Source organism: Pholis gunnellus (genome assembly GCF_910591455.1).
Source record: "Pholis gunnellus genome assembly, chromosome: 5".
Taxonomy (NCBI): Eukaryota; Metazoa; Chordata; class Actinopteri; order Perciformes; family Pholidae; genus Pholis; species Pholis gunnellus.
The window spans coordinates 15,735,901-15,807,169 of NC_136531.1; the positions used below are offsets into that span (position 1 = coordinate 15,735,901).

A 71,269-nucleotide genomic window follows, 5' to 3' on the forward strand; every position below is an offset into this window, starting at 1 on the left:
GTCCAGCTCTAAACCCTGGGAGCCCCTGAGGTCTCGGGACCCCCTGCGGGTTTGTATTCTGTCTTCTGTGTCAAAGCTGGCCCCAATTTTGTCTAAATCCAAGGCTCGCTTTGGGGTCGAGTGGTTGGAGCGGGATGAAGGGGACTTGGATTTGCGACGTGAGCGAAGTGGAGGCCGTGGTGGAGGAAGAGGAGGAGGAGGAGGAGAAGGAGGGATTTGGTTGGAAGACGTTGTTCTTCTGCTTTGCATTTTGAAACCTCCTCCTCCTCCTCTTTCCCTGTCTTTCCATCTGTTTCCGTCTTTACCTGAGGAAGAAGAGGCTGCTTTAAAAAGAGAGACGACAAAAGGGACAGACAGAGGAGACAAAAGAAACGACAAAGCACTCGCCGACACTGCAAACCATCCACATGCAAGGAACACTCACAGATAACACAAAAGAAGTGCAAAATGTTCTGCATTTGTAAAAAGTCTGTGGTGCAGAGCGACGTAAAATGAAAAATAACAAGAACATAGCTGAACTAAAGCAGGATCTTCATGCTCATATGTGTATGTGAAGTAGACAGTGAGAAATTAAGATGATTATTCACATTCTGTCAAATTCAGTGAACTATCACACTCTGACTGACATGACCAGCCTGTAGCCAACTGTTGCAACACCAAGGACGGACACACACACACACACACACACACACACACACACACACACACAGCTTGGAGGCAGCAGGAAACTAAGTAGATGTGACAGATATTCCCATGCTGGCTCTTGGCTATGACATCATGGGAGAGAGGGGTAGATGGAGCTCAGTGTGTGTGTGTGTGTGTGTGTGTGTGTGTCTGTGTGTGTGCGTGCGTGTCCGTAATTGAAAAGAGACCGTGTCTCCATCTTAATACATGCATGCTGCCATCTACTGGCTGAGAGAAAGAGGGATGTATTCTCTCATTTTGGGGGAACAGCTGATTCTCTGTTTGTTCACACTGCTTAAACCTGTGGCTGCATCTGCAATTGTCTGATTTCATTTTCTTTTAAAATGTTTTGTCTTGTTTCACAAGATGCCAGTGAACAAAATTAAGGCAGACAGTAGACATTTGACATGTTATTGCTGGAAAAGCACTGGTGTTATTAATGATGGAGACTCGTTAATCTTACCATGCTAACATTCTAAGGTAACTAAGGAAACATAGGTAAACATTGTATACCTGCTAACTAAACATCAGCATGATGATGTTAGCATTTAGCTCAAAGCATCGCTGTGCCTCACAGAGCCGTTAGCATAACTTTAGACTTAGTTACAGTAAGATAACTAACGTTACAGTATAGAGCACAGGACCAACCTACTTAACAACTGCAAGTATGATTACTTGTAATAAGAGTACAACAACGGCACTTTTGGTTTCTGTGTTTCTGTGTTGGCTTTACACATGTAGCGGTTTCCACTTAATGCCTGCATAGACTGTACGGTTAGGCCCCTCCTCCTCAGGACTGTGTGGGCGTAGGCCTAGTTGATTGGCATCTCCCTCTCTCCTGTGAAAGCTTAATTCTAGGGACAAATTACATCTTTTATTAAAAACAACTGTTCGGGTGTGCAGATAAACACAACTGCGTATTACTCTTTCTTTATCACTCTAAAATATTACAAGTGAGAATATAATTACTTGTTTTAATACAACACAGTTTGCCCTAGCTCAGCTGTTTACTTTCCCCCTCTTTCTCCCTCTCTGTCTGCTATTCTCTCCGTCCACCATTTATGATTCCTTCTCTCACCATTAGATGGAGCCATTTGAGATGAGAAGTCAAACTGTGACGGTGCACTGAGGAGGTAATTATTTCGTTGGCCAGTGGACATGGGCAATGGTCCCAACAAGAGCCTGTGAATTAAAGCACCAAAGCCCAAATTGTATTCATACAACAGCTTCTGTGAACAAGGTTTTCCCATGCAATTACAGCAGCAATCCGATAACTCAATGGGTCCTGTAGCATGAAAACAAGAATTACAGATTGGTTTACCTTCGAACAAATGTCAGCACTGCCATGGTATTCTTTTTTGACCCTCATTCGACATATTTACAACACCACACAGGAGAAAACTCCAGAATCTACTGTCCATATAGATACAAATCCTTGTTTTTTATGTCCTTTCCTATCTATTTTCTCAACATTTACCCAGACAAAGTCTTCGGGTGAATCCCACACACTCATATATCACAGTCAGACAGAAACTTGTGTGTGTGTTGTGTGTGTGTGTGTGTGTAAGTGAGGGGGGAAAGTAGGACAGGCAAAGATATTTCTTTTCTCTCTCTCTCTCTCCGTTACTGCACATGCGTGTTTTGCCTAATTATATAGAATATGAAATATAGAAATATAGTAGTGTAACGTGTCAGTCCAGGAGGAAACACACACTCAAATAATGACACTGAGAAATTGTTATGAAAACTGCTACAGAATAAGATCATCATGTGGTGCAAAGGATACACACAGATGTAGATGCTCTGTGTTTGAAGGCAAGTGTGAGAGCATGTCTGTGTGAAGTACAAATGAGAATCTGTGTGTGCGTGTGTGTGTGTGTATGTGAGTGAGGACAAGGAAGAAACAGAAGCTAGTTTTGTTTGTGGGCTACCAAAGAGACCAGCATGACAAAGCTTGCCTAACAAGGCGTTGAGCAGAGGAGAACCCATGCATAGCTAATAGCCCAGTCCCCCCAAAAGTCTTTGTACCCCGAAACAAAAGCCCCGTTCAGGGGACACACACACGCACGCACACACGCACGCACACAGAGAAGAGGCAATAGAGAGAGGAGAGGAATATCAAGTAAGATAAATAGAAGAGAGGTTGCACAAATTGGAGGCACACACATTCATAGCAAATTAAGTGAGGAGAATAGAATAAATCGGATCGTTTTGAGAGTATAAGAAAAAAAAGGAGGCTGCTCACATGAGGCTTAACAGAAGATAATTCAATCTTTAAAACATTTATTTGATCTATTTACAGACAGTACAGTCAACTGATGAGAAGAGAGGAGAATTGATTTCTATTGTGACACAACTGAAGAAACAGCATGGCTGCATTGTAATTCAAAGACGACTACAGCAATACGGTGATTTCACAAAGTTGACTATATACAAATTAATACTTTTAACTGAAAGATTGTAAAAATGAAAAGGACGTGGGATAAATTAATGTCTTCTTGACAATATACTACAGGATAAAGTAGGAGTGAAACCTTTAAAAAGTGAAACGGTTTGACTTGTTAGTCCAATTTTTCCAGCTAAAATGTTGCAGGGAAAGACGGTTCAGAACACTGTTGAATTGCTTGACTGTGGAAAGAACAAAAAAAAATAAAGAAAAACAGGTGCTGCCGTGGGATGTAGTGCAAAGAAGAAAAATGGAGATGAAAAAGGGAAAATAGCTCAAGCACAGTCAGTGCAGACGTTTCTGGTTTATTTGGTCAGAGAGCGAGTTTGCATGTGTGCGCGCTGGCTGCAGTCTGCTTTCATGAGTGACACGAGAAATGCCTGAGGTGAGAGAACAGTGGTGGAAACACAGAACGTACTGTGCTCAAGTCGATGAAGAAACAGCTGAGCAAATGTGTGCTTTCTTGGTACTGGAGCATATGTTTGTATTTATGGGGTCTGGCCCGCCATGTTGGCATGCAGTGTGCTTAAAAAGCATGTAATAAGTTGGAAATAAAATATGGGTCATTTAGAAGTGCAGTAAAGTAGCCTCAATACCACTGTGGATTAGGAACAGCTCGTGATTGTTGGCAAATACATAAATTAACCTCTGGCAGCTCAACCACCTGTAGCGTGAAACAGACATTTTGAAAGGTTAAAGTAATATGAAAAAAAAAGGCAGGAAGAAAATGATTGTTAAAATCTGTAAAGATGTGTCAAGTCTTGTTTGTAATTGGCTAAAGTGCTTTGTTAGATTCTGTACACTGGGGGAGGGGGGAGGGGGGGGGGGGGGGGGGGGGTTTGGCACTGGTCATCGAGCTAAAGTCTCTAGAAAGTAATTACACTGCGCTCAAAAGTTCACACAGATACAAACCACGCAGGGAAATGTCTGGACAAGTTCTGTTCAAGCCTAATGCATCCATTTATTGCCTCTCTTTATGCGTCTGACCTAGTTAGTATCAAGGCCGTCGATGCGCGCCTCACTTTTATGACTAAATTAAAACTCATTTCTACGGCCCGTGATGAGAGCTCAATCTTTTACCTTTCTTACTGTATTTTATAATTCTGGAATTAAGTGCTCTGTCGTTTTAATTAGACAGCAGAAAGTAATTTATGAAATAAAGGGAGGAGATGTGGATGCATTCTGGGCCGACTGTGACCAACAATGAGCTTCAAACTGACTTTATTGGGACTCCAGTCCTGCTTACGGTCAGGTGAAGGAAGAGGTGAAAGTTCAAACGTTTTTAGAGTTCACACTGGGGAAGTACCTGAGCTAGGCTGACCGCCCTGTGCTTGTTGTTGGGGTCGGGGGTGGGGGTGGGGGTTGCACTGTAGGGCTGAGGGAGTGATGTAGTTGAGGCTGGGACTGTCAATGTCCCCCTCTCCCACAAGAGTCAGATCAGACAGCGTGTCCTCCTCCAGCATCTGGACCGATTCTCCCCTGCAAGAGTCCTGGAGGAGACCACGCTGTGCACCCTGGGACGGGTGGATGGGGGAGATGGTGCCAGGAAACGGAGGAGGGGGTCTGGCTTTCCTCCCCCCTCCACTCTCAGTTCCCAGTGCAGAGTCCAAGCTCTGGGACTGACGGCTGGCATTGAGCAAGTGGGTGCCTCCCCTGTCGTTGATGTTCACCTTATTGCCCCGGTGACCGCTGCTAGGGAAGCTGCCGTTGTTGGGGTTTCGGGAATAAGGCGTGGAGCAACTGGGCTCAGAGACGTAGGGAGGAGGTCCGGCCTGGTTGGTGGCCACTGGCGACAGGCGCAGAAAGTCTGGGAGCTGCAGTTCGCTTTTGTTTAGCAGGCCTCGCTGGTCATCTGCTCGGTTACTCTGAGCTTTGGATATTAGGTCGAAGAACTCTGCAGACACACAGACACACACACACACCAAACAGAGACAGGTGTACAGACACACATAAGCACACGCCCATGCATGTGCACATACACACACACACATAAATTAATAATCACCACAAATAACATCATAAAACAGTAAACCTCATCCATTGTAATTCAGAAACATGCAGTAGAGGGTTGGTATTAATCAGGTAGACAAGTCAAAGCTACATTCAGTGTGAGCAGAGGTGACTGTGCTACATGTAGCCAGCTAGCTTTGAAAGCATTTGGTGCTGCTTCATCAATACTGCAGACAGGCCGAAGGGTTAGTGTGATCACAGCAACCAAGCTACAGAAACAAAAGACAGAGAGAGGGAGGTCGTTCAGTCTTTACCTTCAGCTTCGTCTATATTAATCTTTTTCTGCTTTCTTTTCTCCGGTGCCTTATGGAGAGAGGCAGAGTGGTTGGGTAAGGGCTTGCTGCTTGTGTCAGGGCTGGGCCCAGTCTTGCCGTTTTCCCCATGGGGGTGGGCTGAACCGGCTTTCCCTGACGGCCTGTTCTCCCCCTGGGGGCCACAATGAGAGCGGAGCCCTGTTAAGTCATCATGGTGCAAGTATGGGCACAAGTAACGACAACACGTGGGGACTAATGCTACTGATGATGAGGAGGGTGACAAATTGTAAAATGAGAATTTGATGGGGGAGTAGGGGGGCACAAGTTTAAGTAGGATGAAAGTAATTATGATAATGAGTTTGTTGGTTTTATGTAATAAATAAATCAATGACAAGTATACTTCTAGTAAAACATACATCTATGAAAACGTCTAATCTAAAGACAGGTGGGATGTTCCATTCAGACAACCACAATGCTTAGCACTTGTGAGTACTAAGCATTACCAGCATGTAGGGTAACAGTAGCACACACCGTAACACCAACGGGACCAACTTTCTACTGCGCAAAGCCACACTACTGCCCATCAAGTGGGAAATAAAAGATTCTTTTATAATCAACCAAGAAAGCATTAAATGACCATCACAGATGGTCATCGATCAGGTTAAAGAAAACCCACAATGCATTCTAAATGCATTGTTAAATGCTAATGCCACCACCAAATAAGTCCTTTGCAGGTGCACAGAGGGAGTCTTTGAGGTTGTGAGATCCAGCAAACGCTCCGCAAAGGTTGGGCTACTATCGCCTGCCCGTTTGTTATGGAAGAAAGAGAACCAGCAAACCAGAGAGAAAAGTTGACGATGCACTCGGCCACAGGCAGACCACAATAACGGAACATTAGCAACTTTGAGAGTGTGACGGAGCTCCACAGCAACAGTGCACATAAATCCAGCCCCAACGCGGACAGAGACACACATCATACACCTGCTCGCATTTTTAACACATTGCAAACAGACATGGGTGAATTGAGGACAGCGAGAGAGACACTTAGTAGCGTGACATCATCAAACCAGGAAGTGGAGACATTCTGTGGGTTATGGAACATTCCAGAGCGAGAAGAAAATGGGAAATTAGACGCTGGAGGAGATCTTACTGTTGTCGATTGGTTTCTGCTTGTCGAGGCCGGGGCGAGGCCCTTAGAGGCAGCTGTTTTCTGTTTGTCTGCTGAAGGAAGGAAAGGGAGCATACAGATGCACGATTGAGACAGCTCTATACTGAATGTATCCTTCTTTTTTTTTTTTTCAGTATGTTGTCAATGAGAGACAGCAGATTACATTTTTTTATCGACAGCAACTGCATGTGTGTGTGTTACTTACCCTTTCCAGGGGTGTTTTCTGCAATATCTAATACCACTCGCAGCCCATCCAGGTTAGATATAGGAAGACCTAGATCTAATGGCTCCAACTCCCCACTCTGCATCACATACACACACACACACACACACACACACACACACACACGTGATATGAGTTTGAGGTCTTCACATACACTGCCTGTCTGTCTATTTATTTCTGTCTATATACAAGCAGCCAGAGTGACTTACAATGCGTGCCACCAAGTCAGCGAGGTGCAGGCCGTATTTGGCCACCACAGGCCTGAGGACCTCAGTCACTGGCTTGGTGGGCTTTGCTTTTAGGCCCACCGAGCGGTTAATAGGGACCAAGTCGAGCCTGGAAAGAAAAAACATATTCATGTTTTCTGTAGGATGCTGTAGCAGCAGCGTAAATGGTAGTGATGGTTTCAAGACGACCACTTTCTCTAATTTTTACTCCTACTATTGGTTTGAAATGTTTGAAAGCTTATGATGTGTACTTCTTATTACTGTACCTGAAGAGAGTGCGCTTTTCTAGTCGGAGGTCCCGGGAGCACAATGTCATACAGTCTTGGTCTAAAACAAGTGGCTGAGAGAGTGAGACAGAGAATAAGAGAGTCATCATGAAAGATGTCCAGCTCGTTGCCAAACCCTAAAATATGATTACTTACTAAATAAAACAACAAAAGATCTCTCTGGTCTCTCTCTTTTCCTGCTTTAATATTGTTTTTGGCCTGGTCCATCAAACATGTTTGTCATATTGTGACCTTATAAAGTTGATATGACTAATACATTATTAATCTATTGCCTTTTGAGCGATGAGACTGAATTAAAGCTAAACAAATTAAATTTGTGGGCCATAAAACTCACCAAAGGTGAGCTAAAAGGATGCAAAGGCACTCCGTAGAAGAGTCCGTTTAATTCTGTGGGTTCATCACTACAGGCTACCTCTACATAACATATAGTCCTCTATTGCGTGTATAAAGATATTGATTGTTGCTGTTTTGTTTGCTTTGGTTTAGTGTGATTTGTTGTGGTTATTGATCATTTGTATAAAGCGCTTTGAAGCCCATAATAAAGGTATTTAGGACAGCACCACATCCACTTTTGTTGTACCTTCTCCCCTCCAACCAGGAAGAGGTCTATAGCTGCCAGGTTGATGCAGAGCTTCTCACAGAGGCCCAGCAGCAGGTCTCTGATAGAAACTCCGGCCCTCAGAGGCACAGAGCAACATGAGCCGTCCGGCAAACTTATGTTACACTGCCTCAAGGGGGCGCTGCCCCCTCCGCTCTCTGTTGACGCTGATACTGCGCCACGGGAAGCATCACCCTGAAGCAAGAAAACAGCGACATGGACAGAAGTGTTAGAAATATAAGAAAGATATGGAGGTTTAGAGGAGGAAAAACAACAGACAGTCTGACACTTTTTCAGTATTCTCAGTGTTAATGCAATGTCTGAACTAGTTCTTCCCAGACTGACCTCGTTCCTCCCTAACCCGGACGTCCCCAGCTCCAGACTGGCTCCTGAAGACAGCGAACCCTGGGATTCACGGCGACCATTGCTGCCAGAGAAATCTGAAAAATGATACACTCATCATCAGTAGTGTCTACTAATTGCAAACCTCTATATCCAACATGAAAATAGCCCACCAATTAGAATACAACCACTTTTAAATCAACAACATTTTCAACTACTGACTGTAGTTGAAGTCGGTCAGCTCTCGTTTCTTCGGGCCTTTGCCGAAGCTCCTGTTGCGGGACCAGGAGAAGAAGATGCCTTTCCTCCGGTCTCCTGAATCGTCCCGACTGTCCTCATTTAAAGACTTGCCCGACTTGCTCTTTTTGTCGTCCTATAAGACACACACAAAGTCAATGAAGCGGGGTAGACACAGGTGCGAACACACAGATGTACACAAAGAACCAACTAACGGATGAATGCAACCCCATTAAAGAACAGACGAGCCAGATGCTGCGCCTTTCCTCGTAGCTCTACTACTTGGCATTACCCAGGATCATTACAGCTTTTTTATATGGGTAATTCGTTTTAGATGGGTCATTTCACAGAACTGTAAAAATCTGAAAAGCAATTCTGTGATCTTCATCCTCATATACCGTATGTAAGATTATAGATTTTTCTATATAGTTCCCATTACTTCAGTGTATTCCTACATTAAACTGAAACCAGATGCAGCCAAGAGGAGGAAGTCTTTAACAGCTTTGTGTTGTGTTACCTTCTTGGGTGTGGAGAGATTGGAGCGGTCGGAGCCAGTGGTGCTGTGTTTGGAGGTGGGGCTGCTGGGGATGTGGTAAGGGTCAGGCAGGGGCCTCCCCTCCACTTCTGCCAGCATGCACTCCTGGTACAGCAGAGACTTGAGGAACCGTGTGTAGCTGTCGAACTTCATCAGGTTGAAGATCTAAAGGGGCGAAAAGGAAGGAAAGGAGTAATCAGTGGGCAACGGAAAATGCAGGAAGGACACAAAAAAAAAAAAGAGCATAGAAAAAGGAAACCTAGAAAGAAAGGGGATGGAAGGCGGGAAAAGAGGATGGAAAAACATGCAATGGTAAAAAGATTGAAAGACAAATTAAGAAAGACAGAGAATGAAAGGAGGGGAGAAGAGAGGATTAACAATCAAATTAAGAACAGAGGCATAGACTGAAATAACAGATGTTGAAACGCACGGTCAAAATGTCAAAATGTAAGTAAAAGTCTAATATCCCACCAGCAGCACCTTTAGGTTGTTCATGTTCACGGCAAGTCCTAAAATCCCTGAGGTTACAAAAATGAATTGTGTCTGTCCTCTGGGGAGAATGTATGTGATTCTTCAATGGTGGCACAAGATCTTGATGAATCCAAGGGTATTGTGGAAAATCTCATCTCTGGCTTTGATGTATGTGTGTGTGTGTGTGTGTGTGTGTGTGTGTGTGTGTGTGTGTGTGTACATCTGAGATGAGCTGTTGAAATTGAATGGCTTCTTACATGCACATGTAAGAAGCCATTCACATGAATGATGCTAGAAAGCAGGCAAAGATGACGAGTCAAGCTTATGTTGTGTTCTGTAATGATAGCACATTTCCAATAGAGGTTGAATGGATTCAGTTCTATGAGTAATAATAAATGTGTCCGGCAGGGAAAGCCTCTTCTCACTTTCCCCTTCACGAGGAAGGTCAGAGGTCAGTGTCATCTTAGTACAGCTCCTGGAGCACTGGTTGCTCGAGATTTCAATAAATAAGTCCTTGAGTGTGTTTGGCGGATACGCTACCTGCAGTTGCTGCTCCTTAAACATGTCAGGTCGGGGGGCATTGAGTATGTCGTCGGCGAGCTGGGCTTGACTGTCTATGTTGACCGGTGTTGTGGCCTTGCTGGACAGGAAGCTGTTGTAGATCTCCCTGGCACGCTGAGAGAGCTGGAAAAGGAGGTGGAGGAGAGGTTGAGGTTTAGATAAAAAAAAAAGACAAGGTGATAAGAGACGATAAGGAATCATAGCACATAACATCTCCCCTCAAACAATATCTTTTATGTCTGTTACCTGCTTCTTGTCATTCTCAGGGACGTGGCTGAAGAACTCACAAGCCTGCCAGAACAGGATATTCTCCTCGCTGAACTCTTTCTTCAGGAACTCCTGAAGCATTACATGTGGATCAACAATTAGACACCAGAAAGGTTTGCTTAAAAAAGTCCTGTTATGCGCTGTGGTAGTACCGAGAAGTAGCGGACTCCCACGGGGTCCTGCAGCAGCCTCTCGAAGCAGACAGCCCAGCTGGCCACTCTCCTCTCAGTGTGGCGCCGGTGACTCTGAACGCTGGGCAGGCTGGCATTACTGTTCAGACTGTTGTCGCTGCTGCAGCCCTGCAGCTCCACGCTGTTGAGTTCTGCACAACACACACACAACACAAAAGAAGTTGTCGTGGCGACTTCTGGGTAGCTCCCCAGTTTGATTTGATTCAGAGTGTAATGATTACGAAACTTGTTTTGATGCATCTCAATTTCAGGTTTCTATACTTTACTGTATGTGCACATTCACGACAGCACAATCAATGGTTGGTCTGGTCTAAGAAGGGCGATACGGTAGAAGTCAAATGGTTATTTTTCCCCGTTAGTTGTTTAGTTTTCCTCTGTATGAAGGGGCTTCACCTGAAGGCAGCACTATCAGTGGCCTGGTGTGTCCCATCCCGCTGAGTAACAGCCAGTCCAGGTAAACCTCCTCTAGCCACACACTGTGCTGTTGGTGTTGCTTTATCTTTGCAACCCAACACCCCCACAGCATGCTTTCACTCACACAATCCCTACGATGCTGACATTACAGATTTGATCTGTCCAACCATTTTCAACTCCTGTGTTGCAAATCAATGTACTTCATAATTTAGTGCCTCCTATACCCGCCACAGTCCAAGCAACGTCCGTAAAGTTTGACATGATATATTATATATCACAATATAGTAAATACGCGCAAAATCACATAAATCTAGAAGGGCCCTTGGCGAGCACATACCTCCGCCAAGGCCAAATGGCCTGTCTTGCAATGTTAACGAAAGTGAAAAATGATTTGTGTATCCGCTCCGTTCTTCCATAATCTCGCTGACAGACGGACAACAAACACCAAACAGAAAACATAACCTCCATGGTGGAGATATGTGAACCTGATGTTCACAATACAAAGAACTGTGTTCCACTGTTTTGCATTATATCAGACACTCACTCATGTAAAACAAAAAACTAGTGTAGCTGTGGAAAAGAGAGTAGTGTCAAACAACACAACAATACAAATCCATAGAAAGTCAAACACATAATGTACTTCCACTATCTTTGCAACAGAAGTATCTGCAGCTTCCCGCCATTCAGATCAGAACTGTTGAAAGTACGTTAACAACATGCTTCATTGTACACGTTATCTGTGTGTAGTCACAGTTTAGTTGATTTGATCATGAACAACTCCCAACAGTATGAACTGATGTACCAAATGTTTGTGCATGGGTGCATAAACCACGGAAGTATTGATTATTTTTCCCACCACAAGACCTCAGTACGTCTGTGTTCCTAATGTTTAGACGGACTGCTAAAGCAAAGGCGCAGAGAGAAGCTGAGAATAACCAGAATACCAGAGCTCAAGGCCTAAAGAACTGAAAGTGGGTTGCTCAGTTGAGATAAAACAAAAACAAGAACAGCCAGAGGGAAGGCGTCACAGGTCAGGTGGCCGAGGCGATGCTAATCTTGTAAATAAACTGAAAAAAACAGTATGCTGCTCACAGCTAGTCCTGTGAGATTTCAAACTTAGAAAGTTGGCTATTAATAAATAATTACCGTGTGATATCCGCTTTTTTATAAAAAAGGTATCAATGACAGTTTTCATAATGAGGATTATGTATTTCTCTCATTCACTTCCAAACTGCTAGTAAACAGCTCCTAGTACTTCTGCTTCATGGTAATCTATTGCTGTGAATGGGAGACAAAAATACATCACTCCATTCTTTTAATCACTTATGCTGTCAGTGTCACAGACAGTCTATCACAATCTATTTTTATCTTTAGTAAGATTTTAAAGGCCCTGGAAACTTGAAAACAATAATTCTTGTTAGTTCCACAGGGAGTATTACTCCTAACTCTCACTTTTACCATCATGGAGAAAGGTACAATAGTTGACACCATTAAGACCAGTAACAACATTTTTTAGCACAACAGGCAGGTTAACCCCGCAGCTGGTCATTTGAATAAAACAATTAATTTCACAAACCATCTGCATCGTGTTGCCGCTGTGATTGGCAACCCTTCAATCAAATTTCAGTAACTAAACTAAAGCTAACTGATACACAACATCAAAGCCTCAAATATGCTCGATGTATTTGCTCCTCGTGCCTGAAATCGATGTTTTCTTTGGTTGGAGAAGAAGCGCTTGAAGCACCAGCTGTATCCTCACCTGGGTAGAGCTGGTAGGAGCCACTGTGGTGCCAGCAGGTCAGGTAGCGATTCCTGAGGGGTAACCAAGCCCCTCCATCCATACTGACACTATCAGGGCCCCTCCCCAACGTCAAACACACCAGGTTGTACACACAGTCCAAGACGAAGCACACACACACACACGCACTGCTGACAACATCCCAAGGAAGGAAGCGAGAGAGAGGGAAAACAGGGAGAGAAGAAGAAGGAAAGAGAGAGAGAGGCTGTTGGTGGTGGTGGTGGTGAGCAACCTCGCTGACAACTTGATAGACCACAGAGAGAGTCAGGTCACGACAGAGACACACACACACACACACACACACACACACACACACCACTGTGAGCTTCTAGGTAGGTAAGTGATCCAAGCACACACAGGCCTTGAGATGATAAATAATTCAGAGCCAAGGTAGGACGGAACTAAAAACGCCAGAGCACAAGTGCATTCATGTGCACACACACACACACACACACACACACACACACACACAAACTGCAGTATTGATGAGGAGCTTGTTAAAGGAGGGCCAGTACTGAGACTAATGAGACCTGCAGGCCTCACGCAGCTACACACACACACACACACACACACACACACACACACACACACACACACACACACACACACACACACACACACACACACACACACACACACACACACACACACACACACACACACAAATGGACTGTCAACCTATTTTATTATTTTCTTAACTTTTATGAAAGATCAAAATGAATAAAATTTCTGTTATTGGTTTGCAATAAGGCACAATGCCACATTTAAATAGGGCTTATAATGCTTTTGAAGTTATTATTACAAATCACTCATATTATGTCTTAAAACAAATTATTTGTTGAGTGTCTTTGGTTTTATATTGTATTATTTATTTTCTTTCACTGAAAACACAGTGTACTATTGTGAGCAATTTCCTAGAGTCACAGTAAGATTAAAATAACTTCAACTTTGTAACAATTGTCATATCTAAACAGGTACACAAAGTACTAAGTATTCAGGAGCAGTTAACTGCTGTGAAGCGCCCGGAGAGAAACGTGGGGTTCAGTGTCTTGCTAGAGGACAGTTTGAGATGCAGACAAGAGGAGTCTGGGGCCGAACAGCCTAACAGTCACATCCACCCCAACAAGTGGTTTCAACACTTTGGATGAATTATAATGTACAGTAAAACTCAACATTTCATTAGTTTTTATAAGTGTCTAAAAACTTCTATAAGTTGTATTTAGGAATGCACCGATCAGACTTACTCAGTCCCGATAGCAATACCTGGCTTTGGGTTTTCATCTGAAAGCGAGCGCCGATTAAATACCGGTGTTTCATTGATAAGCTGTATGCCTCACTGTGTGGAAGTCACTGGGATCATTCTTTTATGTGTAAGGCAACGTCGGGCTTGACTTAAACATGCATTTCCTAACAAATAGACAAATAAATACATACATTTACAGAATTTGTATTTATTGTTGAAAGCAAGCCAACAAGTACACAAAATACCTCTAACCAGCTGACACGTTTGTTGTTCTGCTATGCTGGTGTGCTGCTGACGCATGACTTACTGCGTGCACGTCTAATGAGACGTAAACATTGAATTGAATTGAATAGATCGGCCCCATTGACACCCGACACCCGACACATCAATGTGAGTCCCTTCTGGCCTGATATCCAATATCGATATCGGACTGGTGCATTCAAATACGGCGTGTAGCTGTTTCATTGCTGGCGTAAAGGAAACAAGCTTCAGAAGAACTTGTATTCATGACAATGCAAAACCTGAGCCAAAAACAGCAATTTGAGAGGGTCAAATTCAAATGGCACAGTAAATGTCAGCAGCATCAGAGGACTTTCATTGTAAGGCCGGAAGTGTTCAGACCTTTTACTGGAGTTAGAGTAGCAACACTGCAGTGTAAAACAAATATTTAGCCTCACAACAAACTTGAGGTACTAAAAGTAAAAGTACTCATTATTCAGAATGGCTCATTGTAAAATAATATACAGTATATATATACTGTAGTATAATTAGTGAAGCGTTGGTGTGTAAGCAGTTCTAGTTGCAGCTGGTAAAGAGAAAGTCACAGTGATCAGCGAGGTAACTTTTTATAAGAATCACAACTCTCCCTCTCATACAGGATAAGAGAGTTCATCTTTGCGTCTTTGATTATGAGATACTGAGCTAAAGCTCAGAACATCGTCGTATTGCTTAATGTGTCTCACTGTTGAGCATATTATTGCTGCTTTCCCACGGAATTGTTGGGTTGGTTGTGGCGGATGCCTTTAAGAGAACATCATTTAACCTTCACTGAGTTAATGAGTGGCTCGACTCATTAACTGTGCAGGATGAATAAACCGTCAACGAGTACCCTTTTCCTTAGTGTTTACTTGTTTACATCTGATGTAACAATAGGCAACAAGATCATTTATAGAAATACGCAGCTTTTCTTTCCAAAGTTAGACCAATCCATAGAGGTTTCCCGGGTCACAATCAGTCAATAAAGACTCGGCAAGTTGCTTGAGTACATGCAGTAACACTTCTCTTCTACACTCCTACTACTACTTTGCATAACCGAGAGGAACCATGAAACATTTCCACTACTCCCTTTAACATCATGCTCCTGAACATCACATGCTTGAGCGCACGCGTTCCACTTCACTCACAAACAACACGTCCTCTCCTCAACAGACACCGTTCACACCGAACAAGTGACTGGAAACACTTCTACACCGGAGCTTGCTGTAAACATGTCTGCCATGCATTCTATGGCTCTTTAGTCTCGTTTCTCACCTCCTCTCCCTCCTTTTATCTCCCATCTGCCATAAATTGAGTCTTTCATGTGCATTTGTGAGGCGTTGAAGCACCAATAGAAGTCTCCTACATAAATGGGAGACCTTTTGTTATTGTTGGCACTTGCTAATTACGCACATGACACCAACAGTTTACCTCAAACTAGGTCCAATACAACACACCAACGAGGGACCACAGAGTAATAAACAATGCCTAACATGCCAACTAAAACTACTGACCCCACAGAATTCATCAGAATATAGATTTTTTGTAATATACCTTCACATATTAAACTATTACATTTATTTCCCAATGCTGTTTCACAAGCACACTAGTATAACTTAGTAGGGTTAATGCAAACCCACTCATTTAACCTTCTACTGTGCAGTCTGAACAGCACCATGTTCTGTATCTCAAGTCAGTGATTTGCCACAAGTTGCTCTTGTTGTTGTGCAGCTTATGTTTTCAAATGTGGGACTTTCTTTAGGTTGCAAACTGCCAAACTCCACGGAGCAGGAGGTGGGGCAGACAGATCAGGTCGAACCAGACTGTCTGTTGTTCCTGTGAATTTCGTAAAAGCAGCTAGATATTAATGAGGTGTCCACAATGAACATGGTCGTATCCCTACACTGTAGAACAGGACAACACAAAAGCCTGTTATTTCATCCCATTAAATGCTACTTAAAATAGATCACAACAACTTAAGGATGAGTGGAAACCAATTAGATAAGCCAATAAGAGAAGTCGTAGATTGTTATAACATGTATTGAGAGTGTCAGATGTTGTAATGACGTATCTACTCACCTCCATCGGAGACTGCCGTGGACTGTAAAGAAGCACAGAAAGACATGGATTAGGAGATTCCGTCATCACACAGATGAGACATGTTCATACAAGCCCACACAGTTTATGAGCGCCAACAGGCAGCCGTCCGAGCATGCAGACACAGACTGACTGCGTTTCTCACAGGACCTGGCTCATTATCTCACACAGACACTTTCAAATCATGACACAGTCAGGTTAGCGGCGCACCCACACTCATTGTCTCGTGTGTGGGTGGAATCATCTGTGAACTGGCTGTGCTTGATTTGCAAGAAAGCCTCCTCAGAGAGGTGGGGCTTACTGTGTGTGTGTGTGTGTGTGTGTGTGTGTGTGTGTGTGTGTGTGTGTGTGAGAAAAGGTGAACTTTAGGCCTACCTGCCCCCAAATTCACAGTGAAGTGTGATGTTTGCTTGCATATCTAAATCACATTTTCAGCCACAGACGTCTATTCAATTCAGATCAAACTCACTTTAGAGTCACATCCTATTTTTGCTATCGTAGACACAAAACGGCACACAGAAAAACACACTGCATACAATACAGGGATTTTTCTTTCAGACATGCTGAGCTGTGATGAGCTCATTCAACAGAGACATCAGTAAAGTAGCCAACTCTGGAACATAGTTGAAACTCTTTGTGACTCAGAAAGAGCAAAGGGAGAGGAAAAGACAAACGAGAGACAGAAGGAAGGGTGAGAAGCAAAGGCAGAGGCGTTGTGTCTCCATCTCCCTCAGCTCTCTAGATAAATAGTCCAGCCACGCTGTGAATCTGTAAGAAGCTGTTGATGCTGTTAATCTGTACACTAATCGGGCTAATGCATTATTTATATTGTGCATTATTGGGCTGTGTGCTGGCTAGAAACGGGCGATACAATACATATCATAATACAGGGGTCGCGATTCAATATTCCACAATATATTGCAATAATGTAGGCCAGGCAATTTATTGTGATTTTTTTTAAATCTAATTTTAGGAAAAAACACAACGCTATATGCATAAAATCAGAGTAAAACAAAGTTTTCTATGCAATCAGAACAGTGCATTGATCACAGTCCCTTTAACATCCAATAACATCAATACTTTATGTTAAATCTGAGCCACTGTCTGCCTCAAATCTTTGCATGTAAACTGTTAATCAGGGCTGTAGAGCTCGAGACTGTCTTGAGACCACTTATTTAAAGTCTTGTACTTGTCTTGGTCTGGTGATTCGGGGTCAGTTGTACAGGACGTTGTCTGATTCTACCCACATGATGCCTTGAAAGAAAATAACTCAGCCTCTTCCTTAATTCACCTGTAGAAATCTGAAACGGTCCCCAAACCTAAATGATATGCATTGATACGTGTTATACATCCCTATCACATTTGCATTTGGAGGTTTCAATGATCTCATGATTGCTCAGCACAGACACATGGGAGTCTCCTGGATGACTTGATGTTTCTACGAGGTTATCTGCAGGTCATCAGTTAGAAATGTGTGAACGTTGTACGTGAGGAATAGTTTCATCCTCAGTTTGTTGAATGATCATGATTCTAATTATCAACTGCAATAAAAGAAGAGCCCACTCAGCCATTTAATAGAGAGGTTTAGAATATTTGTTGTTGCATTGCATGACATTATATTTAAACTGAACACTGAGCAGCATTTGCACAGGTGCTCACAATAGTGTGTCCGCACTATTCACTATTTATTTCCCTGAAATCAGATTAATACAGAGGGATTACGACTACTACCTTGAGTAAATCCCTTAAGTATCAACCACAGTGGTAGAGACGTCACTCAGAGAATTTACGTGAAAGTAAGCTGGCGGTTACTGTCAGCTTCCTGCAGTAACCTGATTAATTACACGTAATTACCGGAGGACACCCAGTTCACACCCAGTGTACAAGTAAATCATTCAACAGCTGCAACAACTCCAATTCTCAGCAATGTGTGCAAATATATACTGTACATTAGTATATACATACTGAGCATTTCTAATGCAGTTTCTACAAGAACACATGCGTGAAGAGTTGAGTGAGGGAGAGTATTAAAGAAATAATCATTATTTGTAGGAGTACGTGTTGAAAACAATGAAATGACTCAAACTGAAACTGACACTAAAACTTAAAATACAAACAGATACTCTCTGGTCAGGAAGCAGCATCTTATGGCGACTAACACACCAAGAATGATCCATCCGTGGTTCATAAATATGCAGATTCTTCAGTTACCAGGCTACCACAGTGTATGTAAATGTGCTCTCGGATTTTCCCACCATAACCTGATTCTTTCCAACACCTTGTTTTTGTTGGCGCGTGTAAACGAAGTCACTCACTAGTCGGTCAACTTTCAAAAGTACGGACCATAATAAAATCGGTGGATACACAACACCCGGGCTAAGAGTCGACGTAAACATTTAAACTAATCAAATCTGATTGAGTTGACCCGCTGCAGCATTATGTGCCGGTTCGATTCATTCCTCACTCGAGCCAAGCTGTCCTAACCAGATGGCACAGCCAACGTAATCACTGGGATTAGCTATTTCAGACTGTCCTTGGAAGAGTTGAGGTTGGCATTGGCGTGTGAAAAGAGATTTGGCTTTATAGCAGTTGATTGTGGGGGAACCATCGCACAGGACAAGAGGAAAATGACAGACGGAGAAACCTCACCAGTGGAAACTGGTTACCTGATACTCACGCTGATTAGACTCCCACACATTTCACCCTAACCCACATTTCAACAGCGTGTAGTCTGTCTCTGATGTGTGTGTGTGTGTGTGTTTCATGTGTGTTAAGACATGCTTCGTATTTTATATGGGTGTAGGCTACGTATGTATGCATGTGGTCGACATCTGTTGGAGCTGTCTCTTGTATGTAGAGTGCATTCTTCTGCATTTGTACATGTGTGTGTGCGTGTTCACCCCCCATCCCCATTGAGCTCCAATGTGATCACTTCCAGACGCACTCTGTGGTGGAGTGGTTTGGCCCCTAGTCGAGGCCCCAAGTCCCCTCTCCTCTCTTTTCCACCCCGCACCTCGAACCCATTTCAAACTTCCTCCTTTTGTTTGTTCTTGTCCTCCTATTCAGTCTCCCCCCTCTTTCTTCCTTTGTCCCCCATAACCACCTCTCTCCCTCCACTCTTCACTCAAGTCAGTCCCTTCTTCACTCCCTCCCTCCTTCATCCCTCCTAAGTCATTCCAGTGGTGTTCCCCCTCCTCTCCTGGCAGATCCTGGTCATTCCTGACAGCCCACAGGGAAAGACTGGGGATTTTCCAGACTTTTCCTCCTTATTAAGCTTCTCTCCCCAAGCCCCTATCCATAGAGAAGTTGGGAAAATGGCTTGACAATAGAGAATCATGATATGAAATATACACCCACAGTATATCACCAAGTGCATTCTACTTTTAGCCTCCATTGCTTTCAAACTTATTGAGCTCTACATTACTTCAGCGTTACTGGCAGAAGGGATTTACCGCTATGTCGTAGCCCCAATATTGTCTGCGGTGGTTTCCTGCTGATGCTGATTGTTCACAGATATTAATGGGGATTTTATGTCCCATATATCATGCAGTAAATGCGCTGTGAAGATGAGCAGAAAAAAAGTGACACAGCACCACATGACTGATTATGGTTTCCACATATGTGGCAAGCAAAAAACCTCAGAATGTGCGTGCGGTGACACATTTTGTGAGTTCAAACCGAGCCGTAGCGACTGATTTGTTCTAATCAATTATTTGTTTGACATTTAAACAGAGTCAGCTCAAGGAATATTACATTTCAGTTAAAGGCTTGCCAAATAATCTGATTATTTTGTATTCATCAATAAATAGTTTAGTCGATGAGATGAAACCTTCAAAACCACGAAATGCATTTTTTCTTTGTTTAATGAAAATCTGATCATTAATAGTTGGTATTAATATGTGAATAAACCAAAATGTAGTCAGCACTCATTTTCAGTAATGTAAACACGTATCTAATGCCCTAATAACTGGTACAGTAACTTCGTTTTTGGAACTTCAGTCAGTCTGCGGATGCTGACACATCTTGAACTATCTTGGAATTCACAAAAATAAATAAATTAAATTAAATTAAATAAATTAAATAAAACTGAGAAGAACTTTATGTGTGTGCTGTGCTCTGAACAGCGATACAGTGGAAATGTTGTGGACAGTTATACAATGAACACTCTCTCACACCCACTTCAACAAAAGATAAGACGGCTGAATATCACATGTCTTCACAACACTCGCAGGAAACACACACTGAATCAAACCTGGCCTATTTTCCATTCATAGCACATCACTGCTGCTGATCGCGGTGCCAGTGGGATTTGTGGTGTTGTATTGCATTATGACTTTGTTGATCAGCAGCCTTAAAATTACCCGATGGATTATGTGCAGGTTCAAAAAACATAATTATTTTGTCCACAGGTCACAACATGTTTGTATACACCAACATCCTCCTGCTCTCAGCTCCCTGAACTTAAAATGCCACCTTGTAGCCACATGCCTGGCTTTTTTATCGTTGGTTTTATGTATGTGTGTGTGTGTGTGTGTGTGTGTGTGTGTGTGTGTGTGTGTGTGTGTGTGTGTGTGTGTGTGTGTGTGTGCAGGGAGTGGTTGGTCACTGTGCGTACAGGTCCCAAGTGCTTTATTAGCTGTGACTAGTGGGAGAGGGGTGGCTTACATCATCTGTTATGAAGCCTGGACATTGGGTTGAAACTATGGCTAAACACAGTTACAATTTACAGCCGTTTACTCTCCTTGCTATCATAATATTAATAATTTAAAAGCCATAAAAGTCTCCTTAAACAATCTCATGTTCCCTGTCTGTGTATGTGTGCATAGGTGGACGATGATTCCTGGAAAAGGACAGTTCTGTTTCACAGGATGAGACGCAGAGCAGCCAGTAACACCGAACAGGGTGAATAAAGATCTGTGAGAGAAACTGTCAGGGTTAAGATCTGCACTCAAACACACACACACACACACACACACACACACACACACACACACACAAAGACAACACTGTTTGTACCACAGGAACCTATTCCTGGCTCCAACACAGGAGCTGCAACTGCCACCTTTGGTAAGGAATGAGATCCTTACGTGTGTGTGTGTGTGTGTGTGTGTGTAAGTGAAAGATGCCCGAAGAGACTGAAATATGGACCAACACTGAACATATCGTCCATTTACTGGTCTACCTGGCGCAGCTACAGGACACCACACCTATAACTGAACAACTGACACACACATGCTGTCCTTAAAAGGTGACTTAGCATTCACAACACAGATTTTCCCTGCATGCACGCAACCACACACGGACACACAGACACACACAGCTGAGGAGGAAGCTGTTGCGCGAACAGGCTCAATGTGTGCGTGCCTGTGTGTTTACTTTTGAATGTGAGGTGAATAGTGGCTGCCATTGAGAAGACCAGAGTCCCCGTGCCAGGACTGGCATCCATGAAACAGCTTAACTTTAGCGCAGTTTAACTCAGAGAGGACGGGCTGAGGCGAACAAGCCGAATAGGTTAATGATCCAAAAGTCAAATGAGGCTCTGCAGGTGTGAGCATTCATGATGTTGTTTTCAGCGCGACCATAGTTTGAAGTAGACACATTTGGCACGGATTTAATCACTTCAGATTTTCAAAAACACAAACTGGCAAAATCAATGAATCAACAAACATACAGCGATCAGGAAAAACTCAAGACTCAATGGAAGCTATGTGATCGCCATCTCAACGTCTACCCAAACATTTTAAAACGTCTTTTCTTATTCCTGAAGCGAAATCCTCCGTGGCCGTCTCTGGAATTCTGCAATAAAGCCCCGAAATCCCTGCGATGCATTCAGGAATCAATATCCAGTCTCTATGAAAGGAAGGAATGTGGATAATGTTTGTTTTCCTACAATAGAGCCACACAGGAGATGTGACTCAAGAGGCTGAGCCAGTGATAACTGTTTGTTTTACTTGGCACGTTGCCTTTAGTGTACACACACACAGAAGAGGGTGCAAGACTTGAACACAATACAATCTGATCAAATAACCCTGTCTGAGCACACTCACAGCTGCCAGTCTGCATGCTGAATTAAGTGAAATTCACAGCAAATTAGTCAGCACACCTTTCCACTGTCTTGCAGCTGTGTTTTTTCTCACTATCTTTTACACACAGCACAAGCCGTTAAACCATATGACTCACAGAGGCAAGAGAAAATAAGCTCTTTCTGCCTTTGCCTCCATTTGTCTCAATCTCTGGCTCCGTCTCAACTTCTGTTTCTCCTCGCTTCTATCTCCCGCTCTGGCCCGAAACACATCTGGCTTTGAGAGGAAAGGAAACAGCCGAGAGCTTTCCCTCGTTGGTCTTTCTGTCTCACTTTACCTTTACACACACTTTCCCAGCCTGCCACCACGTCCTTCACCAGACAGGGTGACTTTTTGACTTTTGTCGTGTTTCTTTCCCAAGCGCTCCTGTCCTCTCCCTCTACCTTGTCTTCATCCCTTTCAATTTGTCCTTCTATGTGCGCCCCCCTCCCATCCCTGTGCTTCCCTCTAAAATGGTCTGACGGTAATGGATTCCTCTTTTCGTGTCCTTTGCTGTAGGCAATAGTCCCCTCTTCCCTCCATCTCTCCTTGTCTTTCTCCCTTGTAGTGAGCAGAACAACACTGGTGTGCACCGAATGATATTCTCTTCCCATTCAATCCGTCTCTGATTTTTTTTTGTCAACAACTGTGCAGAAGCAAAACTGCAGATATTTTTTTTTCTCCACTCGTAGCACTTCGGCAGCATTACAGCCAGACTTTGGTTTGTTATTAAAAACAACTTTGGCTTATAAATCAGAGAATGTTTGAATGTTTTTGAATCCAGCATTAATAAAGTTTGCTTCCATGAACATAAATAAATGAGTCTCTTCTTCCATTCACTTCCCTCTGCCATAAAAAGTTGTGCACTCTCTCCGTGCAGACCGCTCGTACAGTAAGTGTGTGTGCGTGCATACTACTCACTGTATTGAAGTTCCAGACTCGCTTGAAGGAGAGCCTCTTCCTCAGGCTCATCCTGCTCTCCTCTCACACAGGAGGAAACCCACTGACTGCTCAATCTACATATCTGAACCACACAAACACACGTGGAAACAGTCACGCTCACGCTCACATGTGTGCTGACGCTGACAGAGCTTCTTGGGCAGCTACCTATAGGACAGGAAATTCATGCAGACAGCTGGCTTGTATGGAGCCATGCCTCAGCACATCTGTCTCACACACACACACACCTAAGAATTAGCCTTAACTATCTGCTAAAGTTGTGTTAAGTAGATATACTGCATCTCACTCAGACCAAACTATTTCTCTCTTACTACATCATATACGTCTCCTTTTCCTCACACACTCCTCCACACACTAAGCTGACAGACTGACTAGGAAGTTCCATTCTAGTCGCAGACACACACACACGCACACACACGCACGCATACTCGGCTCTGTTTCCATAGTGACACGCCCCCATCAGGCTGCAGTTGCAAAGAAGGGGGAGGGAAAAAAGGTCTGACTGCCAATCACGCTCCAGCAAAGTCCTTACGTCTCCACACTCCACAAATCACATGTAGGCAGGTTTATGTCAAACTCAACTGAGTTGGATGTTTTCTAGTGATTTAGGAAATGAATAGTCTTTGATTCATGTGTTATAAGCAGAGGGAGAGGAGAAAAGTACGCAAAGAGGAAGAAGAGAGTTTACCTTCTAGCGCCCGCTTTAAATAAACTGAGGATATGTTCTGCAGGATTGTTAAAAGGTCAACTGGAGTAAACAAAGGCACTTCACAGCTCTCTCTCTCTCTCTCTCTCTCTCTCTCTCTCTCTCTCTCTCTCTCTCTCTCTCTCTCTCTCTCTCTCTCTCTCTCTCTCTCTCTCTCTCTGCAATTGAATTTGTGCATAATAACACCTTGAGCCTACACCTAGCCTCCCCCTAACTTCCTGCTTTAGCAAAGTTCCTTCTACACCTTCTCTTCTAAAGTCTGTCTTTTTGATGCCACTGTCTCCATCTGTGATGACTTACTGGTGTGTACTGTACATTGAGGAAAAAAGGGTTTGTTTGATTGTTTCTGTTTGACTTGGTCTGAATCCAGCAGACAGAAGCAAGTCCTATCTGTGTGTTTATATGTCTGTGGATGTTCAATTACAAATATTACATTGTAGAGAGAAACCAAAACATTTTCACAGCATTGTTTTACACATGAAAATATGCATCATCTTCCTTACAAACCAGCAAATTCCAACAAACTGTGATTCCACTTGTCCTCCCTCTCTGAACTGGACTTGCATGACGGCCAAACTCTACAGCTGCAGTGAATCTAAATGTTTTTCAACTGCATATAAAACAGTCCAGTTATCGAAATCTGTCTCTTGTTGTTGTGTTTTGTATGGGTTTATTCAGGGTTTCTTGCCTCATAGGATGTGGCATCACCCAAAAGAAAAATCAAAAACATCAAAAGGGCTCAGCTGCACCCTCTATAAACTTGAGAAAACCAGTAAACATTACATGTCCACTACAGTCCCCCCCCATTATTTATAATGAAGAAGTGCCACTTTGAAGACCACTAGCCCAAACCAGACATTTTCACTGCCCTCTTTTCAGAACCACAAGCGCCATTTTGCAGCGCCGTTGTTAAAGCTAATGTCAACGTCCTCGTATCATAGCAACATCAGGGATGGCTCCAGCACTAAGCCCCCCCCCCCACTAACATTGTACACACACTCGGACTGAGGGCGCTGCCAGAGTCCTAATTACCTGAGCTTCTAACACAGCACTACTTTTTAAAACTTTCAAGTTCGCCTGGTTCAACTTAAATCTGATACACCTGAAGAGCCAGCAAACCTTGGGAGCTTCATTTCAGAGCAGCACGCTGGTGTTTCGCACATCTCTGACAGGCCAGGAAGAATTACGAGAGTATGAGTAACCTGTGCTCAAGTTCAGTCCAAAACATATCTGTCAGCGGAGGGGAAGAGAGAGGAACCCGGGTGTCACACAGGATATGCCAAAGTTTAAACTGGCTAAATCCACATCCTGATGAGAGAAGAAGAAAAGCGGAGAGGAGAGATTTGTCATCTCTCTCTCTTTGTCTAATCGTCTCCTCTGCAGATATCAGATGACAATAACGCGACAGGACTGCACACAGAAACAGACACATGCACAAAGTTTAAAGCAAACCACATATTTACACGGCTGAAATATGCATTGTTAGCTAAACACACGTGTTTACTACCCACAAGTATACGTTTGAATTATTGTACTTTGTAGATGCCATTTGTCTGCCCTTTTAAAATGCTGACATACTAATAAATAAGTAGTTCATTTTGCAGTTTGAAACAATGACTGCAATACATTCCACTGTGATAAAGTGATAGTTTCTTGTTAGGAAACCGACAGGATTATTCGTGGCTTATTCAGTTAATTAAATACCTGAGAAATGCAGGCTTCTAATCTAATATTGCCATAAAGTCACTGATTTGCAACATAAAAGGGTTAACTACCTTGCTATGAACAATTTAGTAAAATCCTCAACAATCTATACATTACTATGATCTTATTGTAAGACAGGATTTTGAATGTGTTTGCAAGTCATTATATTAACTTTGCCATGAATAGAGAGAGAATTAAGATCTTAAATATACTTGAGAGAAACGGGGTACAGCAACACAGGAGGAATCAACAGGTGGTTTTACATAATGGTTTCACCAACAGTTGAGCCACAATACATGAAAATAAAGGGCTTGTATTAACTCACTTTCGAACCATCTCTATCAAAAGAACTATATTTGTTCAAAAGAACTATATTTGTTCTGCAGAAAAGAGTTTATCCCCCTACGTTGCTTTTTTTCTCTGCTGTGAACACAGAAATTCAACAAAACTCAACACTGCCCTCTTCTGTCACGATGGAGGCGAGGCTCTGAATAGAGCGGCGCTTATGGTTTCTTTAGATCAATTTATTTTACTGCCACTCTGCTACTACTCGATGTGAGACAGTGAATCAATGATGAGTTAGCTGATCAGCCTTATCGTCGATCCATACTGTAATGTAAGCATCAACAGCTGAAGGCGCTGGACAGAACTCCAGCTGAGAGCAGACCTAACACACACACACACACACACAATTACTGTATATTCAAAAAGTCAACATGTGTTGGCTAACACAATACGGATGAGCTGTGTTTGTGCCTTTGACAGTGTCTCATAACTAGTGGTGACTGTCAGATCTCCCTTAAAGAGGACGCATACCACGACTTAATATTAAAATTAATATGACTTGCATGTGTTGCTGCCCTACAGTAGTTTCTAGTGCATCAGTCCCAAACACTGTAAAACTATGCAAAAAAAAAAAGGAAAGAGGTGAAATCTTACAAACCACGATGACTCGTGCCAAACAGGAAAATTGCAACTGTAAAGAGGAAGAAGTAGACCTTCCACAACAGACTGGTTGAAGGACAGGATATTCAATTAACAGCTACGACAAACGACAGCCTCAAACTGGCGAGCATTTCCTCTTAATCTTTCTACACTTTGTGCGTTTGAGTCAATTTAATACCCAGTCCTGCAACTGACTTATCAGATGACGCTGTTTGATTGTGCAGACGTGGTAAACTGCACGTATATCTGGCACTTGATGAAGATAAAAAGAAGCACTTGTGTGTATTTGAATCTGGAGCAACGACTGATGTGAATCCCGGCCTCCTGAGGTGTTTCATGTACAGGAGCAGCGTTGATTCTGTCTCATCATCTGATTTTCCTTTCCTAACACACTCTGCTCCCAGGGGATATCACGAGGAACACACACACACACACACACACACATACACACACACACACACACAGTGAGAATATATACACACACACACACACACACGAAGAAATGTGTGTTCAGGTTCTTATCTTTGAACATCTCATTGTGTGCTTTTTCACTTTTTGGTTATGTGAATGAGTTGTTGTGTGTGTGTGTGTGTGTGTGTGTGTGTGTGTGTGTGTGGGGGGGGGGATTCAGAGAGCTTGCAGGCAGCTCTTTTCTCACTGCTGTGTTTAGTGAAATACTGTCCTGTGCTGCCTTCCACCCGAGTGTCAAAACCCCCTCACTCTTAATAGCATATGTATACACGCACACACAGACATACACAACTACTGACCTATTACAAAACTTAAACATAATATTTTGTATACTGTGACCTCTATATGGAATGGTAACATTTTGATTGGAGATCACTTCAACACATCGGACAAGCATCTTCAAAATAACACTCCTTAAAGATCCATAGAACAAAAGCTCATACGCTTTCTGCAGTTGAACTGAACCTAAGAATCAACAGGTTTCCCTTTAACTCAACGGAGCAAAAAACACCCAGATGATTGGCCCACACAGGTCACATGATCCGTCATTCCACAGATAGGGCCTTTGCGACGAAAGTTTTAGAGCATTTACTTCATTTAATCTATAAATAAGAATGTACTGAATGATCAGCATGAATTGACATTTCCGCAAAAACTACAGATGAAGAGAACATTGGCATGAAAGAGTTATAGGAGGTTTATACATACAACGCTTCACAATCTGCAGCAAGAGTTTGATAAGGATTCAAATTCAAGCTGTCAAGAAATCCATTGGTGTTCGTTCTTTATGTAATATCATCTCCTCGAGCAATGTTGGTCTAAAACAGTCGTGATTGTGTGACACAGCTTGCATGCTATATGTGACAGAAGCAAGGGAGACATCACTCAAATACAGGCTGCATCACATATGAGGAGAGCAAACACACACACACACACACACACACACCATTACATACATTCCCACACACGTGCACACACAGCTCGTTTACTCACTGGATCAGCGGCCGTTTCAGAATCAACGGTCAAAGTTTTCTGCTCCATGAAGGAAGAGACAAGTAATCCTCAGCGCTACATGTGAAAGCTTCCTTCAGTACACATTGTCATCAGTTGTTGAATGTGTGTGTGTGTGTGTGTGTGTGTGTGTGTGTGTGTGTGTCGCGCAGAGAGACAAAGCGGCAAAGCTTTACGGCTTTCAAATGTCCAAACCGCTACAGATTGTCGCTAGATTCCCCTTCCCTCTCTCTCTCTGTCATCCCCCTCTTCCTCCTCCCTGCCTCTCTGCTCCCTCCCCTCCTCTTTCTCTGCTCCTCCACCCACCCTTCTATCATTTCTATTCCTCCCACACTGCTGTGGGCTGAGAGACACCCACACACACCCACACACACACACTCAAGACAACTGCGGAGGCACGGCTGCAGAGGGAGACCCCTTGCCATTAAGGAACACACACCCACACATAAAACCAGCACAGAGTGGAATGCGCTACCCTCGGTGCTCTTCTGTCATCTGCTTAGTATGCCACATGCATATCTGGAGCATGCAGAGTAAACTGACGTTCATGACGGGTGGAGGGGGGGGGGTGGAGGTGGAGGCAAAAGAGGCAAAACATGGAGAAATGGATGCACGGAGCGACTAGCAATGATTGGTCCTGGGGGATTGAGAGACGACAGAAAGACAGAGAAGTTGTGTAAAAAAGTTTGGGTAGGAGCGCTTCCTGGACATTTATATTGTCATAGTCATGTGAGACCTGAGGACAAACTCTAATTCTCTAAAAGGGAGTGTACGGGGAAAACAGGGAGATCCTCAAGTTGACAGCAATTATTGATATCTGTAGCGATGATCGTGCTATGTGCAACATAACTGCATTCCTCAACATGCCGTGACACACATTGGAGGTACTCACCCTAACACCCCCTCCTCCCACACACACACACACACACACACACACACACACACACACACACACACACACACACACACACACACACACACACACACACACACACACACACACCCTCCACTCTCCCAAGGGGTGAGGACAGCGGGTGAAGTACCTCCTCACTCACACTCAGCCCTGATAAATAACCAAGAGAGCATTATACAGACAGGAGGCAACCGCATTCAATGTTGACCCCGCTGGAACACAATGTTTTCCGCTCGATGGCTCATCAGAATGTCACTTTAAAAGTGCTTTGGAAAGAGTTTTAAAGTATTCTCAAAAGATATTCAGGTCCTGTTTAAAACACAGTAATGTGGGAGCTCTGGACAACTACAAACAAAGTTCATTCATGTCTCCTTTTCAAACACATTCTAATCCTCAACTCGTCTAATACCGCCGTGGCATCAGAGATATGTCAATATATACATAGATAATAAAGTATCTATCTATCTATCTATCTATCTATCTATCTATCTATCTATCTATCTATCTATCTATCTATCTATCTATTATACACTAGTTACATGAATGGTGTCCTTTCAAAATAAACTTCTGAAGTTAAGTTTAGGCAACAAAACCACTGGGTCGGGTTTACGAAACGATGTTGGTCGATCGATGAACGACTCACGTGACAAGCAAATCACGTGACTCATGTGACGAACCTTGCACTATGACTATGAGTCATGGCTGTGGCTAAGGGCCGTCCTTCAATCAGAAGGTCAGCGGTTCGATCCCCGGCTCTGGCTCTGCTAGTTGCATGTCGAGGTGTCCTTGAGCAAGACACTTAACCCCAAAATTGCTCCTGTAGCTGTGCCTACAGTGTGTGGAATCTGAATTGTAAGTCGCTTTGGATAAGAGCGTCTGCTAAATGACTGTAATGTAATGTAATGTAACCAAGTCAGCGTTCTAAAGCCTCACATTAACTTCAGCTGACAGTTTGAATGCAATTTTGCAGCAGGCCGATTACTTGGCTCCCGGTTTTGCTGCTTGCAGTGTTGGCAAGAACCGCTCACCCCTTGTCTAATCCAGGTGAAAGTGAAGAAGAGTTAGTTTCGGGGGTGTCCTCGACCAAAAAATGTCTTCGGCGATCATATGATTTTGTCCACAAATCGATTAGTTGATTTATTCTGAGTTTCTCCACGAAGAATCAGTGAAAAAGCACAAGTTCAAATCTTGTGTCTCGCAGAGATGTGCTCATAAGCTTCTTGGAAATAACGTCAACAAAGCATGAAAAATGACGAATCAATTATAGAAATCTTCTCAAGCAATTCAACCGCCAAGTGCAAAAAAGACAGACGGACAGAGAAAGATTGCTTTGTGTTAAATTGTACTCACGTTAGGAAGGGATCTGTCAACAGCCAGTATAGACAGGAGGAACAATTACCATGTACATATGATTATTGTATTAAGATTCAAAACTTTTGAACCCTTTAAGAGTTAAGATTTATTTTGCAGAACCACTGTTTATTTTTTTTAAAAATCATTAATATTTTACCGTTTTTGATATGATAACATTGGGAGCTGTGGGCAGACAAATCTTAAACACTAATGGTGACATTAGATCAGATGGAGATTTTTTGGGTTGATTGAATGAATAATCTGTAGGCAACGGGACAAGATTTTGGTATCGGAAGTGTTCTGGTTTCTGTTTGTATTCCAAGTAGTATTGACCAATCACATTTGAGCAGGCTTTGGCTGCATGCGGATAAACACAATCTCTGAACCCATCCGCTAACAATTTAGCTTTCTTTATCTTGGCTAATTGTCTTTTTGTGAAAAACGGTCGTAGACGTCGTCTCTGAACTCCATTCTCGCGTCTCAAATTGCTAATCGGACTATAAACAATGACCGGCACACAGAAGAGGAAGCCCTAGCCTGGATATCCGTTAACTGGATTTCTGCTGACCACACCAGGAACCCTGGAAATACTGGCCGTTGCCCCCCCCCCCCCCCCCCCCAAGAGGCTAAATCCTCATCAGACAGATAGCCGACGGGCTCTGAGGTTGATTTAGGCCACAACGGTACAAAAATAGCGGCTCTTCTTTGCGACAGCATTGTGAAATCTCTAGTGTGAAAGGGGCTATTATGTGTAAAGTGGCCACAGTCAACCATTTTTATTTTATTAGAAAGCAGCACATTGGATGCCCAGACACAACCTAGAGAGCATTGCCACTGTTAAACCCGTCTCTCCCACCAGCCCTCGAGCTCCACTGGCAGAGAAAATGAATCTTCCTCCACCTACCATGGAGCTGCAGCATAACGATAGGTAGCAATCAGCCTTGCAAATGGCCTCTTGTGTGCCTTGTTTGGCACTTATATTTGGGCATTCAACCTCTCGACCATGATTATCTGGGTCTTATTTAGAAAGCAGCATACACAGGTGGGACCCACAATCACTTTGTTGCTCAGATTGCAGAAGGACCAGTTGAGAATTGTTTGTCTTGGCATCCTTTGAAATGGTTAATGAAGTCACCCGGGTGTGAGGCTGCTTTTTATTGGGCTGACGGTGGAGTTTAAAACAGCTTTCTGTGGTTTTAAACAAAACAATAGTACTTTTCAACAAAGACGGCATGCTTTTACGACATGGCGAGTTCATCAGACAACTGAACTCCAGACACACACAGTCTGACTTCCTTCCTCTCATTGCTGTCATAAGACGTTGTCTGTCTGCCTGTCTGTCTGTGTGTGTCTGTGAGAGAGCGAAAGAGACTCTGAAAAGGTTAAGTTCTACAATCAGACGCATCACAAGACAAGCTGCAAGCCTCAAGCTCAGGCAGACAAACACGTATACATACAGTACTCTGCACACAAACTTCAACCACAGCATGAGCTAGTGTAGAAGCTTCAATATCACAGCCAACGAGAATGGATGAGAACTGTGTGTGTTTGTGCGCGTGAGTGTGTGTGTGCATGAGTGTGTGTGTGTGTGTGTGTGGGGAATTATAGTGTAATCGTCTGTCCTGAGCGTGTGCGTGCGTCTATATACTCTGTGCTTTTGTGTTGAGGCCTCACTAACGAGGGGAATGTCAGTTTGTTGCTCATCAGAGCTCATTAGAATTGCAGGCTAACACTTCGAACCCCATTACCCCCCACTACCATCACCACACGAACACACACACACACACACACACACACACACACACACACACACACACACACACACACCGATCTCTCTCTCCTCTCCCCTCTCGCAACACAAAGCCCTTTCTGTTTGTGGACATTACCGCATAAGAAGCAAGAGAAAAAGGCCTAACGACCGGAAGAAAAAGGTAGAATAGAAAGGGGTGGAGGGAGAGAAACCCTGCCATGGGATGGTCTGGCAGTGGCACAGCGAAATATCTACTCCCGAATGAAACACACACAATGGTGGGCAATTCAAACGTCTGAATAAATTCACCGGTGCTACCGATGTCACCACCTAATGATGAATCATTTATGTAATTATTTGTGTCCTGATTAAAAGAAAATGAATAGTATGAAAGATATGCTAATAAGTTGTGTACGGTGGTGTTAAGTGCCTGTTTTTGGACAGACGGTACGACAAGGACATTAGCAGAGCAGAATACAAAGAGTAACCCGATTCCTGCCAAGTGATCTGCAAATTGGTTTTCCCTTTAAGTAATTTGATTAGATCAGAAGATTTTTATGATAAAAAAAAAAAAACTTCACACAGCAGCTTTAACTAAACTTTTAAATGGGTCTAATAGTTTAGGAAACAACATCTTCAATTTGAATCCAGCCAGGGACTTGTGTAGCATTGTAATTCCCAGTCTCGCTCCCGTTTTCCCGGTACTTCCTGTCTCTCTCAGCTGGGCTGTCCAATAAAGGAAACATGGCAAAAATGTACGTATATTTAATAAAATACTACTGAAACGACAGTGAGGGAAGTTCTTATCTGCTCCCATGGTGCCTCAGTAGCCACTAAACGGCGGAAACATTTAGCTTTCTTCTGATCTCTATCTATCTCTAGGACCAACAACTACAGTTATGAATTGTACTCAGCATGCTGCACTTTAGTTGAACGTGAATGTACAATATTATTACCCAGTAGCTAGTTAAGGAACTGATTTTTACTCACTTTAAGAGGAAAAAAAGATGAGAAAAATGAGCAGCTGGAAATGCAATGCCGTGTATACTAAACACACTGACGAATATAACCTTGTGCAGACCGAGGCCTTCTACGGTGGTAGCCATAACAGCATGTCACCAGTCATTTGTATAGTACTACATTTATACAATGTTGTACTAAATAGGCATATTGTAATTGCAAAACTCATGGCTCTCAAATGACTGGATACCGGGTCATTTCTTGCAGCTAAAATGAGAGCATAAGTATAAACAGTGTAGCCATACTGCCCCCAGTGAGCAAAATATACAACACTTCAACACCTAAATGTATGGCTGCATACATCAAACAGTAACCTCCGTTATTGTTAACAAATGTCCTGCTATCAAAGCCTCACTGCAGTCACAGTCCAAATCCATAAACACCAGCCTGTAAATGTCTTTTTGGCTCGTTTCTATACTCTGGCTCTGTCCATGACTGAGTGTATGTTGCCATGGTGATATGAGAAGAGGGCTCGCTGTGTCATGTGAAGATGTATGATGCAGCACGAGCTGCTATTATTAGAGATGGATGCTGCTGGTGTGGCTCAAATGTGGCAATCACACAATGGTCAGTCTGAGCGCTTGGGCACAGCAGTAACACACAACACTTTGTTGGCAGATGTAAGTACTGTGTGTGTGTGTGTGTGTGTGTGTCTACCTCCAGGTCATCCAGAGAGCGGGCCAGGCTGAGTCGTTTGGAGCGTCTGAAGGAGCGTCTGGCTGAGGAGCGTTGGGGGAGAGCAGGGAAGCCCATGGTCAGACCTCTGAACCGACCACCCTGAGGAGAGAAAATATGCACGTGTTAAGTTCACATTATGTAATAGAGTAGTTACAGGTGGAGGTGGCAGTAGCCATAGAGTCAGAGAAGCCAGCTGGTGACGAGGTTGTAATGGTAAGCTCCCAGGTGTGAATGTGTAGAGCTGAATGAGTCTGAACCAACAGCAAACAATACCCGTTTGACTTGAAACAATGACATAAAACGGATGGATGGAAGGTTCCTTGGTGGGCTGAGCTATCGCATGCCATCCCTCACCCGCTCTCCCCTCAAACGTTGTGTGACTCTTCACTTTAATTAGCAAACGATCACATGACAATAAAGAAATATTAGAATTAAAGAGCGCACCATATATTGGCTGATATTAGCTTTTAACCGATATATCAGAACCGGAGTACATGTTTAATGATCAGTAAAGGATTTTTAGCAGAGAAATGCCAAAGAGATGTTTGGTGTTGAAAAGTGTCTCCATTGCAGATTGTCCATCAGACAATACGGTTTATTTCAGATCGTAAAATGTTGTAGACTTTCAGTAGCTATACTGGTCCCAGTTCTTAATGATTACAACAACAAAAAGTTATGTGTTTACGTAAAAAAAAAAAGGGAAGGAATAGCGAACGATATATCATTATCAAATATGACTGTAAGTATCAACCTCAAACATCCTTTAAATATGGAAACTTAAAAAAAAAATGCACAGTAAATATGCAAACATTAAATAATTTAGTAACAGACCAACGACACTGGTTGCTGTGTGTGTGTGTGTGTGTGTGTGTGTGTGTGTGTGTGTGTGTGTGTGTGTGTGTGTGTGTGTGTGTGTGTGTGTGTGTGTGTGTGTGTGTGTGTGTGTGTGTGGTGGGACAACATTGAATGTCTAACTTAAATAAAGACACAACATGCAGACAGTATTAAATGGAGGCTGACAGAGAGAGCTCTGTGCAGCTTTGCCTGAAGCGTTCTTCTGTTACACCTGCATGTCTCGTCAAGAAGGGTTTCTCTTTTTCCACTCAAATGTTAAATTCCACATGGTATGCGCAGGCATGTACAGTCCTGTGCTTTTTGCTCGCAGTACCGGATTCTTTAGTCAACCACTCAAACGCAGCCAAAAACACACACTGACGCACAAATGTGACGGCCGTAACGACAACAACACTTATAGAGCTGTGTCTGAGGAGGTGGCATGTTGTGCTTTTGAATTGGACTGCATTATAAGTTTTAAGTGGTTTTATTACTGTGTTCACTTCATGTACTTCCACTTAATAATAACAATAATAATATATACAAAGAACATTCAAGATTTTGTCAGTTCTAGTGAGGTGAAAAGCCACCAACTGGAGTGAAGAGATGACGGGCCAGCTGTTACATGATGCCATAAACCGCGGCATAAAATGAGCCCATGAGAAAAATGAGTCACAGGGGTCATTAAGATTTATTGTACAAAGCCATCTGAAAATGATGTAACCACACTGAGTAGTGCTGTAAACCAAAGAGGAGAAGAAGCTCAGCCTTGCGTTGCTTTTACAAGTCTACAATTAGCCTTCTAACATCTGTTGTCCTGCATCGTGCGTAGCATCCGTCTTCAGAGACAACGGAAAAATTTGGCTTCCTTCCGCTCACAAATGGCATTTAGTGAATCTCTGTAGAGCGCAGCAGAAAGCGTATGTCAGTGGACCCCAGCTGACTAATGAGTAATAAATCCATGCCGACAGGCTCCAGAGGCCACACCGTGACACATGTTGAATCTGACGGGCTGATTAGAAGCAGGTCTCGTCAGCGCTTCATCAGGGGATGACCGGTGGCGTTGCCTGGATACTGAGGCAACCCTGTGTGTGTGTGTGTGTGTGTGTGTGTGTGTGTGTGTGTGTGTGTGTGTGTGTGTGTGCGTGTGTCCAATAACACAGATTTGAACACTTACATACACACACCTCGGTTTCACCTCGTCAGTGACAACAAGTCTTATTTGTAATCACAATGAAGCACAAAGTAATCAGAAGGTTTCATTTGAGATGCTGAGATTTGAATTAAAAAGGTGAATAAAAGTGATAAAGCGTTGATCTGACTCAGGGGTTGTTTTGGGAGTGGCTGCACAAGAGCAGAGAAACAGAGAAACATCTGAAAGACTACATTTTAGTGAAAGACTCACAGCTCTTATCTGTGCAGATGATCTTGTACCCCAGTCGCACGCACACACACACACACACACACACACACACACACACACACACACACACACACACACACACACACACACACACACACACACACACACACGATCAATGTTACAGAATAGAGGCGTCCTTCCTGTTTATAACAGCACAGCTGTCAACATAAAAAACAAACACAGCACACACACACACACACACACACACACACACACACACACACACACACACACACACACACACACACACACACACACACACACACACACACACACACACACACACTTATTCCTTGGAAAAATAACACAACTGCAGTATAACAGGCTTAAATGTCACAAAGCCTGACAGTCAACTCAATTCAATAGTTATTTGATTCTGCAATACGTTAAAAATAAAATCATAACAATCACTGTATCACATTCTGCCTGTTTGCGTCTGTATTTAGTGGCCTATATTCAAAGACTTTCATTGAGAATCTGCTTTATTGGCCCAGTATGCCGACACATACAAGGAATTTGACTCTGTTCTTTTGCTTCTTTAACGATGTACTTAGAGGGACAAGAACAACGAAGCTGGACAGATAACAGTAAAGAACAGACAGGAGTAGGTGTACACATGAATATTATATGAATATATATAAAAGCTACCAACTACAAACAATAAAGTAAGAAATATATATATATATATATATATATATATGTAAAATATAATGTCTATATGCAAGTCAAGTGTTCTTTAATTAACTCCAATTAATTCCACAATGTGCTGCTCAAATTTACATTTTCTTTCATGTAAATAGATCAAACACATGTGTGCGTTGTGGACGGATGAACTTCAGGTACCAAGGCACTTACAAAACGGACGTCCTAACGACAGTCATGAGAAGGCTTATGGCAGGAGGCTTATGGAGGTTTAGGTAGTGAAACAGTGCCACCAGGTGGCAAACACTAACAATCTATTAAGGATTAACACACTGTATCAACCATAAACAAGTAGAAACGTGTCAGGTCTAATACTTAAATAATTATGTATTCCTTATGAAAAACAGAAGAACTACATTTGTCTCAACTGCATCAGCATCTTATTTTGATGTAATTAAATAATTATAGTTTTTGGTAATCATGGCTCACCATGTCGGCAGCAGCCCCCAGCGTTCTGCGTCTCCAGTCAGAGGACATTGTTCGGAGGGGTTGACATCCACCTTCCTGTCACTGTCGGCCTCTACTCTGGCCCTGGCCTTGTAAACACTTCCTCCGATTGTCCCATTGGACCCTGTCCACCACAAGTGTTACTAGGGGGAAGCAGCAGCAGCCTCCTTTACTATCAAGGAAACAGGAGTCTATCCTTGGTTCTGATATGTAAATGTAGACAACGCTACTGTTTCCTTCATACTTCTTGAGATTCAGCTGCAGAGACGCTAATTCAGAAGGAATCCAGTCAGGCTGGCTCTATCTGTCACTCTATGCCTGTATCTCTTCCTCTCTATTGTCTGCAAACAATAAACAAGACAGTCAACAGCGGACTGTAAATTTCTTCTCACAAAATAATGCAGCCAACCGTAAATCAATCTTAACGGGAAGTTTTCATTTACTTGACTCTTTACTAATGTAACCATGTGGTTTGAATCTCTTTAACATTCGTATGCGGTAATGTCCACAACACTTTACGATGACTTCATTAGGACTAGTCTAAAGCCTGCTGTGCTGTTTGAGTCTCATTACGGTGGGAAACAGGTGGTTTTCAGGTGAAGGCAGATGTCTGGCTAGTGCATAATACATGAACTGATATTGGAGCAGTGGGGATAAATAACTTATCAACCTGCTTGTACTAAGTCTGGGTGGAGAGCCAACTGAGGTGCTCGCATTATTCAATACGGTAAAGGGAATATGCTGTACTGCTGGAGTGAACAAGATTCATCGATACTTTCAAAACCCCTGAAAAGTTTTACTTTTCTGAGAGAAAGAGAAACTCTAACTCATTCGGTTAAATGCTCGGCCTTGAGGTGAAGAGGGTGACAATGCGATGGAGCGCAGTGGGATGAACACAAATGGATTTATAGCCTCAATAAACTGTAGTCTTGGACACACTCTCGTCAGAGTAAATTTCCACAGCGCGGGTGTGTGATGGGGGAAGCTACCTGCTGCCCGGGCTTCTCATCTCATGGTCAGTTTTAACACAACTCTTCTAAAAAGCCCACCACCCACAAACTGGCACAGCGCGACACATTAATGAATGCAGTATTGTGAAAGAGTGACGATACATGGGCTGAGAATTTAGAATTCAAATGAATAAAATACTTGATCAGCATGAAAACTGAAAATGGAGAGTGTTACTAATCAGGTCGTGTTAATGTTTTTTTATCAAACACGTACCTTTTTCTCTCCCTCTTTGGCATTCCCTCGTTTCTTCTCTCTTTCTCCTCTCTCTGCTCCGGCTCTCTCCCCAGCACCGAATAGCTTCTTTGCCCACTCATCTTTGTGAACAGCCAGCCGGTGGGTGTGGGAGTGGGGATGTGGTGGTGGAGGAGGAGGTGGTGGTGGAGGAGGAGGAGGAGGCGGAGGAGGAAGGCTCCCTACAGGTGGTGGCAGGTGGTCCCCGGGGGCCAGTGGGGCCCGGTAGCGGTCGGCCGGGATCTTACTCATGGGTGGAGGCAGGGTGCTGCAGTTAGCCGATGACCATCCGTCGGTGGACTCGGCATAGGACTCCTGGTCGCTGCTCAGGCCCTGGAGGTGGTTGTGGTGGGGCTGCTGACGCCAGTCTCTCAGCACATGGACTGGAAGCCACCGCTGCGGCTCCGCCCCTGCACCTACTCCTCCAACCCCTCTCTTTTCTCCTCCCCCCACAGCTCCTCCCCGCTTCCCTGGTGAGTAGTGGTGTGGGTGGACTCCTCGAGAGTGCCTGCCGGGGACATCGGGGTGAGCCAAGGGGAGAGGGTGAGGGAGGTCAGCCAGGTGTGGCTCGTGACGGTAGTGGCCATTTCTAAGCGCTGGCAGAGGAGGAGGAGGAGGGTGAGGGGCCGCAGCTCCGAGGGTGGGGCTCCAGGCCTGCTGGGACGAAGGTGGGCTGTCCCAGTGGCGCAGCCCAGAGACGTGGTTGTGGTTAGGAGGACCTCCGAGATCTACCAAAAGCACCCTGTTGCTTTTCTCTTCTGGTAAAAAGTTGCCGATCCCGCTGTCGCTGTTGCTGCTGGTGCTGTGGTTCTGCTGGGCGTCGTTGTCTGGGTCGTGGAAGGCCCGGGCACGGACCCCTTCTATGTTGTCCCCCATGTCCCGGTAGAGGACGGAAACAAACTGGAGGAGAGGCTGAGAACTGGGCGGGAATTCCAGGCAGCCTCCTGTGTCTGGGTCGGGGGTGCACTCAAAGCCAAACCTCCTCGATACACCTAAATGGACCTGAGGAAACAACAGCCACCCCAATGTATGTCACTTTCTCTCTGACAACATCTCATAGGAAAACGTTTGAATTGTTGCTAGCTGTTTCTAACTACATGTTACAATTACATTCTCTATTCATACCTGGTGGTGACAGAGATCTGGGTCCACGATGAACACGTGACAGGAAGTCCTCAAACTGCCCTCTTCATCTCGTCCGTGGCTGAAGTGACCGTCGTCGTGGTCGTCCGTGGCCTGCATCGTGACCAGTCCGAAGAATCGACGGTCATCGGGACAACAGGCGCTGAAGGCTAGTTTCTCTGCAGGATAGGTGGCCAGAACCTGACCTCTGTCACTGCAAAGACGCACGCTGTCGTGCATGACCTGGCAGGATGTAGTTAACACTTATTACAATTTGATACCAGGAAAAATACGGATAATAGAAGTTACCAGACATCATTAAAAACATGACAGACTTTGCTGATACTGTGTTTATTATGCTGAAATAAAGTAATCCTGTTATGTATTTTCATGGTTTTCCAGCACTTAAAGGTGTAAATGAGTTCGATCAAATCGTATCTGAGCTTTTTACTAAATCAAAAAATATATAGTAAGACAAGTTATCATCACCAGATGGTTCACAAAACATTCAACCGCACCTTCATAAGAACCAGTGAGTGGATCTTTTGCTCGGCCCGGAGGCGCCTCATGCTGCATCTGATGGCTTGCAGGCTGTCGCTCTCTAAGCTCGTCCCTATGGAAGCCAGCTCGATGGAGCCCAGATAGCCGACAATCATGCCCACATTGAGGATGCCCTCGCTGGGCTCCAGGCCCAGGTCGCCCCCATCTCCCACATCCAAGTCTTGCTCTTGCTCGTGTTGTTGAAGGTGGAGATGACGGAAGTCTGCGTCCAGGAAGACGGAGTCGTCATTCAGAACTTGGGCCATCTCCTCCTCAGAGAGCAGGTTCGGGTTGCTCTGGGATCGGGAGGCGTTCTGATACAGAGGGAACTCCGGGTCAGACAGCGGGCGTGGCTTTGATGATGAGCTGGGTCCAGGTCTGTCCTTGTCTGAGCTGCTGGAGGACTGGCTGGAGTTCTCAAAGATCATGTTAAAAATCCCTCCGGACTGCAGCTCTGCCACAACCTTCTCCGCCCTGTTGATGCCCAGCTGCTTAGAATCCAGCTTGGGTTTGTACCACCCGCCACGGGCTCCACAGCCTGTCCTGCTGTTATTGTTGTTGTTCACACTGTTGTCATAAAAACCATCCAACTCGTCGTCACTCGAGCACGAGTCCAGGTAAGATGCTGCCACTGCGTTGCTGCTCTGGTGACGACTTGCGGTGGTGCGTTGGTGGTGGTGGTGATGGTGCCGCCGGTGACGCTCTCCCTCAGCGATGACCAGTTTCAAGACACCAGAGCAGCGTCCAATCAGTTTGACCACGTCTTCATGCGACGCCTTGGAGACATTGATGTCATTGACGGAGAGGATGTGGTCTCCGGAACGCAGACCCACATAGTCTGCAGGGCTGCCTTTCAGGATGCAGCTGAGGACACATGGGCCTTGACCTGACAGTGTGAAGCCATACCCTGTTCTTCCTCTCGCCACCTCCACAGCCCGGATACGACCCTGCTGGTTGGAGGAGGAGGAGGAGGAGGGTGGTGGAGGCTGGGGCGGCCCGCTTCCACCACAAGGGCGTCTTTTGGATGACGCGTCCACTTGCCTGAACATTGTGCCAGGGTACGTCCTCTTGTCCATTGATTCAGTGAGCTTCAATTAGTCATTACACATCCCTAGGCTCTGCTCAAGCAGGTACGCGGGGCATACCCAACGTATGTCTTCTCGTCAAGATGCTCCGGAAAAAATTTGCAACGGTTCTAAATGCAGCAGAGGGGTGACAGATTTTCCTCAGTTCTGGCACAGCCTTGCTACTGTAGTATTCCCATCCTGGTGTCACTCTCTCTCCCTCTCTCTCTCTCCCAATTCACAGGCTCAGCTACCTGCAGCACAACAAAACAGAGCTGAGCCAGTCATGAGAGCAATTTTCCTCCTCCACATGTTTTGCACTCCTCACCTATCATACTTCACATAGACTAAACACACTCTCTAGGATTTATGGCAGAATAGGTGCTCCATTCAGTTAGGAAATCATTAAACTGTCATGAATGGCAATATTGATAATTAATATCGCATTTTAACCCTTAACATTGAGCTCTACACGCAGCCACACCTGTGCAGGGTGGAGTCAGTGCAGCTCTGTCCAATGAGGAGCGTGTGTTTTTAAACCAGATGCGTTTTCGTACCTGCCAGGCATGCAGGTGAAGTTACACAGACCCAGCCTACAACTACCAAACTTTGAGGTAACTTTTAACTCTTAAATTCGCTCATTGTCAACGTGAACTGCGGCGTCCGTGTGAGTTAAACACGTATTGTTTTCATAAATAGTCGAAGGCATTCACTCAGAAACTGTAAAGAATAAGTTAACGTTAGCGGAGGTTAGCTGACGCGTTTACTGTTAGCTTAGTTAGCTGCACATGCTAGTAAAGCTACACGTTAGTTGCAATGCTCGCTTTTGAAAGAAGTTGACAACTTTGTATTTATCACTCTACATTCAGACGTGTGCATGCTTTGTTTTTGACAATTCACGAAAGTTACCAAATAAAGTTTCTTGCCGTGACTCGCCGTTCAAAAGCGCACCCACCCGTGCTTAAACTGTAGTCCCGCCCCCCGAGTTCCACTTCTTTGGAATGTCGGTCTGTAACTAAGGTTACGGCGGTGTACACAGACTTTTACATCCTGTCATTGGTTCTCCGAGCTGTCAGTCACACGGCGAACAGTTATGTGGATAAATTGACAAAAGTTAGTTTGAGAAATCACAGATAAAAGTATCAACAGTAGCGTATTCCACAGGTGTCTGAACCTACCCGCACGAGACCAGTCGTCTGACTCCACTGTGTTAATTATTGAAAGTATTATTATCAGCATAGTGCGCGTATAAATCTGTCTTTTCCCATCACGCAGCGAGAAAGCGAACGACAACAGCTGGCCAATTTACGTGCGAGTTGTGAAGCAGGGATAGCGGAGTAAAAGGTGGATGCAAACTGTTTTATAATGTTCCCACAGAGGTGTTCGTTCCGTGATGGTTCACTCGGGTTAAAAAATAAAAAGACGACTTACGTGTTGGTGTCCGACGCGGCGATGCTGCTCGGGCAGTTTCCATAGTTTAGTAACCAAGGTTTTATTTAGGTAAACTCAGAGACGATGGGTAAACAAAAGAAAAGGCTGCACCATCTGGCGAAGTAGCCTTAAGAAGAGGAGGAGGAGGAGAGGAGAGGGAGGTGTGTTTGGAGTGGGCAGGGGAGGGGGGGGGGGTCAGAGGGGAGGGGGACTTCAAACAGTATACATGAAGGAAATACATGTTAGTTTTTATTTTACAGTTCATTCATATTTTCTCTCATTATAGTATATCTTGGAAGTGTATCGAGGCGTCTGAACAGTGGAATGAGTCTATATCTTGTGTTTTTGTCTTTTTTTGGGGGGGGGGGGGGGTCAAAGTCCTTGAACTGTACTAAAACTATTGTACAACTTATAAAGCATCAACACAAGTCAGCAAGCATCAACACTTCAAAGTAAAAATAGCTGTTTCTTAATGCCGGTGAATTAAGAAAATCTACTTCAGCAAGACATCTGCATGTCTGATTGTAAAGTGTTGTATTTAATGTGCAAAGTGTTGTTGGAGTACACGCTCATACCTGAATTGCAATTTCACAGCACTACAGCACATCACATGCACACACACAGCTGTTGAATTATTGATGTATTCATTTATTTTCTAGCTTCAAAGGGTTATTAAATGTTGCAATAAACAGATCTAAAACATTGTCAGGAGTTAATTTTCTTTCCAAAGCGGTGACCTGTACGATGTTCACCGTTTTAGTTTGTGTTGTAAAGCGCTGTGCTTAGTGTTACGCATACAGATGACATTATAAACCCTTTGTACAGTTCAGCGATGAAAGCCATGTACAGTTGCTGGCTGTGATGAACCATATGCCATCTGTCTGGTAATCCAGTTAATACCTTTTTAATCATGAATCAGCCATCTTATTAGGTGCTGTAAAACAAGAGCAGCCTGTGTGATTATACACTGGAGTCTGTAAAAGTAAATTACAGCCTGGCTGAGGAAAGGAAATTGTAGAAAATGCAATAACGTGATCATGTCAGAGGTTAGTTAAGAGTCACAGTTCAAGGTCTGGTGACAGGCTTCAAATAAAATACGCACATATTGGTAAATCCTGAATTTACTCTTGAAATCTGAGTTAGCAGGCAACAGCTTGTTCTTTCTGACGGAGGAGGAGGCAACATGTAATGGTTGTGTCCTCACAGGTGGACTGTGTTCTAGAGACAAGAGGATTCTGTTTGTAACACCTTCATCTGAAAACACGAAACAGCCTCTACTAGCACGCCATCGTAGTAGTTAGAGCTGCTTATTTAATATCTCCTGAAAGAAGTCATACAATTCAAACACTTAACATCTTTAAATAATTTATTCATTTCTACAACAGCTCATATGCAGTGATTTCTCTTGAAAATATTAAAATGAACTGAAATACACAATCTTTATATTTATTTGACAGAATATTGTTAGAAAAAAAAAAGAAGACGTGAAGGAGGCTCTCTGACAACTAAAGGTGATCACGTAATTCTGTACTTCTATTACGGCCATCAGAATCAGTTGCGCTCACCAAACTGTTCTAGAAAGGGGAAGAGAGGTTTTCTTTGAAAGCCAAGCAGCAACACACTAATTCAAAGACGGGAGAAAGTGTGGAGCATGTAAAGAAGTTGACAGAACAAATGAAACCTGCAGTGACTCTCAGCTTCTTCATGGGGCCCAAAATCAATAACCATACTCTCTTCTGAGCTGCTGATTCTAGAAGAGGAAAAATAAAGTCTTGACGCGAAGCATGTTAAATCAGTTGAACATGACCTCCACGCCCATTTCCCAAAACTACAAAAGGATTCTGGGTAATCGCATTACCCCCTGCAGGGGTCTTCTGCTCTTCTTAAGCCTGATAAAAGGAATAGTCTCCTCGGTCCCATTTTTGAATTAATTCCTTTTACATTGTAAGTACTGCAAAAAAAGAAAAAACAGGGTTCAGTCATCCTCGGTTTCTTTTCTCACCACACAAATCCAAACTGACTTTGAAGACACTGTTGATCTGAGAACAGGACTCATTTAATCTACTTCAGGGAGGCCTCACAATGGAATTTTAATGACAGCTGCAGAGTCAGTCATTCATTGAGTGAATACTTTAACATGATCAAAAGGAAGCCAGCGGAAAGTGGGAACATATTGAGCGTACAAATCACTGTGATGTGTTCTACTTTGATGCACTGTAAGGACTCGTTGCATATCAACATGAGGAACTTCCAAAGTTTAAGTGCTGCGTGTATTTAATATTCTGCAAAAAGACAACGAAATATTTACCAAGCTTTAAAAACAGACAAAACAATATTTAAAGCTCAACAAAAACAGAAAACCCGCGCCGTCACCTCGCTACACGTCCTCATCTGTTGATTTGTCAAAGCTGCTGTTGGTCTCTAAGGTTTCAAGGCTCCCTTTGGATTGTGTCGCGTCTCTTCCACAAACAGTCGTAGCAACCGCCCCCACACAAATACAGTATTAAGGACTATGCGAGAAAATAGCAGTAATGCTAAGCATGCTTTCAGTGTACAGGACATACATATATTCAGTCTTTATCTAAGGCAAGTGTATGTACAGAGTAACGCCGCCCAGCACACTCCCAGGCAACTCGAGGTCTTCAATAAAATACTCGTAGCTCTCTGCGGTCTGTCGATTCACCGAGCTCTAATTTTCTGATCATGTACTTGTGTTAAGACGGACAGAAAATAAAGTTCTCTTATTGTCCATGTTAAGATCTCTCATCTTTACAGTTTGGATTTTAACATGCACCATGGCTTTCGTTTAACTTCACAATTAGGTGTTTTTTTCCCCCCCCCCTCAAGCTATGAAGGTAACTCCATTTAAAGATGACTGCAAATTACATCCAGTCTTACAACAAAAGTCACATTTTACATCCTGAGAATTTAAGAAGTACAAGAAATGGACAGGTGGAGTCATTCCGGGGGGAAGGGGGAGCATACGAGACTAGACTGCTATTTTAAAAAGGTCTAGACAGATAGAAGTAATATGATAAATCATAAGAGGGAACGCTCCTCCCCCTGCTACTGGTTAAAAAGAAGACCACGTCACTGCAATTTTGGTATTTTACTTGCTCGACATTTCCCACCATCTTAAATGTTATATGGGCCCTTATACGGTGTATCATTTTGAAAACGCAGTAGAATGGTGTCTAATATTTTGTCCACTCACTAGAACAACCAGAAGAGGCTTCTGCACAGATACTGAGACTGTAACAACTTGTTGAAATGGATGCAAACAAGTTCCTGCAGCGACGAATCACGACATCTCAGTCATTGGAAGGAAACAAAAATACTGTGGCCATTAGTGATCATTCTTACACATAAAATATTGACTATTTAACTTGTGCGCGTCAGCGAATGAACACAACTTAAATATAAAAAAAGGTTTTCAAAGATACTAATTAACATTAAGCAGGCGTTTCTGACCCTTGTGTCAGCCCGTTGTCCTCACCAGACCGTCAGCAATCTTTAACCGAATGCACTGAAAAATAGATGCAGTGAAACTTTAAATATAGTAAATACTTTGCATTTTCTAGTTTTTTTTTTTTTTTCCTTCTCTATTTTACTTTACTGACATCACAATACTCAAGCAAGTCCTCACAGGAAAATAAACAAATCAATGTTTGTGTTTGATTTATGTTATTTTTTATATACGTTTTTTTAATCAAGGTGCTGGGTAGGAGGAGCTGTTCAAGGTGCTGTCGTTGGTCTCGAGGAATGGTCTGTGGAAGAGCCACAGTTTGGAGGTTTTGCAGCCAGTGTCCTTAATGTAGGTGCAGACCTTTAACATACGTGCTAAAACTGACCCGGATTCAGATCTCCCCTCGTTTTCCTTCATCACGGTGCCTTCAGTAGTTCTACTTGTTTCACATCAGTGTAAAGGAGGGAAAGTGGTGAGGCTACAGTAGATCTTTCTAATGAAACATTCGGTTCTTCGCCTTCATTGCAACTCAAGGAGGGGGTGTACGACCATGAGCATTTCATTTCTCGCCCTACCACATTTCTCATTTTCCTCCACCCCCCCGCCTCTCTCTCTGTGCCTTCCCAGTCAGTCGCCCTCAGAGCGATGTGTCCTGATGGATCGACTGCAGACAGCCCAGCAGCTGGTAATAAGGGCTGCCTGGTGAGGCCACCGTCTCAAAGACTGACTGGAAAGCCCTACGGTCCAGCTCCTCGTCGATCTGGTGCCGGTAGAAATCCATGGCCACCAGGCAGAACAGGTTGACGTCCACCACCTCACTGGAGCCCATTCGGCTGATCACGTGTGGCAGTCTGGTTAGAGAGCAGGGGGGGTTAAGGACAACAGACAACACTATTTGTACCTTTACACCCACATACAGTACAGATACAACCCAGTCCTGCTTAATGGGATTCATGTAAGGATACAGGGCTGAGATCCACTGGGAGGTGGAAGCAGAAACAAAGAAACAGGAGAGGCTCCACATGGCCATGGCTACTGGTGTCCTCTGAGTGAAGTTGGACAAGGAGAGCAGCACCCAGTCTCGCACCATAGAGGACTGGCCTGTGGCATGGAGGGTCTGGAAAACCTGGAGGTGGGTGCAGAGCCGAGGGAGAGGTAGGAAAAGAAGAAAGTAGACAGAAATATATTGAGATGGCTACCAAAAAAAGATCGGTCCAAATAAGATTTTTGCAAGATGTTCAAGGTCACTAATTATCTTACATCATCAACTTGTTTGAATTCCTGTTAAATTGTTTTCTACTCAAAAGTCTAATAACTGCACAGATCTCATTCAGTCTGTATTTTAAATCCCTGAACAACAACAACTGAAAATCACTCTTTGCTCCAGCTTGACGTCGTCTTGACAACTTATTGTCCGATTGGACAACAAAGGAGCTGGCTGGGGCGGTCCAAACAAAAGGTAGCTCGTAACAACTTTACTGAGACTTTAGTGAAATTCTCTTTAATGCTCCTTATAAGAAGCCAACTCCTCAGCCTCTGTGGCCAAAGAATTGGATTTACCGAAACAAGTTCATCAATAATCACATTTGGGTGAAGCGCATGTACAGAATATGATTCCGTTTTTAATCTGGTTATAGTTTGGCTTAAAATGCATTGACAATGATCGAGCGATCGTTCAGTCCTGCTGCTGACCTTGTAGACGACGGCTGCCATAAATTGTGGGTACGGTTGCTGATTGGACAGGAACTCTCCGATGACCTTGTTCATGACGTCCTGTGGCGGGAAGAAGTCGTCCAAAAACTGGGGCAGAATCCTGGACACCACCCGAGCCTCGCTGGGTAAACCTTTCCGGATCCTGCAAACAGGAAATGATGATGGTAAACAAAACAAACTGTTGTCAGAACGTATATTATTCTGGACACCATAAACCCACAGAGGACCAATAGGAGTGAAAGAAGCTGCAAATTTAAGTGTGGTTTTTTTTTTTTTATCAATACAAAACTATGTGCGTTACTTGTACAACGGAGGACGTGCGAGTGTGCGTTTACCTGTCGAAGAGAACAGAGACCCTCTCCATGGCCACAATGATGGACTCGCTGTCTGGGGCCTGAGGGTCGGAGTGGGCGGGGCGACTGGCAGGGCTGGCTTTCTCCTTTCCTGAGGAGAAACCAACATGACCGGCCGTGACGCCCACCGCCTCTGCTACGGCAGAGCCAGAGTCAACCTGACCTCTAACCCCTGTCACGTCTGAACCCGACGCAAGCACCGCTGAGAGGACGAGAGGGGGGTGGGGAGGGGGGGTAGGTAGGGTGGGTTGCACCGGTCGAACCAGTGGGGGAGACGTTAGAGTGGGCACCGATAGCACAAGATTCTGGTCAGAATTTAGTCGAACCTCAAAACAGAAGATGGGTGTAATTCTGGGCGCTGTCAAAATCACCTTCTTAAGAAGTATGTAATTGACTGGTGCTGAAAGTATTAGGAGAGATTTTCAATGCCAGGTTTGCTGGGTACATTACACTCTCCTGTGACCTGAATGTGCTGCAGCTTGCTTTGCTGTACTGCACACGAAGAGAGGTTTGCCTAAAGTTATAACTTTTCAAGAGCCGGCCTTCACTCAAAGGATTTGCTGGCTAGCTCTTGGCAACAAAATGTTATTTAGTCAGTCGGTATTTGGACAATATGCTAAGAGTTAGTAGGGGACGACGTAAGGGTTAGAGGTAGGGTATATATCAGAGGTATGTATAGAGTACATGTATCACATGCAGAAAGCGAGCAGGTTTGTTGTTTATTGCCGTCACAGACATCATTACAGGGCTGGTAGGAACTTTTTTAAAAAAAAGAAATCTGTTATACTGTAAAGAGATTTATGGATGTAATGTGATGCATGATAAGATTCACAGTAAGTACATTAACAATTGCAATACTAGTGTGTACTGTAAGCTGCATGCAATGGTGACATGCACAACATGCGTAAGCTAATGAGTAAGTATGTCAGTGGGCTCAGAGGCAGTAATGCATTCAGACATAATTCTTAGGATAGTCCCAGTTCTGCCCCATAACATTCCCCCGAGAGTCACCCTTTGATATGAGACACCAGCAGAAGCCAGGAGTGGAACTGGAATGGAAACTAGCTAAATATGATAACGGGACACCACTACATTTTACTATACATACAATTAGAAAGGAATGTGTCTGGGATGAGAGTACAGGAAAGAAATGGGACACATCCTCACTGAAGCAGTACTTACATTAGTTAAGCCTGCAGAGCTTTAAGCATTAACCATTACTAAATGACAATGCACCAGTCCTTGTACAGTTAATGCTGGTGATTTAGGCAGAATGCTACACTGCATTCATCCTGTTAAGAGCCCTTCTTACCGGTGTACATGCAGGTGAGCATGAGGCCCAGGGCGGCCATGGCTCTGTGTGGCGACGGCATGTTGACTCTGTCCACGCTGAGTTTGACCAGCGCTTCTCCGTCCACGCGGGACAACTGCTCCGACAGCAGGAGGCGCTCCAGACCACGCAGCACACAGTGATAGATGACGGAGGGAGTGGAGTCCTCGCTGGCCGACACCATCACACCACACAGCTGGAAGACAGTGACGACGGTGCGAGAGCGGTAGACAGTTTTACAAAGAGGAACACTAGCATATAAAATAATTCATAATGTGTAAAAATTAAAATGCTTAAGAGTGTGACAGAAATCAAACTAAAAATAAATAAAAACTCAATTTTTAAACTTTTTGAATGTTACTTTTGTCCCATTCTGTAATGGTGCCATACATCCCCTTGTTTACCTGTATGATTCCAGCCATAAACTCGGCTCCTACATCCAGAGGGTAGTTCTCCATCATGTAGAAGGCCACGGCACACATCACCAACACATGCTGCTGGTTGTGCAGGTTCACACAGCTGCAGCACACAAAGAGAGGCGATGCACAGAGTGAGTGAAACTAAAATAAAATAGAAAGGCCAGTAGTCCGTTTGTTTGAAATGTGATGGGCAGCACTTAGTGGCCAAATGCTGCGCTGCACTCTTGGTCCTCGTCTCAGATCAAAAGAATTTGTCTGACAAATTGTGCCGATAGTATTGTCCTCTGTAGCCCTAAATTGGATGAAACTAATTCTTACTTTACAGGAGGGCCACCCACCGTCGTCTAACACATTTGCTCCACCCTTCATCATCAGCTCAGCTAATTAGATGATGACGGTCTGTTTCTGCATCCGATAGAACAGAGAAGCGCTACTCACTGAGCGATAGCCCTGAGGTTGGACAGCAGGTACTCGGAGACGGTGGGGATGAGCTGTTTGGCTGTGTCATCCAGCAGGTCACACTCCAACACATACAGCACTCCATGCAGAGCTCCCATGCGGCTGGGCAGGTGGGTGCTGCGCAGAGTCGTCTCCAACAGGCGACAAACGGGCTCCGCTATTGCTTTGTCCTACAAATACACATTTAGATTTATTAATACACTTAAGCAATAGTTTACGGGGCTTCATGTCGGGCCAAACATAACCCTTAGCTGTGATTTAACAACATCATGGCCTGAAGTGAGCTATTGCTTTTATAAAACGGTCATCAAGTATGCAATATAAAAGTTGTAGACAGATTCCAATTTAAATAGCTTGTTATTAATAAATTATAATGTTCACAATAAAACAGGCCGTCCTGCGCTGGCTGCACATACCAAGACAGTTGCCGGATATGGAACGTACACTAACAGCTAGCGTATGTATTTTTTTAAATCACAGGCTGGCGTTACAAAATAATGTAAATAAAGAGCCAACTAATGAAATCAATGTATGTTGCCATTTATTGTGCAACCAGGGACAAACTGTCCAGCGTCAGCAGGATGACTTTTACAACTGTAGTACTCGACTCGTCTTTATTTGTTGTTAGGTGGGGGTGTGTTGCTGGGCATCACGAGGAGGATGTTGCTCCACTTTCTCCGGGTTTGGTTGCAAATAGCTCTGGAGAGGTTTCACCCTTACAGCCAAAATCTCACTTGTTTCAAGATCCACATCAGATAGTGTCTGAATCGTGGTGCTGCGGAGGCAGTGGTTAGTGTCTTTCTGCATGTCGTTAAACGGCACTGCTCAATCCACTCCTATATAAAAGTAAACCTTAAATGTTTCCATTCTGTAGAGGGATTTAGCAGCTAGCCTTATTACTCTGTATAAGTAACCTGTTGGCGAAAGTATAGCTGGTATGTAGAATATTAGATGAGGGGTTAATTGTACACAACAACCAATCACAAACCCTATCAACATCAAGAGATTACCCCGACCACACACAGTCATGCTCACCATTCCCAGTACTGCAGCTGCCTTGCAGATGGCAGGCACCAGGTATTGATTGAGGATCTCATCCTCTGGTGGGTGGAGCTTCTGCAGTTCAGTCAGGGTGGAGAACATCATGTCAAACTGGTTCCTCTCTGTGAACAGGTCCGACACCGCCAGCAGCTACAGAGAAGGATAACAGCGGGAAGACGGCGAAGAGTGTGAGAGGAGAGTGGAGTCCATCTTGGTCATGGGCCCATTTCCCTCAAACATTTCTTCTTTTCCCAGAAACCGATAAGCAGGTATGCATTTTTATCGTCTGCTTCCCAGAGAGGAAAACTAAGGTCTTTGTCTACTCTTCTCAAGAATAACTTGAACTCTAAACAGTTTCAGGCAATCCTTTACTGATGGCTGAACAAGTGAAATGATACTCAAGCGCGTGCTACGTAGCTCACCGATCGGACCACTTCACTGACGAGTATGGTCGGGGTCTTCCTGTTACTCGGGGAGCCGGGGATCAGCCACTGGCTGTACAGCTCCAGGAGAAACTGGGAACATGAATGAATGTCCACACCGGCACGATGCTTCCTGAAAGCACATATCGACTAATGAGTCCCATTGTTGTTTCAGTGCGTTGAGACTGAAGCCATGTCTTATTTGACTGACCTAGAGTTGATAGGCGATACGGGCGGGGAGGTGGGTGCTGGAGTGTCTGCGTCATCTTCTTCATCCTCACCCCATTCTTCCTCTCTCAGTGGGGTGATGTTGTTACCCAACCACACCGAGTGGATGGAGACCTGGGGAAGGCGAGAGAGAAGAATAAAAACATTGAACACTCAAGCTTCATTTTATCCACCTTCTATGCACCCCTTACCTGTCCCAGTTTGTAGTCCATGTTGCCCAACTCCCTCTCTGTGTTGATCTGAAGCAGCAGCTTCTCATGGCTGATCAGCGTGCCTGCTAAAACAAAATGAACGATAAATTGGAGCAGTAGGTTTAAGGTACCTTATTGATCCTGAAGGAAATTGTGCCATTAATTGATCAAAGATTACAACAGAATAAAAAAGAAAAAAAAAAAAAAAAAATAGGTAAAAATATAAACTATAGCGCAATAAGTATAAGAAGTAATATTGACACCAGTGCAAAATAAAATAGCAATACAAGTAAGGTAAATATAGCAACAAAAAAAAAATGTGAAAAAGATGAATGTTTGGTGTTACCAGCTGAGGCTGCCGATAAAGAGGGCACAGGGTCCCAGGCGTGGTACGGGTGGTGTGTATGAACATTGTCTCTCTTAGACACAAGAGCCTGAATCTCTCTCTCCACCTCGCCCCTGATCACTGCAAGCTTCCTTCCAAACCTGGGAACACACACAAACTCAAATATCACTGCATGCTTATTCTGGGCACTTTACTACAATAAACGGAGAACAGATGCATACATACCGTGTTTCCAGTGCTTTGAGGCTCTTGTTGCGGGGCTGCTGTTCCAGACAGCTGACTGCAGGGTTGCCAGCAGTGGGCAGGGTCATGGCACTCAGCACCAGGCTGGTGATGGCCTGCACCGCTAACACATTCAACTGGGTACGCTCCAAGTCCTCCTAGAGACAAAAGGAGGAACAAAACAATGAGTCAGATGGGAAAGATGGACACTATTCTAATGCGTCTGAGGAGTCATGTTTCTTCGATGCTCACACACTGAATTCACACAAACGCTTGCATGTTTCTCATTAAAGCAATTGTGTGAGTGCTTGATGTGCTTGAGTGATGAGTTCTTTAAATGTACTGCTGGTTTGTGAGGTTGATACGACTACAGATGTGAACAATGTCTTTGTGCGTGTACCTCCTGCTGTGTCTCCTCCTCCTGGTCCATAGTGATGGGTTGGGTGACCAGCACCCCCAGCAGTGTGGCCCAGGTCTCCTCAAACTGAGTCCTGCTGCTCCAGCCTAAACATAACGCAACAAAACCATTCACGTGTCAGAAAGTACAGTAAAGCATCAGTCATAATCTTGGCAATCAGATACTGCACTTCCATTATATGACCGTTTGTGTGTTTCTGTACCCAGTGTGTTGATGCGGTAGAGGAACTCTCTGAAGACATCCTTTTCCTGCAGGAAGTCCACAGGGATCTCAGGCAGCGTGGTGCCGTACTCTCCTCCTGGCTGAGGGGACCAGCCCAGTTTCCAAACCTAAAAATGCACACAAACATTTTAATCGACCAATATATTCATCTATACAAATTGGAGGCATAGTATTTTTCACACACTGACCAGTGGAGGTACTCGGGTGTAGCTGTTGACCAGAGGCAGCCGGGACAGACTGATGACAATGTTGCGCAAGGTCGGTGTGAGGAAAGCGGGGAATGCACTGTTTCTATGGTGACCCAGGGAGAGGATGCTCTGCAGGCCTTCCACCAGCTCCGCCATAATCTCACACGCTCGCCACTCGCACATGTCTGCAACACACACACGTGACATTTGATGGCAAATTCGACTCAGAAGATATGACACCGTTAAGACTTTAAACAGCGCTGCAAAGCCCTAGAATAACAAACATAACGACCCAGCAGTTTTACAGAAACTCTAAGTGCTCACGGTCAGCATGCGCAGAGTCAACTTCATCTTCTTCAGCCTCTCTCTCTGCCTTCGTCTTTTTCTTCTCTGGATGCAGAAGCTGGTCACCAGGACTCACTGCCACTGGGAGGCCAAGACAAAAGGTTTGAGCAGCATTGAAATGACGCACACATTTTAATGTTAAGGGACAGTTCAACCTCTAACTGTAGTACTATTTATCAATCTAGATTGTTTTGGTGTGAGTTGCCTAGTCTTGGAGACGTCGGCCTTCTCTGGAACATAATAGACTACACAACATTCGGCTTTCGTTGCTCAAAGTAGCCAAAAAAAAAAAAACATTTGAAAAACAGCCACGTCTCTTGTACTAGAGACTACAGAAGATCACAGATCCACAGACCTTGTGAGAGGTTTCATGTAGGAACTATTTTCTTTCTACAAACTACACCCGCCAACCGAATAACCGTGCAGAAGAAAGTGTGCGTCTATACTGCTAGCTCACATAGCATCACTGAGCTAGCCCACATTACAGCACAGTTGGAAGAGGACACCATTAATGGTCACATCTCGCACTGTCATGAGCCTCTGCTCCATGAGTAGACAACTCATACACTGCTCACAGCACGATCTATGGATTATCGTGAGTAACCGGGTCATGATTTCTACAAAGACTCGTTGATTTTGCTTTAATCACAAGCAAAGTTTCATCTACTGCCATCCTATTGGTGAGAAAGCAGACAGACGATATTTCTAAATCTCTGCCACCAGCACCAAAACAATCTGGATTGATAAGTAGCACTACAGGTAAAAGGAAAAATAAGTATTTTGAATTTTGGGGTGAACGGACCCTTTAATACGAAAATCATAAGAAGATGCACAAGCATGTCCCGGCGGCCTCCTCACCTGCAACAATGATGAGGTGTAGGCAGTGGATGAGGGAGCAGGTGTGTGTGGTGTACTCCGGGGTGGAGAGTTTGTTCCAGACGCAGGGCTGCTGCAGGGCCAGACACAGACAGGACAGCGCCCACTGCAGGTCCACACTCAGGGGCAACTGGTTCTGGAGGAGATGCCACGCTACAACCTGGGCGAGGAGAGAGAAACACAAGATGAAGTGATCACATCCGACGTCAAAATACAAACGCATCTAACATCAATAGATCGATTGAGATGAAACTATGGGGTCTTCATTTATTAGATGAATTATTACATCACTTTTACTACTACACTATGAAGGAGAATGACTTACCAAATGAAACATTCTCTCAAATTATATGAATCTATAAGCAAGAAACAGTCTAAATATGTGATTTTGTTTAGTTAGTTGTTAAAGTTGAGATGAAAAATAAAATAAGAGCCATTTTAGATCACACCCCCGGTCATATTTTGAACTTTAACATTATGTGCAAAATAATCAAGTCCATTTTACTTTTATATCAAAATCAAATCAAGAAAAATAAAATGAAGTGCGCTTACATAAACTAGTAACAACCAATAATGTCATTAATCTATCAGCAATATTTAGCCAGAAGGAAGGTGCTTCTGGAGCCACAGTCCTTTGTAGCTCTGCATCAAGATAAACTCTAATACCGCCCACTATTTAGCGGTCCAATCAAATGCAAATCATTTTATTTACATCCATCTTGTAACTGTACACCGCTCAAATATTGCGTTTCGGTGAGACTTTCATACGTAGTCTTTTACCTCGGCAGCAGTGCAGGTGAAAGTAGTGATGAGGTGTTCCTTGTCAGAGGAGATGTGTAGTGAGGACGGCAGCTGGCTCACACTCAGCAGGTACTGGGACAGAGCTCTGCAGAGCGACAGAACCCTGGGGTAGAAACCGGGCTCATCTGAAAGACAGAAATATAGAGAAGAACTGGAGTTGTAGAGGGAGAACATTTCTTCCCGCAGATTTAGGTTTCAAACAAACATTCTCCTGCTTCTTATACACAATGAAACCTGACATTCATGCTCAATCAAGTCCCGTCAAATTGTACAAGAGCTCAAAATTGAAGAGAAATGACTCAATCCGACAGTAACTCTGACTTATGCATTTGCATCCACCAATCTCTGCTTCCCTCCCACTCTCACCATACACAGCAGCTAGTTGGTTCCAGTAGGGCTGTGACTGGGCGGGCGGCAGGAAGGACTGGTGGGGGACAGGAAGTGACCCGGTGACCCCTGCGAGCCGCTCTAGGGTCACCTGCAGAGCTGTCTCCAACAAGAGCGACCCCTGACCTCGTGCTAACCGCTGCATCCCCATACTGAGACATGGACACAGCAGGCTTAGGTTGAACTCCTGGGGAGGGGGGGGGGGGGGGAAGGCCAGGTTCAGATGCAACATTTTCCAATTTGAATGAATCAATCAATATGCCCAAGAATATTTATCTGGAGGTCTGATCCGGGCACTGCAGTCTGTGTCACCTTGCAGCTCATGATGTCAAGTAGGTCAGTGGGCGGTAGTTTGGTGAGGAGTTCCGTCGTCTCCAGCAGGGAAACGTCTCCACGAAGACAACACTGAGACTTCACCAGAGCCACGTACCACTCCTGAAAACAAAATCAAATCATGAACAGAACATATTTATACCTCCTGTTCGGAATTTCTTCACTTTGCACGATCAATAGACACCGTAAAAAAAACTAATCGCTCACCTTATCTGCAGAGACCAGCTCAGGGGCAGGTGGTGGATCCCCATCCAAGGGGTGTGACGTCACAGGAGGTGTGGGGCTGCTGGTGCCGGCAACAGTGGCTCTGAACCTGTCCAGCAGGGAGTAAAACCTCTGATGCCTGCGTTAGAAGAGGTAGACGGAGGTTATTTTTGCATTATTTGGGGAATCCAAGAAACAAAAACTGCCTCAAAGTTGCAATACATACTTATGATCTGGTCTGAGCAGATGGGCAATGCAATGTTTAAATCAGTTTGACTTGTGCATCTTCTGGTGTGTGCGTTTTTTTTATTTTGTTGTCGTTTGTTCTGCTTTTTACAAGATATTAACTGTAAAATGTGCAAACTACTCCTCAAATTGGGTGACAAGACAATAGCTTTACCTCTGAGCCAGGCCACTGGTCTGGAGGTATTCCTGGATCCGGTCCAGTTCTTCCACAGGCAGCTGAGCTACACTGTTCTGCAAGGTGGAGGGACACGACAACACATGATCAACTTAATAGAAAACTGACAGCAGACATCTACTGAGCCAAAATAATTTAACAAAACAAGCTCACAGACAAACTGGAAGCTGTGATGATAAAATAGAATTTATCAAATGTTGGGTTTGCAAGCAAGCTCCCCTGTGACAAGAAAACGCAAACTAATCCGTAAGCTGTACCTGTAGTGTCTCAGCCAGCAGCATCTCCACTCTGCGACACGCCAGTGTGTCCACCATGCGAGCCAGGACCCTGAAGGGTGTACTGAGCAGCTTGTCCACATACAACATCAGCAGGGAGCCAGACTGACTCAGGTGGATACCTTCCAAACACTGCAGAGTCTTCTTCAACATGGTAGGCTGCACAAGGAGGAGAGGAGTCAGTTAAGAAGGCAGAAAAACAACGACAGAAGGAGAGCAAAGCGAAAAGTTAAAATCACACCAGTGTTGATCAACTGAAAAACAACACTGGGCGACCAAATCAAGAGGAAAAATGGTCACAACAGGAGAGATAAATAGAAAAAGAAGATTTTTTAGTAGTGAGAGGTACTGGGCAACGTTAACAAAGAGGGGAAAGGGTAGTTAGAGGGAGGATAGAAGGGGGGAGCTAAAAGTGTGTAATCTTACAGTACAGAGGTTGTCACAGCGGGAGTGGATGGCCTGGATGAAGAGGCCGCTGGCTGCCGAGTTGCGGTGCACAGCGCTGATGAAATCCTGCACTGGAGGCTCATGGGAAAGGCTGATGAGGTCACGCACGTGGTTGACAATCAGCCAGGTCAGATGCTCCGAGTCATGGAGGTTCTGACACTATTTTATCCGTGAGAAAAATCTAAATTACATGTCGACTTAAAAACAGAGGTTTGAGTAATCAAAACATTTTTGATGATTGTCCATTTGTGACCGATTCTAACGGTGTTAAAACATTTTGAATGGCTCTCACCACATAGTCACAGAAGAGGATGAGGGCTCCCCTGCGTACGATCTCTCGGTTGACCATAGCTAACCGCGCCTCGGGCGTGTCCTCTCCTTCCCCTGAGGAGTGAGGACTCAGCAGCTTTGTGCACGAGAGGCTGTGTCCCCTGAGAGAGAAGGATGGAGACAGTAGTTTGTTACGAGATGCAGAACCGTGCTCACAGGGATTTAATTTTGGACAATTTATTGCACTACAAATGGACTTTTTTGCTCCCTTTTAATCTTGCAATTTATAATAATTATGTTTGTGGTACGATGCACCCTTTAGCGGAAATAAAACGTCGATGAGGCGCTGACACCGTCTGTTCTTACCTGGGTGTCTGGTGCACCTCAGCCCACCAGGAGTAGTTGGTGTAGTCGATGATGAGGAGGACCTGGCACCAAAGCAGCACCAGAGAGGGGTGGGTGGTGATCAGGCACTGCACCATGCTGTTCAGCCCCTCCAAGGGGTAAAACAGAGAGGCCTCTGCGCCGGTCTGTCCCCCTCCACCCTCAGCCTTTAGGAGACGGCTAGCTGCAGCGGTGATCCTGCGAAACATTCCTGAAAGCGAAAGGAAAACAAAAGACGAAATGGGTCAAGTCAAGACCAGTATTAACATCATGCAACCGATTTGGTGGAGTGTAATATCCATCCAAAATGACTATTGAAATAATATAAAGCTCACCACTTTTGAAGACATGTATGAGACACATGAGCAGTGTGCCCAGCTGCTGGCAGTAGAAGGTGTGTTGCTGCTCTGTAATGTCCACTTTAACCTGTCTGGAGGAAATGTCATCCAGCAACACTCCTACCAGCTGGAGAAGGAACCTGGAAAGAGGGAATAGAGGACATAGATGAAGCAACGTAGTGGTTGAAAATAAAAGCAGGGAAACAGTAAAAACATCCCTCCATCCTTATGTCAGAAGGCTTGGTAAAACCACACTCACTAACCTGGCAAAGGTTTCCTCAGGTGGGGCCTTTTGTGCCTCACCGACAGGCTCCTGGTTGACAAGTGCGTCGGCAGTGGGCGGGTCAGTCGGGGAGAGGTTCTGCTGATGCAGGCGACGGATTGTGTGGCAGGAGAGGAGATGCGGGGTGAGAGACAGCTCGTGGACCCGTGACAGGACAATGTCCTCAGTGGACTGGGAGACGAGTACCCGGAGCACCGCCAGGATACCGGACACCCACAGCTGGACTGTACCTACCGACGCCTGGAGGAGCAGAGGTTTGAGTTCAAGTCAAAAATGTATATTTTGCAATCACTTAACAAAAAGACATGGTGCGTTAAAGGGAAATTTGAAATTTCTGCGCTGTAAGTGTGAACTGGGGGCGTTCCGAACGCAATCTACTGCAGGTAATACACTGTACTGAGGATAAGTACTTCATACAGCCACACTTCAAAACATCTGAACTATCCCTTCAAGTAAATCAGATAGTCACGTCTAAAGTCTATCCATATCTTAATGCATGTTCAGATGTGAGACGCGTAGTCTCACCATGGTTATCGGGGTGGTGAACATGCTCTTGAGCAGCATGTCTACCGGTCTGAGAGAGGAGGGCGCTACCGTCTCAAACAGAGTGTTCAACACTCCCAACGCCTCCGGAGAGTCCAGGTGCATCTGTGAGGACACACGATAAACATATTTACTTCATTCAACTTTACACACATGGGTCTATAAACACCAACAGAGGTATAATCATTGCAGTTCACAAGTCCACAGTGGTTGAAAGACATTCATTCCCATAATCCATGAAACAAGAGGAATACATTGTGTCACTTTGTGTTGGCTCTGTTAAGGCCATTATGAATGCATCGTAATTTAAATTTGTACATCAAATTCCTCAACACAGCATGAAAGGTGGGAACATTACTAGTCAAACATATGACTTGCACATCTTGGGAGATTTAATTAAATCAAATTATTGACTATCATGGACTATTGGCTGATTCTCAAAATTAGTCTGAGATAAGGTCTAAAATGGATCATATTCATTAAGTCAGTACCTTTTCTTTGCACCTGAACATAATTCATCTCCAAGAGTGTCTTGTAGGATATTCCCCATTACCAGCTTGGTTTCTTAGCATTTGAACCAACATACTTCTGGTTGTTTACATTTGTTCCTTGTGATTTAAAAAAAAAATTTTTTTAGGAAAGATACATTTGGTAACAAATTAATTAAAATCACTATAATGCAAGGAGTTATGTGAGGGAATTTGTTGTGTCTCAAAAGACTCAGACAAGATGACACCCAGCTAGTATATAACTGTGTATAAAGATGTATGGAGCCATCGCACAGAGAACCCGATGCCTTTACAGGCCCTGTCGGCAGGAACCAGTCTCACTCTGTGTGGAGTCACACCGGTTGCAGCACACTGCTCAGTGTTGGAACCATAAAGACTGCCACACATGCAATCAGTAAAAATTTTAATTTGTACATAAAATTCCACAAAACAGCATGAAAGGTGGGAACATTACGAGTCACACAAATGACTTGCACTTGTCCATCTTGGAAGCTTACATTAAATCAAATTATTGATGACCAGACTATTTCATATTCGTTGTCGTCTGTCAAATAATCTGTCAGCGTGGGCCAACATGTTTGATCATACAGTATAAATAGCTTGATTTGAACTTCCAGGTAAAAGAGCATTTTCCTACCTGCTGCTTAGCAATCATGGGAAGTATGACATCAGCGATTTGTCTGGACAACCTCTTCCACTTGTCCTCATTCTCTTTGTGACACTGCTGCAGAACAAGGATGAACATCTCCAACACCTACATGTAAAAGCAAATGTCAGGCAGAGAAAACGTTTGCTGGAATGCTTCATGACATCAGCATGCCGTGTGTTTGGATCCATTTGTGTACACACAGTACCTGATGGTATTGCACAAGTCTCAGCAGCATGGAGACCACCACTTCTTTCTGTGTGTCCAGCTCTTTGCCTGCGTCTGCTTTGTTTGAGCCTCTCAACACAAACAGATCATGGACTATTGGCTGCAGGGCTGGGATGGCTGTGGAGGAAGGAGGAAAATAAAACTTCCGACTCTAAATCCATGTCTGTTTTTAAGATTCTGTTCATGGTGATTATAAGAAACACATGTCAGTCCAGTAGAATAAACGATTGTGTGTATTGCTTTAGTTCCTCTCACCGTGGGTGACAGCTTTCCTGCCGCTCGCCATGATGCCGTCACACAGCTGGATGATTTTGGGAATGCTGATTATCTGCTTGGAGTGGTAACGCTCATAAGACAGCAGCACCAGGAAGAAAAAGATGTTGGGAATGATGGCCTCCGAGTCTCTGTGCAAGAACGGGTATTATTTTAGGTCACAGGACAGCGATGGCATTTTTGAGCTAATCTGCAGTAAAGTGGAAGCCAGAGTTAACCACTTATGTAACACATATGAGGAAAACATACAGAAAAGCCTGAGACACACACGGGTTCTGAAAATGCTACAGATGAATTACTCTTTCACAGGAGTCATAAAGAAAACTCACCTGAACTGTCCCACTTCAATGTACTCAAACTGCTTCAGGACAAAGCCTATGAACACCTGAAACAGAACATATCTCAGAGTGAGCTTCAGTTGAAGATGAACCAATGCAAAAATCATACGTGTGCGCTTTTTGCTTTACCTGATCTGAGTCAAGCAGGCAATAGTTGACTCTGAGCTGCACAAGTTGGGCGAGCAGGTCCAGTACTTGCCTCTGCAGGGCCACAGAGGTGCTGGTGGTGTACTGCTTCAAAGCTTTGATCACCAGCGGCTCAAACAGGCGAATGTGGTTGTGGATGGCATTCTGAAAAAGCAAAGATGAGGCCAGAGCTTTCAGTACAGCAGCACCTCGCTCAAGCAAATGAGCAATGAAAAAGATGTTTTAGATGTTCACAATCTGAACTTAAACAGTTTACCTTGTCTCCTCTTTGGCGTGTTGCATTTGCAATGTTGTACCTCAGCTGGTTCGAAGCTTTTTGCATCACATCAAACCATCTAGAAGAGGAAGGAGAAGGCCGGTTCTGTAATGTTCCAACTCTATGTCTGTGTGTTTATCTGGAAGCATGGATTTCATGCTCCTGTGTCTAATCCGTGTGTTGCTACAACTCACCCAGAGGTGTCCTGCTCCTGTTCAGCCTGCACCATGTTACGGAGACTGGCATCAGCAAGAGCCTGAGTGAAGTGAGTGTACGGCGCCATGAAGCAGTAGTGGTAGAGGCCTGGTCGCAGGCTGGATGAGCCGAGACGGAGAGCCTTTCCCTGGGAACGGCTCGGTCCACTAAAGATGCCCTCGCACTGGGAGGCCAGGTTGGTGCCAAAAAGGGTCTTCAAAAGCTACAGATAGAGGGGTCTTAAGTTACTAAAGAATGAAAAACAATAGTTTGGAGTCCACTTTTATTTATACAACTATAATGCAAGGAGTTATGTGAGGGAATTTGTTGTGTCTCAAAAAGCTCAGGCAAGAAGACACCCAGCTAGTATATAACTGTGTATAAAGATGTATGGAGCCATCGCACAGAGAACCCGATGCCTTTACAGGCCCTGTCGGCAGGAACCAGTCTCACTCTGTGTGGAGTCACACCGGTTGCAGCACACTGCTCAGTGTTGGAACCATAAAGACTGCCACACGGACGGAATGTGACAATACAATAAAACTACAATCTACAACTAGAGACATAAACAAAGTAGATTACTGACCTGTTGTACACAAACCGTAGCCATGGTTGGTTCTCTGGAGAAACAGGACTTGAGGTAGCCCAAGATCTCCTCCACACACTGATAGAAAACAGAATTCAATTGATTCATTCAGTCAATGTGAACAAGAGTGGTGACAAAATATAGAACTTAATTTGCCTCCCATCAAGTGCAATCATCCAGAATCACTTTCGTCCTACTGCCACCAATATCAACATTTTAACAATGTGTGATTTCCAATAGAGCCGACGTCATGTCTTTACCTTACTGATGTCATGTAGTGTGGCCAGCTCCAGGAGCTGAGACAGAACATCTAGAGTAGCACGCAGGAAACCTCCAAACTTCTCCTGGCTGCTGTGAAGGTCCAGCGTTACCTAGGAGATACAAAAAAAAACACAATTAACACCACCAACAACCGCCATTCAGGCTATTAAAACCTGAAAAATCCTTTTGTGTCATGATAGGAAGGAGTGTTCTGACCTTGAAGTTGGCATGTGTAGCTTTGAGGACATCATAGAGCTTGAGGTAGGGTGGCAGGTGGTAGAAGTTGCCGAAGGTGGTGGATTTGTTTATGGCGGTTGACCCAGTGCCGTCTGCTGGCCTGCCTGCTCACAATAAGCAAAACATCAAACTTTTTATATATTCCCAGACACGCCGCAGAAACTATCTTCACCTGTAGTTGGTCAGTTGTGCATGTACCTGTGTTGACCTCATTGCTTTTCTTTGGGCTCATAGGCGCAGCACTGGGCTCAGCAGCATCCTTCTCCTTGCCTTTTCTGCGGATGGGACTGAGGGAGGGGGTGTTGCTCAGGGAGGGGAGGGTGGCCTAAAAATAAACAGTAGGGAACAGAGCACAGAAAGTGAACTCCTGTGGAAACAACTCAAGTCATAAGCAGATAAATGAAAGTAAAATGTGACTTAAAAAAACAATCACTTTGACTTGAATGAAAACAAAGACTCTATAAACAGTTACCTTAACCGCTGGTCCCGGCGGTGTGTCATCCAGCACATGGGCACAGATGTTGAGGATCTTCAGTAGGTGAGAGAAGAGCTGCTCCACCATGGCCACCAGGGAGCGCTCTGACAGCCCCGCCCATGGCTCCTCCATCTTATTTGGGTTGGGGTTCGTGCTACCACCGCTGCCTTCTTCTTCTCCGGCCCAGGGGTTGCGCATGCATTTAGGGGCCACAGCTGGGAACATGATTTAGGGGCATGTTAATCGATAACGAGTTACTGCTTTTGTCTCAAAGTTCTGCTTGAGTGAATATAATATATTTCAAGCTACAGGTAAAATCTCAATGCATATATTACCCACCAGCAAGCAGATTGCCAGAAAGCAAAAGTGCATCCTGGTGTGAAGAAAGATCCAGTGGAAACCAGGCAGAGGAGAGTAAAGAGAGGACCATGTTGGCCATTCCTACAGTCAGAGTCCTCCGCTCATTCTCTGGTGCGGATGACGAGGTGGTTGAAGAGGCTGAAGCACTGCTGGGCTGTGACACACTGCAGAACAGAGAGAAGGTAATCAGGTGTAAAAGGGGGGCGGGGGGGGGGGAATTAAATGATGAGAAAGTAATGTTTTTGTCTGGCAGAATATGCAACAGCGATGGCATTTAATGAACAAGCAAAGGATGAATTCCCAAGACAGAGAGAGTACACAAACCTAAGGGCCCGGCCTCTGCTGCGGCCGAGACTAGAGCGGGAAGAAAAGCTGCTACTGGAGCTAACATAGCCACAGTGCCAGCCTGTAGTCCAAGTGCACACTGGGAAATGTAAAGCCAGGAGGCACAAGGCTTCACAGCAGCCAAACTGCAGAGAAACACACAAATTAACATGTTGTCATAAAAACTAAAACACACCAGAAACATTTTATACAGCAAGTAAAAAAACTGTTGTGTGTGACTGGAAGCTCACAGTCAGGGCTCTGGAGGAAGAGGAGGTGAAAGCATGGGAGACGGCGGTCACGACTCTGGACAAGTTGTTCTCGACTGTGACATCAGACACATTGTTGGACAAGTTGTAGCCCCGGTACGTCCTGGCAGACAGACAAAAGAGGAGAGTTCCTCAGATATTGTGTTCTGTGATTTTGTCATGACTTTTTTTACTGGACCATTTGGACTTAATTTCAAAGTTCTGATAGTCTGTACATTACAACGTACTGTGGGTACCATAAAAAGAACAAGTGACCAATTATCTGGATAATCATTTCTTAGCAATATAAGTGGGTGTCTGTGTGTCCATGTACCTTGTGATTGTGCTAACTGTGAACTGGGAGGGGGGTTGTGTCTCATGCATCAGCAGCTGCAGGTAGACTGAACTCTGGTCCCGGGCAATAGCCACTACTGGGTCCCCTTGACCCTGGTCACAGTCGTAGAACAACCTGGAAACCAGCCTGGTAGAGAGACATGTGGGGCGGATGAGAGGAAAAGGAAGAGGGAGACATTAGAAAGACACTGTGGGGAAGGAAAAAAAAAAAAAAAAAAATACAGTTTTAATAAGTGTCCAGTGTATGTATTATAGACTGTACAGTCAGGGCTCCAGAGTGGGAGTCCGTCCAAACATTTTCATGGAGCGCAAAAGGTACGCGTGACATTTAGCAGGTCTGTGTGTCTAAGAAATCCTGTAGTCTTCCTCCTCAAGCGACATTACAACCTCAAAACATACCGGTAATTCAAAATAAAGAGAACTATTGATCATTTTTTTTCCCATCAAGAAAATTTTTGTTTGGGAACAGACAAAAAAGGTAACGCTTAAAATGTAATATTGCAGCACCAAAAGGCACGCTGAAAAGTTGTTTGTGCACCTAAATTAAAACCGCACCAGTCTGGAGCCCAGACTGGTGCATGAGATGAGATAGTATACCTGCTGACAGCAGAGGCAGCCACGTGCCGGACTCTGGGGTCATCATCTCCCAACAGACGGATGACCACGTCATTAAGGACTCTCTCCTGCAGCCGCAGCCGCTACATAGAGAAGAATGTGGAATTAGTAAACATTTAGGATACACACTGCACACGCTTGTGTCTAAAAACGACTTGAAATTCCACATGAAGACAGGAAAGGAGAACTTACCCCCGTGTAATGATGATCCCCTTTGTGCAAAGTCTCCGTTTTCCTCTCCAGGAAATTAACTAACCTAAAAGAGGAAAGAGTGAATGTCTTAAATAGGCAATCACAGGTGATATACAGTGCATCCGGAAAGTATTCACAGCGCTTCACACGTTTTGTTATGTTACAGCCTTATTCCAAAATGGATTAACTACACACAATGCCCCATAATGACAAAGTGAAAACATTTAAAAAAAAGCTTTAAATGTTTGGTTCTCTTCTTCACAGAGCAACGCTGGAGCTCTGTCAGAGTGTCCATCGGGTTCTTGGTCACCTCCCTCACTAAGGCCCTTCTCCCCCGATCCCTCAGTTTGGCCGGGCGGCCAACTCTAAGAAGAGTCCTGGTGGTTCCAAACTTCTTCCATCTACGGATGATGGAGGCCACTGTGCTCATTGGGACCTTCAATGCTGCAGAAATGTTTCTGTGCCCTTCCCCAGATCTGTGGCTCGATACAATCCTGTCTCGGCGGTCTACAGACAATTCCTTGGACTTCATGGCTTGGTTTGTGCTCCGACATGCACTGTTAACTGTGGGACCTTATATAGACAGGTGTGTGCCTTTCCAAATCATGTCCAATCAACTGAAGTTACCACAGGTGGACTCCAAGTTGTAGAAACATCTCAAGGATGATCAGTGGAAACAGGATGCACCTGAGCTGAATTATGAGTGTCACAGCAAAGGCTGTGAATACTTCCGTACATGGGATTTTTTCGTTTTTTATTTTTAATAGATCACTTTGTCATTATGTGTAGAATTTTGGAGGAAAAAATGAATTTAATCAATTTTGGAATAAGGCTGTAACATAACAAAATGTGGAAAAAGTGAAGCGCTGTGAATACTTTCCGGATGGACTGTATTAAGAGTGATGTTTCATTTTCATAAAAAAAAAATAAGACGTGGTACCTAACAAATAATGTGTAGGATATAGTGATTTAGAGAGTGTAGTCCAACCGGGACAGCAAGCTGCCAGAGCAAGTAGCTCCAGTAACACAGAAAAAGATCTAAATTGATTTTTACCGAAAGTCCATCTCAGCCAGGGTCTCCAAGAGCTCCGTGCGAACAAGCCAATAGGACGAGTCCCTCAGAGCAAGAAGGTTTATCACCAACTGCAGGCCGAGCTCGCTCAGGGTACTGCTGCACACAGTCATGAGGCAGTGCTGGAACACACATCAAAAAGGTCAGCCTCAAACACACACACATGCAGAGGACAGACTACTGGTACACTCATACAGACACGCTTACCCTCACTGCAGAGCAAGCCATCTTGCAGGTGACGGAGGATTCATCTTTCAGAGTTTTCTGGAGCAAAGGCACCAAGTCCACCAGGGACAGAGGGTTACCTGGAGAGAAACGTGTGATACAGGCGACAGAGAATCATTAAATGCTATCCAGACTTTGATGACGTCAGCACCAAGAAAAACACACCGGTACAAATAAGAGAAGTAAGAACTGTATCAATCACGATGGAAATGATTGTGCCAGAGTTTCATTAAAGATTACAGCAATAGAATAACAAAAAAAATATATAAACAATATAATAACTATTATTAAGTGTAAAATAAATAATACTGACACCATTACAAAACAGAATACAGTAGCAATTAGAGTAAGGTAAAACTATAAAGGAAAAGTATCCCCCTCCCACACACGCATACACAGACACACCAACCTGTTGCACTCTGCACGCTGGCCAGCCAGGTGTGTATGTTGTAGCGTGTTTTGGTGAGTGCAGCTTGTATGATGGCTGCACAGAGGATGGCTGTGGCCCCTCTGATCTGGGGGTCCCCATGGCCAATGAGGCCCAGCATGTCACTGATGTACTGCTGCTCTGCAAGGGGACAGAGAATGAGAGCACGGTCAAAGACGGTGCGGAAGACAATACAGTTGTCAAATAATGCATTTTGTAACTCCCACTGCAAAAACAAAAATGCACTACAGGCCTTTTTCGCACAAGATATTCTGAGATGGAAAAGTACATTTTAAATAATACAATCAATGACGGCTGAATTCCATTTAGGGGCTTTAGATTCAGGGTCCTGGTATTGTGCATGCTGACTCACCGTCACACTGCCATGCATTAGTAGGACATAGATAGTTATTACGAGTCAAAAAAGCAATATGTCATTTTAAGTTTTTTGCTCATGATGGATATTAAGAAAGGCTATCAAAAACGCTACACTCAGTCCTCTGGCTTTTCTGTTTGTTTTGTTGAAACTGGCCTGTTCAGGTGTCTCACATCACCTAAATAGGATTGTCTTTTATTTGTGTTTGCCCCTACCTTCAACTGGGACGCCGTCCAGCGGCTCCAGGTAGAGGGAATTAAAGAAGGCTTCAGGGTGCAGCGCTGCTGCTGCCCCAACGCAGCTGACCGCCAGAGCCTTCACGCTCACTCGCACCTCCTTGTCAGGGGTCAGACCTGGGAAGAGATAGAGAGAGAGAGAGACAGACACACACACACACACACACACACACACACACACACACACACACACACACACACACACACACACACACACACACACACACACACACACACACACACACACACACACACACACACGTAAAACAAAACAACAAAGTCAGACAAACAACTGACAACATTGTCTTGAGGCTGTGTCTCTAAATAGTTTAGTTCATAGTTTAAAATACAGTTTGGTAAAAATAAAAGTTCATAGGTTTTGTATCATAGCAGTGTCAATAATATCCATTCCCAAAAAGTGGTGCGCTTCTGAACGTCTGCAGCTATTAGGTTTAGGTATTTATTAAGGCTGTCATCATCATTAACCCTGCTAATGGTCTTGTTGCCAAGTTAACAGACATTGATATTTCTTGTACCTTTTTTAAACATAAAACTATTATTTGATTCTGAAACATCCCACAAATCTTTGACAGATCTGGAGTCTCACATATTCTGAAGCTAATAATTCTGTCTACTCTTGACCTTAGAGATATTATCTGTTACCATGATAATCAAGATGTTGGCGCTCTTATTATCCATTTCTTTATTCTATATGCAATTTATTTTACAGATTTTTCTCACCTTTTCCCCTAGAACTGAATTCTCTACTTGAATCACTCAGGAAAAGTAATTAGCTTTTGGAAAATCATTAAACTTTTTCCTTACTTATTGTATATTTGGAGCAGTTTTGATAACCCTCACCATTCTTTTGTCCTGTCAGTAGGAAGGAAGCAGCAAGAAGCCGTACACAGTGCACCAGCGGCTCCACCCCCTGGTCAGTATAATGTCCAATGGGACCCTTTATCCGTGAAGGCTAAGAAACAGGCAGTGAAGAGTTAAAGACAGACGCATAAGAACTTTTGCTTTCTTTACCTTCTGGTGAGAAAAACTGGCATGGATGTTTTAAGTGCGTGTTTACCTTATTGTCAGGTTGGGGTTCAGCAGGTTCGTCCTTTGGTATGAAGCGGTCCACACTGCTGTCTGAACCCTGCCGGTTGTGACCTCGGGCTTCGAAGAGATGAGGTTTGCTCAGCGCTAAACACAAGCACACACAGAAACAATAAGTAAGCTTAAACAAAAACTTTATATCAATAAGCAGAACTGGTTTACGGTTAGAACCAGTGTTTTTTTACCCAGGGCCGACTGCAGGATTGGTTCCGAAGGTTCTTCTTGGGAGGAAGGTGCTGCTCCTTCATCTTCTTCATCCTGTAACGTCCCGATCTGCATCCCAGAGTACTGGCTCTCACTGCCATCCAGCACCTTATGCATAGACACACAGAGCAAACCCCTCCAGTGAGCAACTAAACTTACATCACAGAAACGCTATAATGCAACAAACTGGAAATGCTCCCGCATGCAAAGGATTCCTAGTTAGTTCTGACTCATTCGTTTAGTTTGATTTGCTGGATTGACGACAGAGACACGCAGCAGAACAAACGACGACTAAAACTGAAAGTCAAACAAACGTTCCCTCTTTTAAACTCTACTGGATCATGCTTGGGTCACTTCATTTACAGCAAATCAACTACACACAGGAAAAAGCAATTTTGGTTGCCACAGTCCACCAGAGGAAGAGCAAGCTTTTGATCCAAACTAAATAAATTCCACTTCGATCAAGTAAAGCGAGTATTTTCAATACACAAGACTACATGAGGTACACACGTGACATTCTAAAGTGAACAAGTTTTTCCTTGCAAGATGTATAAAGTAATCTTAATCCCAAAAATGTATAGAAATAATTGTTTTTCTGGGTTTGGCCTCCGCTGGAACAAAAGCCTGTCACAGTCTCTGGAAAAAGGTAGATGGAACCAAAGCTGACGGAGGACAATTAAAAAGGAACAGATGGCCTTCATGCTTCTACTTTGAACTCTTCACTGCAAGCCATCAAGATGGGATGCTGGGGTTGCTGGTTTTTACAAAGGTCTTACAAAAGCATCTCATTTGGGGGGGGGGGTCACTGTAAAACGAGGAGGAGGGGAAGAAGGGGCATGGCGTACCGTCAATGACAACAAGAAGGGGAAAAAGTAGCAGTACGCAAATTATGTGCATGGGTTGTGACGAACGAAAGGAGAAAGAATGAGGAAAGCCAAAAGTTTCCAGACAAGCAAGCCCCTCCCACTCCGTTCAAAGTGTCCAATTGGCTGACCTTGTCACTAGTGCTAGAGGAGCAGGAGGTGGCATAGAAGGAGGAAGAGGAGGAGAAAGAGAAAGAAGAAGAAGACGAAGAGGAAGCAGTGTAGACAGAAGAGTCGCTGTCTGTGGCATCGGGACCCTCGGTGGAAGTTGGCGAGGGAGGAGACGGCTCAGTCACCTGCGGCAATGGAGTGCGCGACTGAGACGAAGCGGGGAGATAAAGGAGGGGTGGGGGGGGGGGGTTAAAACCATAGAGGTAGAATTGTTAGAGTGGACTATCTCACACCAAAACGTCTCTGAAGGGGAGCAGCAAAACCCAAAGTACTGAATCAAGTGGCAGCACATCTTATCCTATACGTTCTAAGGAGCACTTTGATTTTAGAATAGTGAACGCACACCATACAAGATGTGAAAGATGAGCATACAAGTTGTTTGCATGTTCCATTAGTTCTTATTGAATGTATTCAAAATAACTGCCAACCAGCTCCCAAATCTTTTAAATGGCATGGTGCAGCAGGCCTGTAGAAAACGCCATTACAAGACTAGCATCCTATCTCTGTATTTACACTCCTAGACTATAAATACTGTACAGCATGAACTGGAGCCAATGGCTGTCTGTAAGGTAGGATATCAATTTGGAAAGACTAAATGATTTGAGAAACGGTTTACAGTAATTTCCAGTATATGGAATTTGTAGGAAACGGACTAAAACATCTAAGACCACTGATACGGCCCTTTAATGGTAAAAACTAAATGCGAGGAATGAATATTTTGTCCATTCTACGA

At 44.1% G+C, this 71,269-nt stretch overlaps 2 protein-coding genes and 1 long non-coding RNA gene across 6 annotated transcripts in view; 1 reads left to right on the plus strand and 2 right to left on the minus strand.

The window, feature by feature from the left end:
• Positions 1–2,955: 2,955 nt before the first annotated feature.
• On the minus strand, positions 2,956–41,267 carry rgs12b (regulator of G protein signaling 12b; the record flags this gene model as incomplete). Its single annotated transcript, XM_079159397.1, has 18 exons — positions 2,956–5,024; positions 5,395–5,566; positions 6,545–6,615; positions 6,768–6,864; positions 6,995–7,121; positions 7,279–7,352; positions 7,880–8,092; positions 8,243–8,337; positions 8,462–8,612; positions 8,994–9,176; positions 10,023–10,166; positions 10,290–10,382; positions 10,463–10,632; positions 16,291–16,312; positions 33,861–33,980; positions 38,512–39,531; positions 39,655–39,894; positions 40,170–41,267. 18 exons carry the CDS (start codon positions 41,265–41,267, stop codon positions 4,420–4,422), a joined length of 4,695 nt encoding a protein of 1,564 aa, XP_079015523.1. The 3' UTR covers positions 2,956–4,419.
• A 2,658-nt stretch (positions 41,268–43,925) lies between these two features.
• Positions 43,926–71,269, minus strand: part of htt (huntingtin) — a 34,057-nt gene continuing 6,713 nt past the window's right edge. The window contains exons 12-66 of one of the 4 annotated variants that reach the window (XM_079159606.1): positions 69,484–69,610; positions 69,270–69,385; positions 69,053–69,164; positions 68,171–68,308; positions 67,562–67,720; positions 67,135–67,232; positions 66,910–67,049; positions 65,856–65,919; positions 65,646–65,746; positions 65,029–65,175; positions 64,698–64,818; positions 64,447–64,592; positions 64,102–64,286; positions 63,760–63,977; positions 63,486–63,612; positions 63,267–63,391; positions 63,050–63,160; positions 62,790–62,867; positions 62,203–62,426; positions 62,009–62,087; positions 61,735–61,896; positions 61,597–61,652; positions 61,250–61,398; positions 60,975–61,111; positions 60,758–60,874; positions 59,594–59,716; positions 59,049–59,308; positions 58,783–58,925; positions 58,430–58,658; positions 58,086–58,224; positions 57,773–57,952; positions 57,329–57,505; positions 57,051–57,127; positions 56,654–56,789; positions 56,426–56,548; positions 56,093–56,300; positions 55,706–55,851; positions 54,908–55,085; positions 54,029–54,130; positions 53,705–53,889; positions 53,497–53,623; positions 53,277–53,380; positions 52,880–53,034; positions 52,655–52,794; positions 52,309–52,391; positions 52,101–52,231; positions 51,890–52,022; positions 51,462–51,617; positions 50,406–50,596; positions 49,953–50,067; positions 49,531–49,744; positions 48,201–48,309; positions 47,845–48,007; positions 47,118–47,278; positions 43,926–47,003 (exon numbers count right to left, since the gene is read on the minus strand). In XM_079159606.1, coding sequence (XP_079015732.1) covers positions 46,790–47,003; positions 47,118–47,278; positions 47,845–48,007; positions 48,201–48,309; positions 49,531–49,744; positions 49,953–50,067; positions 50,406–50,596; positions 51,462–51,617; positions 51,890–52,022; positions 52,101–52,231; positions 52,309–52,391; positions 52,655–52,794; positions 52,880–53,034; positions 53,277–53,380; positions 53,497–53,623; positions 53,705–53,889; positions 54,029–54,130; positions 54,908–55,085; positions 55,706–55,851; positions 56,093–56,300; positions 56,426–56,548; positions 56,654–56,789; positions 57,051–57,127; positions 57,329–57,505; positions 57,773–57,952; positions 58,086–58,224; positions 58,430–58,658; positions 58,783–58,925; positions 59,049–59,308; positions 59,594–59,716; positions 60,758–60,874; positions 60,975–61,111; positions 61,250–61,398; positions 61,597–61,652; positions 61,735–61,896; positions 62,009–62,087; positions 62,203–62,426; positions 62,790–62,867; positions 63,050–63,160; positions 63,267–63,391; positions 63,486–63,612; positions 63,760–63,977; positions 64,102–64,286; positions 64,447–64,592; positions 64,698–64,818; positions 65,029–65,175; positions 65,646–65,746; positions 65,856–65,919; positions 66,910–67,049; positions 67,135–67,232; positions 67,562–67,720; positions 68,171–68,308; positions 69,053–69,164; positions 69,270–69,385; positions 69,484–69,610 — 7,839 coding nt within the window. In that variant the 3' untranslated portion in view covers positions 43,926–46,789. Of the gene's footprint in view, positions 47,004–47,117; positions 47,279–47,844; positions 48,008–48,200; positions 48,421–49,530; positions 49,745–49,952; positions 50,068–50,405; positions 50,597–51,461; positions 51,618–51,889; positions 52,023–52,100; positions 52,232–52,308; positions 52,395–52,654; positions 52,795–52,879; positions 53,035–53,276; positions 53,381–53,496; positions 53,624–53,704; positions 53,890–54,028; positions 54,131–54,907; positions 55,086–55,705; positions 55,852–56,092; positions 56,301–56,425; positions 56,549–56,653; positions 56,790–57,050; positions 57,128–57,328; positions 57,506–57,772; positions 57,953–58,085; positions 58,225–58,429; positions 58,659–58,782; positions 58,926–59,048; positions 59,309–59,593; positions 59,717–60,757; positions 60,875–60,974; positions 61,112–61,249; positions 61,399–61,596; positions 61,653–61,734; positions 61,897–62,008; positions 62,088–62,202; positions 62,427–62,789; positions 62,868–63,049; positions 63,161–63,266; positions 63,392–63,485; positions 63,613–63,759; positions 63,978–64,101; positions 64,287–64,446; positions 64,593–64,697; positions 64,819–65,028; positions 65,176–65,645; positions 65,747–65,855; positions 65,920–66,909; positions 67,050–67,134; positions 67,233–67,561; positions 67,721–68,170; positions 68,309–69,052; positions 69,165–69,269; positions 69,386–69,483; positions 69,611–71,269 lie in introns of all 4 variants that reach the window. The other 3 variants (XM_079159604.1, XM_079159605.1, XM_079159603.1) reach the window with 3 other exon arrangements.
• LOC306696096 lies at positions 47,221–47,874 on the plus strand. The gene is made up of 3 exons (XR_013767095.1): positions 47,221–47,284; positions 47,540–47,611; positions 47,790–47,874. It is a non-coding gene; the product is annotated as an uncharacterized lncRNA (long non-coding RNA).